The sequence below is a fragment of the Triticum aestivum genome, chromosome 7B (assembly GCF_018294505.1).
Source record: "Triticum aestivum cultivar Chinese Spring chromosome 7B, IWGSC CS RefSeq v2.1, whole genome shotgun sequence".
In the NCBI taxonomy this organism is placed as follows: domain Eukaryota; kingdom Viridiplantae; phylum Streptophyta; class Magnoliopsida; order Poales; family Poaceae; genus Triticum; species Triticum aestivum.
The window spans coordinates 608,588,688-608,660,776 of NC_057813.1; positions in this window are offsets into that span (position 1 = coordinate 608,588,688).

Here is a 72,089-nt window from a genome sequence, read left to right on the forward strand (position 1 = left end):
TCGGCCACCCCCCAAGTTGCGGCGATCGAGCCCGATGAATCTCTCTACGACCTGTTCGACTGGCTCCGCAGAGACTGCATCCGAGTGCGACAGCAGTGATCCAGCGGCGGAGATTCTGATGGTCGATGGACTGCACAGTCCTCCCGGTTTTCCCCGCATCGACGAAGGCGACGGCGGAGGCGATCCGTCGCATGCCCATGAAGAGTATCTCCCCGAGCCCCTCACTCCGCTGCAGAGGGAAGAACTTCGCCGCCAGAACATGGATGCACTGCACACTCCTATCGTTGGAGAAACCTCCGAGGCTCGTGCCTTAGAGGACGCGCGCTTGGCCAACTTGGCCGAGCGCACTCGACTGGAGAACCTCCAGCGGGCACTCGACGAGCGTGCGCGGCAACGGGTTCTAGAATCCACTCGACGTCAACTCTTTCTACCACCGACTCAGGTATATCGAACTCTGATTCAAAATTTAGCAGTTGCAGCCCGTATAGCAGAGTCGATTCGGCCTTCCCAGTCAGAGGCTGGCAGAGGCTTGTGACAGATCAAAGCATTACTCCGGGCAGAAGGAGATCAAAATTCAGTTGTATCACAGTCGCGGAATAGGATTCACAGCAGATCCATCGCTGCAAATACAGTCCAGTCGGCCCATAGGCCAAGATCGCCCCCGAGGCATGAGGGACGTGGAGACCGGCGTGATCAGTACCAAAACTGTGAGAAGTACGATCACCGACTCGATCGTGATGATCGACATCGAGTGCCCACCCCTCCCCCAAGGAGTGGATCGTACACGCCCCGAAAGCAGGATGACAGACGCCATCACGGTGTTGGGTGAAGGATTCCAGTCGACCCCAGGGAACCAGGCTTTGATGCGAGATCCATTATCGTTCAAGGTTTGGTCGACAGGAACAGAGCTCACCGAGAAGGTCATGACAGAGATGTACCCACCAGCAGCAGAGTACACGTCTCAGGACCAGAGTGTTTCAGCAGAGCCATCAGGGCCGCGGTGATTCCTCCCAACTTCAGGTTGGTGACTGGAGTCAGTAAGTTCACTGGTGAGTCTAAGCCTGATACTTGGCTTGAAGACTACCGAGTAGCTATTCAGATTGGCGGCGGCAACGATGAAGTAGCCATGAAACACCTGCCTCTTATGTTGGAGGGCTCGGCTAGAGCATGGTTGAATCAGTTAGCACCCAGTAGGATTTACACTTGGGAAGATCTGGCTCAAGTGTTTGTCAGAACATTTGAAGGAACTTGCAAGCGACCAGCAGGGTTGACAGAGCTGCAATCTTGTGTGCAGAAGTCGAATGAAACTTTGAGGGATTACATCCAGAGATGGATCACGTTGCATCACACGGTAGAGAATGTATCTGATCACCAGGCAGTCTGTGCCTTGAAGGAAGGCGTTAAATACAGAGAGCTAAATCTAAAATTCGGTCGAACCGGAGACATGTCTCTGAGTCTAATGATGGAGATTGCCACCAAGTATGCAAATGGTGAAGAAGAGGATCGGCTCCGGAGTGGCAAGCACAAGTCAGTCGCCCACGAAACCGGAGGAGGGAACTCCAGTCGGAAGCAGAAGCGGAAAGCCGAGCTAGCTGCTCCTGGAGAAGCCTTGGCCGTGACTCAAGGAAAGTTTAAAGGAAAGCCCAAAGGGTCTTGGAACCCTAAGAAGGTGAAGGACAAGGAAGGGAATGACGTGTTGGATTTGCCGTGCCACATCCACACGAAGAAAGATGAGGAGGGAAAGATGAGGAGGGTAAACTCATTTACCCAAAACATACCACTCGATAGTGTCGGCTCTTGATCCAGCAATTCCAGGGGAAACAACCTAAAGATAAAGAAAAGGAGTCGGACAAAGCTGATGACAAAGAAGATAGTGATGATGGATATCCCCAGGTCAATTCCACCCTGATGATTTTTGCTGACGTTGAAAGCAAAAGTCGATTGAAAGTTATCAACCGAGAAGTGAATATGGTTGCTCCGGCGACACCCAGTTATCTGAAATGGTCTCAGACTGCCATCACATTCGACCAGTCTGATCACCCGACACACATAGCCATCCCTGGGAGGCAAGCTCTGGTGGTCGACCCAGTCGTCGAAGGCACTCGACTGACTAAAGTTTTGATGGATGGTGGCAGCGGCCTAAATATACTATATGTAGAGACGTTGAAAGGGATGGGTATTCCGATGTCCAGACTCAGTACCAGCAACATGAGTTTCCATGGAGTCATTCCTGGAAAGAAGGCTGAGTCACTCGGCCAAATTGCTCTTGATGTTGTTTTCGGTGATTCCAAGAATTACCGCAAAGAAAAGTTGATGTTTGAAGTTGTGGATTTCCAGAGTGCTTATCACGCTATTTTGGGCAGGCCAGCTTATGCACGTTTTATGGCTCGACCATGTTATGTGTACCTCAAATTGAAGATGCCTGGTCCCAAAGGTATGATCACTATTACTGGAATTGGAAGAAGGAGGAAGAGTGCTTTCAGAAAGGCTCAAAGATCGCTGATGCTCAGATGGCAGTGTTAGAGCTGCAGGAATACCAGAAAACTGTAGACCCGAGTGATTTGTTGCGAGCCAAGAAGCCCGCTACAGAATCAGCATTTCAGTCGTCTGGTGAGACAAAACCAATTCACATTCACCCGATGTCACACCCTAGCTAGTCATGCATTAGAGTGTTGCATCATGTTTACTCTTTCATCAGAAACTTGAAATGGGGATGACAGAACCCCCAGTCCCCTCTGAAACCAACTAGGGTTTACTAAAATAATTTTCAATGAACCTGAAATGCCCTTCTAAAATGCCCATCATTTTTGCCTTGGTTCAGAACCTCTGCCAAAAGTGGTGCACATTTTCCTAGGCCATCCTAGGGTTTTGAATTAAATCATAAATATTTGAATTTGGGCATTTAAAATAATATAAAATATTTAAATGCTCAAATATCTCCAAACTAAAATGTTTCATGTTGGAAATAATTCAACTATGGACCAGGAGTAGTTTGGTGATTTTTGGAGTTGCCTAGGTATTTTATTTAATTCAACAAAGTTGCAGATATATTAAATAAAAACAGAAATAGAAAAAAAAGGGAAAACCCTACCTGGCGCCACCGCAGGCCCACTAGCCAGCCCACCTGCCGGCCCAGCCCAGCACCGCTCCAGCGAGCTGCTTGCCGGCCAGGCAGGCAGGCAGGTGCCCGACGGCGACCGCGGCGTGCGCCACGCACCTGCTCGCCGCCTCGCCGCTCCCCTCGCCAGGTGACGACGTGGATCGGCCTCTCTCTCTCCCCCGAACCCCCCAGACACCCCCTCTCCTCTCCAGCTCCTCCCCCTCGCACGCCCCAGCCATGGCCGACGCCATCGCCGCCACCCCCTCGCCGTAGCCACGCCCTCCGACCACCCCACGCCGTCTCACCGTGTCCAGGAGCTCCGCCGCTGTCCACTTCATCGAGCAGCCGAGCCCCGAGCGCTCGCAACGCCCGAGACCACCGCACCGACCTCGCCCGAGCTCACCGTCGCCGGAGATCCCCTTCAACGCCGTCGTCGCTCCGGTCCATCTCCGGCCGCACCAAGGACTCCGTCGCACTCACTGTGAGCTTAGCCATCTTCCCCTCCCTTCCGTTCTCGCTCCCGAGCCGTGTAGCAACCTCCCGGAGCTCAACCGCACCCACCGCCGTGGACCTCGTCGCCGACGTGCTCCCGGTCATCCTCCGGCCACAAGATGGTGTCCATCTTGCTCACCGCGTTCCACAGCACCTAGCTAGCCACTCCACGAGCCTCACCGAACCCTCTAGCACCAAGTCCACCTCCGACCGAACCTCGGTGGCCGCCAAAGTCGTCGCCGGCGTCGACTCCGGCCACCCCGACCCCAACGGACTCCGCCAAGAGCTGCGGGTTGTCCTCAGCTCCACTCCGGTGGCCTCCGCGGTCCATTTGGTGGCCGAAATGGCCAAAACCACTCCCGCCACCGCGTCGGGCTCGCCGGTGACTAAACGCCGGCAGCCGACACTGACTTTGACCACGGGTGGGCCCTGGTTGACTCCTCTGAGTCAATGACAGGTGGGGCCCAGCCCTGTTAATTAAACATGATTAGTTTTAATTAAGTTTTAATTAAAATAATCACCCTGACATGCGGGACCCACTGTCAGGTTTGACCTGGACCAGTTCCGTTGACCTGCTGACGTCACACTGATGTCATGCTGACGCAGTAATTGAATTTCTGGATTTAAATTAAATCAGGAAATTCCAGAATATTAATTATACTTCAAAAATTAATAACTTTTATTCTGTAACTCCAAATTGGACAAATTATATATGAAAAATGATCAGAAAAATCCAATCTATCCATCTATACTATTTTCATGCATGATCAAACAAGTTAAATTGATGTTTTAAGCAGAACAAGAAAAGGCAATTTAAAAGGCCATATTTGAATTTGAAATTTGAATCTTTGATTCAAATTTGCTCAAACCCTTCTGGTTTTAGTTGCATTAGCCCAACACACTCATATTGCCATGTTTCATGCATGCATCATATTGTTGCACATTGTTTGGTGATGCTTGTGTATCGGTGTCCTTTGCGACAGGATCTGTCCCCGAGGAGTGCCGCGATTACCCTAGCGAAGAACCGTATCCGTGCAACGAACCATCAGGCAAGCAACCAACCATTTGATCATATCGATACAATCCCATGTTCTCACTCCTGCTCTCTTTTACTCCATTAAGACAACGCGATTCAAACTGCTGTGTGCTACGGTAGTTGAACCCATTTCCTCTGCATGACCTGTCATTGCCACAGTAACTAGATGAAACCCACTAGCATGTGTAGGAATTGATTGAGCCATATGTATGTGTTGTTCCTACCTTGCTATGCCTGCTATGCTTAGAGTCGTGTCAGGTCTGGTTCATCTGGGGGATGGGCTAGAGTGAAATGTTAATGTCGGTAATGAGAGTGGTGTGGTGAACACGATTTGGTAAAGGTATCGATGAGAGGCCATGTAGGAGTACATGGTGGGTTGTTTCATTGAAGCCGACCTTAAGCACTGAGATCTGTATGTGTGATTTAAGAATCAGCTACTACCATACATTGGGCCCTGAAATATGACCCCGCTCGACTTCTTATTCACCCTAGCTCTCTGTCCAGGAGTTGCAAGTAGTTTCTGGTGTTTGTAGCCTACTGGAGGCCGTGGACAGCGCTGACCGTAGGGGTGGGCTGTGATGCGGTAGGTACGTGGCACGATGTACCGAATACCCGTTAGGTATCTCGGGAACCCTGTTCACATCGTTCGGGGCCGTATGGGAAACCTCGGCCGGACTCCCTGCGGATGGAACCTGAATAGGCGATAAACCTGGACTAGAGGCTTAAGTGTTTAGGTAGGTCGTGGTCTACACCCACGTCGGCTTTCGCTTGAAGTCTGCCGAGCACATGTCGTGTGCAGACGCTAAGTGGTGGAAACATGTATGAAGAAGTACACCCCTGCAGGGTTAACATAATCTATTCGAATAGCCGCGTCCGCGGTAAAGGACCACTTGGTTGCCTATACAGTTCATAGACAAGTAAATGGATACTATTAAAAGCCTCAAGATAAGTGTGAGTGCCGAGGATGGCTCTTCCGTAGGAAGACGGAGGTGGATCCTCGGTAGTGTATTGAAGTGGTGAATAGTGGACTCGTGTGCGCAAAACTATTTCAAGTTGGAGTATCGTAGGATAGTCTAGCCAAGAGTCAAAGCTAGCTTGCTGCAATAACTCCACCAACCCTTCTTGATACTATGCATGTATGTAGGTTCTGATGTAAGTCTTGCTGAGTACCTTTGTACTCATGTTGCTATAATCTACATTTTTACAGAAGACGCTGCAACCCCTTCTGATGGGTTCTATGTAGACGTTGACATCAACGAGTAGGCTAAGGACCCGGGTGGTGACCCTGAGCTTGTGATGGACCACGTAGTATAGTTAGGCTTCCAAGCCTCTTTTATTTTACTAGTTGTCTGTACTTAGACAAGTTGTTTCCGCTGCTGGCTTGTATGACTGTATGACTTGTATGTTGGGTCGTAAGACCCGTACCTATGTGTATGTTATGTATGGCTCTCTGAGCCTTAAATAAAGTACTTGTGTCGTAGAGTCATGTTGTGATGCTTCGTTGTATTTGCACATATCGAGCATATTGTGTGTATGATTGAAATGCTTGGTATGTGTGGGATCTGACTATCTAGTTGTTTATCTTTAGTAGCCTCTCTTACCGGGAAATGTCTCCTAGTGTTACCGCTGAGCCATGGTAGCTTGCTACTGCTCTGGAACACTTAGGCTGGCCGGCATGTGTCCTTCTTCGTTCCTGTGTCTGTCCCTTCGGGGAAATGTCACGCTTTGAGTACCGGAGTCCTGTTAGCCCGCTACAGCCCGGTTTACCGGAGTCCTGCTAGCCCAGTGCTACAGCCCGGACCCACTTGCTGATGACCGACACGTTCGAAGCTGGGTCATGGATGCCTGTCCCTGTAAGTCTGTGCCACTTTAGGTTTACGACTAGTCATGTCAGCCCGGGCTCTTTATCATATGGATGCTAGCGACACTATCATATACGTGAGCCAAAAGGCGCAAACGGTCCCGGGAAAAAGGTAAGACGACACCCGTGGGAATACCGTGCGTGAGGCCGCAAAGTGATATGAGGTGTTACCAGCTAGATCGATGTGACATCGAGTCGGGGTCCTGACACCCGACCGAGCCCAGTGCTGCTCCGACTCATATCTCTACAACACTCGACTCCAAATAGGAAGAAGCGCTCATCTAGTTTCTCTGTGAGAACTGTGACATCTTCGCATGGAAACCTTCTGACATGCCGGGTGTTTCCAGTGGGCTGGCTGAGCACCGTCTACAAGTCGACTCAAAAGTGAAACATGTCAAAGAACATCTTCGACGATCTGCCGTCCAGAAAAGAAAGGCCATTGGCGAGGAGGTGGGTCGGCTCTTAGCAGCGGAGTTTATCCGAGAGATTTATCACTCCGAGTGGCTCGCCAATGTTGTCATGGTCCCCAAGAAGGACAAGTCGCTTCACATGTGCATCGACTTCAAACATATCAATCGGGCCTACCCAAAAGATCATTTTCCTCTCCCCCACATCGACCAAATAGTCAACTCGACTGTGGGATGTGAGCACTTGTCTTTTTTAGACGCCTATTCCGGTTACCATCAGATCCATCTGTATGGACCCGATGAGATCAAAACAGCTTTCATCACTCCATTCGGGTGCTTCTTTTATGTCACCATGCCATTCAGCCTCAAGAATGCCCGAGCCACGTTCATGAGGATGATTCAGAAGTGTTTGCTCACTCAAATCAGTCAGAATGTGGAAGCATACATGGATGATATTATGGTCAAGTCACAGAAAGGTTCCGACCTGCTGACCGACCTTGCAGAGACATTTGCCAACCTCAGGAGGTATGATATCAAGCTTAGCCCATCAAAGTGCACATTCAGAGTTCCTGGCGGAAAGTTACTCGGTTTTCTCGTTTCCGAACGAGGAATCAACGCCAATCTAGAAAAAGTTGGTACTATACTCCGAATGAAACGTCCTGTGCGTGTGCACGATGTCCAGAAGCTTACTGGTTGCTTGGCCACTTTAAGTCGATTCATCTCTCGTCTCGGTGAAAAGGCATTGCCTCTTTACCGACTGATGAAGAAATCAGACAAGTACGAGTGGACTCCTGAAGCTGATGCAGCGTTTGCAGAGCTAAAATCCCTGCTCTCCACCCAGCCGGTGCTTGCTGCCCCGATCAGCAAAGAGCCTTTGCTGCTTTACATTGCAGCCACAGAACAAGTCGTCAGTATAGTACTTACGGTCGAGCGGGAAGAAGAAGGAAAAGTCTTTAAAGTTCAGTGCCCAGTATATTATATTTCTGAAGTTTTGACCCCATCAAAGCAAAGATACCCTCATTATCAGAAGCTTGTATATGGGATTTATATGACAACGAAGAAGGTTGCTCATTACTTCTCTGACCATTCCATTACAGTCGTCAGTGACGCTCCATTGTTAGAGATTCTGCACAATAGAGATGCAACTGGTCAAGTGGCAAAATGGGCGTTTGAACTCCTTCCCCTAGATATCAAGTTTGAGGCAAAGAAAAGCCATCAAGTCCCAAGCAATAGCAGATTTCATCGCCGAGTGGATGGAACAACAACTGCCGACTCTAGTTCACTCGGAGCACTGGACCATGTTCTTTGATGGATCTAAGATGCTGAATGGTTCCGGTGCTGGGGTAGTGTTGGTGTCCCCCCGAGGAGATAAGCTCAAATATGTGCTCTAGATTCACTTTGATTCCTCCAATAACGAAGTAGAATACGAAGCACTTTTGTATGGGTTGCGTATGGCCATTTCACTCGGCGTCCGTCGCCTCATGGTCTATGGCGACTCAGATTTGGTGGTGAACCAAGTGATGAAGGAGTGGGACGTCAGAAGTCCGGCCATGACTGGTTACTGCAATGTAGTGAGAAAGCTAGAGAAGAAATTCGAGGGGTTAGAGCTTCATCATATACCCCGATTGAAAAATCAAGCGGATGATGATTTGGCAAAATAGGTTCTAAGAGAGAAGCCATTCCCAGTAAATCGTTTTTGGAACACATCCACACACCATCAGTTCAAGAGGATCCTTTGACCGAAGAAGCCCCACAGCCAAAAAGTGCCACGGATCCGACTGAAGTTGAGGTCCCAGCTATGGTCGACCTGATCATGGAGGTTTTAGTCATCACTCCCGACTGGATAGTGTCGTACATCGCGTATATCCTAAGGAAAGAGCTCCCAGAGAATGAAGAAGAGGCTCGACAGATCGTCCGTCGATCCAAGGCCTTTACTGTGATAAGGGGACAGTTGTACAGGGAAAGCGCGGCTGGAGCCAGTCAGAAATGTATAACACCATAAGAAGGTCAGATAATTCTTGACAATATCCACTCGGGGACCTGTGGCCATCATGCGTCCTTTCGAACCATTGTGGCTAAAGCATACGGAGCGGGGTTTTACTGGCCAAGAGCAAATGAAATGGTGAAGGAGATATTTGACAAGTGTGAAGGTTGTCAGTTCTATTCCAATATGTCACACAAACCCGCCTCAGCCTTAAAGACCATTCCACTCATCTGGCCCTTCGCTGTTTGGGGATTAGATATGGTTGGACCACTGAGAACTGGCAGGAGCGGCTTCACCCATGTACTGGTGGCAGTCGACAAGTTCACTAAGTGGATTGAAGCCAAGCCTATTAAGAATCTTGATGCTGGCACTGCTATCAGCTTCATCAGAGAGTTGATATTCAGATATGGAGTTCCGCATAGCATCATCACTGATAATGGGTCAAACTTCGATTCCGACCAATTCAGAGTCTTTTGCACTTCTCAAGGCACAAGAGTCGACTACGCTTCCGTCGCTCACCCCCAGTCGAATGGACAAGCAGAAAGAGCAAACAGCCTAATTCTCAAAGGACTGAAACCCCGTTTGATGCTTGATCTCAAACACGCAGCAGGCGCGTGGGTCGACGAACTTCCATCAGTTCTTTGGGGAATGAGGACTCCTCCTAATCGGTCGACTGGGCGAACTCCATTCTTTCTGGTCTATGGAGCTAAAGCAGTTCTACCGAGTGACCTGCTTCACAATGCACCTCGAGTCGAGCTCTACTCTGAAGATGAAGCAGAACAAGCCCGGCAGGACGCAGTCGACCATCTAGAAGAAGAAAGATAGATGGCCATGATCATATCGACTATCTATCTGCAGGACTTGCGCCGATTCCATGCCAGAAACGTGAAGAGTCGAGCCTTCCAAGAAGGAGATTTGGTCCTCCGAGTGGATCAACAGAAGTCACACAAACTCGCCCCTACTTGGGAAGGCCCCTTCATCGTCACCAAAGTTCTCCACAATAGAGCGTACCATCTTTATAATGTCGATCGCTAGATTGATGAGCCACGAGCTTGGAATGCGGAGCTGCTCTGCCCCTTTTATACTTAAGTACTCACTCGGATGAGATGTAATAATAAGTACCTCTGTAGTTTGTTTATCAAAGACAAGAGTGTTATAATTTTCCCATTGATTGTTGTTGCTTTTGTTTACGTGAGAAATCCCCCAGTGGGTGGCTTAGCTGCGAATCCGTTTCGCCTAAGTTTGTAAAAAGATTTCCTACCGAGTGACGAGCAAGCCTCTCACTCGGGGGCTTAGCTGCGAATCCGTTTCGCCTAAGTACTTGAAAATCCTACCGAGTGGAGAGCAACCCTCCCACTCGGGGGATTAGCTGCAGTCCAGTACTCGCCTAAGTATTTGAAAATCCTACCGAGTGGAGAGCAACCCTCCCACTCGGTGGCTTAGCTGCAGTCCAGTACTCGCCTAAGTATTTGAAAATCCTACCGAGTGGAGACCAACCCTCCCACTCAGGGGCTTAGCTGTAGTCTAGTACTTGCCTAAGTATTTGAAAATCCTACCGAGTGGAGAGCAACCCTCCCACTCGGGGGCTTAGCTACAGTCCAGTACTCGCCTAAGTATTTGAAAATCCTACCGAGTGGAGAGCAAACCTCCCACTCGGAGGCTTAGCTGCAGTCTAGTACTCGCCTAAGTATTTGAAAATCCTATCGAGCGGAGAGCAACCCTCCCACTCGGGGACTTAGCTGCAGTCCAGTACTCGCCTAAGTATTTGAAAACCCTACCGAGTGGAGAGCAACCCTCCCACTCGGGGGCTTAGCTGCAGTCCAGTACTCGCCTAAGTATTTGAAAATCCTACCGAGTGGAGAGCAACCCTCCCACTCGGGGGCTTAGCTGCAGTCCAGTACTCGCCTAAGTATTTGAAAATCCTACCGAGTGGAGAGCAACCCTCCCACTCGGTGTCTTAGCTGCAGTCCTGTAGTCACCTAAGTATTTGAAAATCCTACCGAGTGGATAGCAACCCTCACACTCAGGGGCTTAGCTGCAGTCCAGTACTCGCCTAAGTATTTAAAAATCCTACCGAGTGGAGAGCAACCCTCCCACTCGGGGGCTTAGCTGCAGTCCAGTACTCGCCTAAGTATTTGAAAATCCTACCGAGTGGATAGAAACCCTCACACTCGGGGGCTCAGCTGCAGTCCAGTACTCGTCTAAGTATTTAAAAATCCTACCGAGTGGAGAGCAACCCTCCCACTCGGGGCTTAGCTGTAGTCCAGTACTCGCCTAAGCATTTGAAATTCCTACCGAGTGGAGAGCAAACCTCCCACTCGGAGGCTTAGCTGCAGTCCAGTACTCGCCTAAGTATTTGAAAATCTTACCGACTGGAGAGCAAACCTCCCACTCGGAGGCTTAGCTGCAGTCCAAGTGCTCGTCTAAGTATGAAATCCATTCCGATCCGCAAGGACGAGGTGCAGGTCGACTACTACCTTCTCCTTCGGAGCTGCGCCACAAATATAACATGCACACTGCAAGGACGACGAGGTGCAGGTCGACTGCTACCTTCTCCTTCGGAGCTACGCCACAAATATAACATGTGCTCTACAAGGACGACGAGGTGCAGGTCGACTGCTACCTTCTCCTTCGGAGCTGCGCCACAAATACAACGTTCGCTCTGCAAGGACGACGAGGTGCAGGTCGACCGCTGCCTTCTCCTTAAGAGCTACACCACAAATACAACATGCGCTCCATCCCGATCCGCAAGGACACAGGTCGACTGCAATCTGTGCTCCATCCCTACCTGCAAGAGCGATGAAGTGCAGGTCGACTGGATTCTCCACCTCAGGGCTACGTCTCAAGCACTAAAGTATATTCCGAGTGAAGAACAAAGTTCGCTCGAAGGCAAATGCAAGCATATTCAATGATAAGCCAAGTTCAGATAACGTCCTACGGATTCAGAAGTGCTGAGGCGTCAAGCCTATAAAAGTTTATCGGTTGCAAAACCACTCGGCATTCCGAGGCAAATTTAAAGCGAAGCATAGAAGTTTTTCTTACTCCTCAGGTGGAGGACTGGAGGGCGCGACAAACTGGTCCAAGTCAATTCCGTTAGCAATCCGAGTGGCAGCAGCAATGAAGGTCTCCATGAAAGATTGGAAGTCGTGCTTCTTGGTATTGGCAACTTTGATGGATGCCAGCTTGTCCTCTCGTGCATCCTTGTAGTGAACGCGGACCAGGGACAGGGCAACGTCAGCGCCGCACCTCGCAGAAGACTTCTTCCATTCTTGCACTCGACCTGGAACTTCATTCAGTCGGGTCATTAGAGACTCGAGGTCATTTTGAAGCGTCGCTCCTAGCCAGAGTGTCGTGTCGATTCGCGACGCCGCAACCTTCAGTCGAGCAAGGTAGTCAACCACACCAGCAACACGAGACTCCAGTCGGAGCACGTTCATAGCAGTTCCATCCTTCACATGAGAGTTAATGGGATCCAAGCCTGTCTCCACTCGACTGGTCTCCTCCTCGAAGTTTTGGCAGAATTCTGTAAACACAATTCAAAGATAAACCAGCAGTTCTGCGATGAGTCAATGATAACAAGTCAGTTGGGTAGGAGAGATTACCCTCAAGTATGATGGATAACTTCGTGGCGAGCCCCCCCCCCCCAGATAGGCCTCCAGATCGTTCCTCTTCCCCACCAGTTCACTAGCCTTGTCGCTCAGAGCTATCTTATCATTCTTCAGACGACTGGCCTCCTTGTTGGCCACGTCGAGAGCAGCTTTCAGATTGGCGTTCTCCTCTTCAAGTTTACCGACTAAAGCCAGTTTTTCTTCCGCAAGTTTCGTTTTGTCCAAAGCCGCCTTCTGCGCCTCGGCAAGGTCATGGTCCTTCTTCTTCAGAGCCTCCTTCATTTTATCTGCAAAATGATAATGAGATCAGAATCAGGAATGGGCAGAAAGATAAAGATAGCCGTCAAGTTCTCACCAGTCGTACCTTTTGCTTCGTCTTTCGCCTTATGAAAGTTCTCCTGAACAAGCTTCAAGTCAATGTCGAGCTGGATCTGTTTCTTTTCCAATTCAGCACAGCGAGCCACATGCTCGCAAGATTTCTGCGAAGGGTCAGTCGACAGACGTCAAAGATAGGTCGCTTCCGAGTGACTAAGAGAAAAATCATAACATTTGTAAGACTATAGCCGAATCAAAATATTCGACAGTAGTCTCGGGGACTACACCTAGTGGATGCACTCAGCGTTACCCCACTGGTTCTACCGACTTGATCCGATCAATCGAACGAAAGAGACAAAGAGGTTATGATCCTAAAACCATAGCTAACTGCCAGCAGTCAGCCACGGTCTCATCATGATCGTCAAAAAAAAAACACAGGTTCTTCAGACCTTAGTCGACTGCCAGCAGTTGACCATGGTCTCGGGGACCACACCCAGTAGGTGCACTCAGCGTGCCCCTACTGGTTCCAAGATCCAATCGACATGGTCCGACCAGACCGAGTGAGGAAGTTAGAGTGAAGAAATTCAAAATACAAAGATTACAGTCGACTGCCAGCAGTCCACCATAGTCTCGGGGACTACACCCAGTGGGTGCACTCAGCGTGCTCCCACCGATCAGAAAATTCAGTTGACACATCCAGTGGGTGTACAGATACAAAGATCTTCGGAAAGAAAGTCTTCAGATAGCATATCCTAACAGAACAAGCGGTGACCAACTAACCCGGACGTTGCTCTGAAGGGCTGAGCTAGCATCATAGGCCGCTTGGCTGGCTTCCCGGATCACCTTCACCTACTCCATCATGATCCCCGCCTGGCATATAGCCTCCTTAGCAGCACCCACTTGGTCCTCTGGTACGTGGTGTGTGGCGAATAGGGAGGGCAGGTCAGCAGTCGACGACGAAGGCCGGACACTCGTCAGCGGCACAGCGAAGGACACGGAATGCCGAGTGACATCACCACCCTATTGAACCGATGTCTCAGGCACTGATGCAATCTGAGTGGTCTTGCCAGCCGACGCCTTTTTATTCCTCCTCGCCCTCAGTGGCACCTCATCGTCATCATTAGGGAGATCAATGACATGAGGAGGAGCTACAGGAAAAATCCAAAGTTAAAAATGAAAATCCAATCGACCAAAAGTGAAACTACAGAAATCGTACCAAGGTTGGAAGTGACAGCGTCTTCCATTTCCTGGTCTTCATTCCTGGTGGAGGTCTCAGAGATAGCAGCACTGCAGATTTCAGAAACCAGTCGGTTATTCAATGAGTCGACCAAGAGGTTGTCCATGCTAAACGAGAAAACACAAGTTCTGCTATTACCCGGAAATGGTAGGAATGGTCATTCTCATCTTGGGCAAGGCCTTCTGCGGCTTTGATGACGCCGCCCGCGGATGCTTCGGCGCTTTTTCGGTCGGGCGGCGAAGCCGTCCGAGGATGCTTTGACGATTGCCCAACAGGCGCGGCCGCCTTGCCACGCTCGCTCGTGGGGTCGTGGGTAAGCTTGGATCACCTTTCCGTGCGAGGAGGATCAACTTCCTCCTCCTCTTCTTCACTGGAGCCGTCGTCATCCTCTTCCCCCTCACCATCAGATTGCCACTCCTCCCCACTCTCACCTCCGCTTGCCTCCTCCTCCTCGGTCTGTTCTTGCGCCCCGTTGGGCATCGAGTACATGTCAGTAATGGTCTAGAAGACAACAAACAAGACAAAAGTCAGTCGATTGAGTTTAAGCAAACAGAATGAAGAAAGCAAGACCACAAACAGAGATGCAGAATTGGACCTGATCTACTTCATATGATTGGTCGAGTGGAGGAATCCTCCTGGCTCCTCGGGGGCTGTCTTTGTTCCCTGTGATACTCGACAACCACCCCTCCAACGTAGCCTCGTCGACCTCCTCCGGGTGAATCCGAGTGGTGTCATCGAGACCCAAATACAACCACATCGGATGGTCACGAGCTTGGACCGGTTGGATACGTCTCCGGAGGAAGACCTCTAGCAAATCCATACCAGTCACCCCATCGCGGACAAGCTGAACCACTCGACTAACCAACACTTTGACTTGTGACTTCTCTTCCGGCGTCACTTTCAGAGAGGATGGTTTTTCTGCTCGGTTCAGGGAGAAAGGGGGAAGACCCGTCGCCTGTCCTGGGGTCGGCTGGTCTCTGCAGTAGAACCAGGTCGACTGCCACCTGCGGACCGAGTCAGGAAGATTCATAGTTGGAAAAGAACTTTTGCTTCTCATCTGGATCCCAAGACCCCCGCACATCTGAATTACTTGCGTCTTATCGTCACTCGACTTGGCTTTCTTAACCGACTAAGAACGACAAGTGAAGATGTGCTTGAAGAGGCCCCAATGAGGACGGCAACCCAAGAAATTCTCGCACAAAGACATGAAGGCAGCAAGGTACACGATGGAATTTGGAGTAAAGTGATGGAGTTGCGCTCCGAAAAAGTTCAAGAAATTCCGGAAAAAAGGATGAGGGGGCAGGGAGAATCCGCGGTCTACGTGAGAGGCGATAAGGACACACTCACCCTCGAGAGGCTGCGGCTCGATCTCGTTCCCCGAGAGGCGCGCAGATCCGTGGGGAATGAGTCCCCCCTCGACCAGGTCGTCAATTTCTTCCTGACGAATCGTCGAGGGCATCCAGTTGCCCTGGATCCATCCATGCGGCAAGGAAGACCTCGAGGAAGAACCGCCCGGGCCGGACTTCTTCGCCTTCGCCTGCGCCGTCGCCTTCTTCGCGCGCTCCAGGGCCGCCGTCTTCTCCTTCACCATCGCCGCCGACGAAGCTCGAACGGACCGACGACACTGAGACGAGAGCAGAGGTGGCGGAGGAATTCGAGAAGAAAGGGGAAAAATGAAGGCGCACTGTTCAAAAGCCCTGGGCCAGAGGCTTATATGGAGTTGCTTCCGAGTGACTGACCTGTAGGCCCTGACGATCCTATCAAATCCCGCAACAGTCGCGCGCGCGATACGTGGCGAAAAAGGTGGCACGGAGATCGAGGCGTCTCCGCCCTATCCTGTCCGATTACTGCGGCCTCCTCCGCCCCGCGCGCTTCCCAAAATTTGAATCCCGCAAAATCCTCAAGCAGCAGAACAACTTGTCAGACGGAAGATCTCCTCCACACTGCCACTCGGAACTTTTCAAGTGAAGAAATTCACTCGACTGAAACCAAGAATGGATCAAGGCGACCGAAAAAGAAGTTGGTGTCGTTGCTTAAGTTCATGGATCCAGAACAAGATTCGCTCATAGCACGAAAAATGGGTCGGAAGAATTCTCAACTCTTTCCCCACTCAAACCTCGATCCATTCGGGGGCTAATGATGAAGCTATGTACCTAGGGTAGGGTCATGGACCTGTCCACACTACCCTCTCCAAGGACATCTCTAGAAGAAACCACCTTTCAATCGACTCAGAAGTGTTCCATTCGACGGACTCGAAGACACTCGACCATGAAGCCAACCACTCGACTGCCAGGAGATCTAAAGTCGCTCTACACACAGTCTGTCGGTTATTAAGTAGCCTTTATGGTCATCATAGCACTTATTTGTGGCGTTACCAGTAATGCCCGATCTTAATGTACCTTAAACCCTACATAACTGAGGGCCGGAGGGGTCTGGCAAACTCTATATAAGCCACCCCCCCTCTCAGTGTAAGGGGTTCGCACCCCTGTAACTCATACACGCATAATCCAGTCGACCGCCTCTGGGCTCCGAGACGTAGGGCTGTTACTTCTTCTGAGAAGGGTCTGAACTCGTAAATCTCTTCCGTATACAACAACTCCATAGCTAGGATCTTGCCTCTCCATTCCTACCCCCTACACTACTGTCAGACTTAGAACCACGACAATGGTCGCCGGTGATCGCCCGAACCGAAGCTCTGTATACCACTTGTTGGGACAAACCCCGGACTACCTCGCTCTCAAACTCGCACAGACGTAGGTGGAAGAATGGGTAGACAAATATTTCCGGCGCACGAACGCCCCGCCGCACGAATGGCGCCTCGGCCGCACGGAGGACCTTACTATACTCAACCTGGGCACATACCCACCGGCTCGGCAACACGCCGGCGCTTTTTTTCTCTTCTGCTCACCCCGATCCAAAGCAAAACAGAATGACAACTTAAGTAGCTTGTTGGAATTAACCAGAGTCCAGTCCGGCTCGGGCATGGAACAAATCCCGTGTAGGTATAGGATTAGTAGTAGCCAGGTTAGCTGCTATATATACTTACATATACCATGTAATCTCTGTACCGAACCCAGATCAAAGTAATACCATTCCCAGGAGCGACACGCTCCTGTTGCGACCAACTCGTGTGTCCGTGTATTGTCTTCTCGACGAAACTAGCTAGTGCAAGCTAGCTAGCCACCGTTGCTATAATCGATCTAGCTGTATGCGTGGTTGCTTAGGATCGTACGTGCAACTAGCCTGTATGTGTTGTGCGCGTGTCTTTCTCCAGAGGAAACCAATCGGCCGCGCTAGCTACTGCTGCATACGTACATGCACCGATGGAAAGTACTCGTCCGGAGCGACGCCCGGCGCGGGCCTATGGCCAACAATTGGTATTCAGAGCTTGGTTTATCGGTCGTGATCTTCAGAAAGCATTCGAAGGATCATGTCGAACACAGGTAAGGAGATCGTGACGGCTGGAGCGGGAGCACCGATGCCGATGGTGAGCGTGTCGCAATTCCCCTTCTGGATCGAGAGGGCTACACACTATGGGCGATGAACATGGAGGTCACGATGGAGGGAGCTGAGTACTGGGAAGCCGTCGACCCCGGCGGCGCCGAGTACGTGAAGGGCGCGGTGAAGTACCGGAAGGATCGTCAGGCGTTAACGGTGATCTACTCCGCCATGCCGAAGGATGTGCACTACTAGAAAAAGGGCTATAGATGGGATTGACACTAATGGTGCACCAAACAAGCAGTGCGCCATTAGTATATACTAATGGCGCACCACCTTCTGATACGCCATTAGAGCTGAAACTACTAATGGCGCACCTGGCCCAGGGTGCGCCGTTAGTATCAATTTTTTTTGAACTAGTGCGTCTGTCCAAACATACTAATGGCGCATCCAGACACAGTGCGCCATTACTAGTTGTAACTAGTAACCTGTCGGAAAGTGCGCCACTAATGTTGTTTTTTTAATTATATTTTTTATTCCTTTTTTTTGCAAAACTACTAATGGCGCACTGTTCGACCGTGCGCCATTACTAGTTTAAACTAGTAATGGCGCACTGTGGAACAGTGCGCCATTAGTATGTTTTTTTTGCAAAACTACTAATGGCGCACCACCAGAAGATGCGCCATTAGTAACCTGGATTACTAATGGCGCATTTAGAGTTGATGCGCCATTAGTAAGTGGGCAACAACAAGATATTTTGGACATCCATCCATCCATCCGACCCAACGCACCAACACACACACACACACACACTCTCTCTCTCTCGCTCGAACCCACCCAAACCCTCGTCGCCTCCTCTCTTCCCCCCGAACCCCTCTCTCCCTCGCCGCCGTCGCCACCCACGCCGCCCGGTTCCGGCGAGCTCCGGCCGCGCGCAGCACGCCGGCGAGATCCCCTTGGTCCGCATCTGGCTTACCTCCATGCAGATCCGCGGCTCCCCCACTGGCTAGGGTTTTGCATCCCCTTTTGTTCGCCGGGATCCGCCATGGCAGGCCACGGCGAGGCCATAGGTGACCGGATCCAGCACTGGTAAGCCCCTCCCCCTCCTTCTTCGCCCACCATCTCCTCCTCACCTCACCTCATCTTCTCTTCCTTCTCTGCAGGTCGCCATGGGCGTGCCGATGACGACGGCAGGAGGGGCGCACCTCCGTGGGGCGGGACGCCGCCATGGAGATGGATTCCCTTGTCCGCCACCACGCAGCGGCACCATGGAGCCTCCCAGCGCCCCAAACCCTAGCGGAGAGAGAGGAGCTGCTCCTAGTACAGCACGCCATGGAAGGGATTTTTTTGGTATTTTTGTTGTTGTTTCTCTTCCCGATCTAATCATGTGGAAGGCCCTTTTCCTCACCATGATTTATTCATCTCCCCTTCCTCTGTTTTGTGCAGGTTGCTCTAATGGCAAAGCTTCTTCTGCAGGACACCCTCCACCCCTCCCCTGCATCCACCTCCTACGCCCATACATGGTGAGCTACAACCTCTCTTTCTAGCCCTTGCAAATCTGATCTGGAGTGGACATGAATTGCAATTGTCATGGACACTACATAACAGCAAGTATTGGTTCAGTTTTTGTGTGAAATTCGATTGTCATTGTGCTTTTTGATGCTTGCTTCAGAAAAATAAAATCATGGATAGATAGAAGATGGAAACAGTGAGCTTCCTTTCAAGTTAGTAATACTAAAAATCATTTGGCTCATCAATTTTTCATGTCTTGTGTTAAATCCACTCCATTGCAATCTGGCTATGTATGGATGGTTTGGTACAATTTGCCATGGATGAGTATAGTAGTTACGTACACATTTGCTCTGTAGTTTTAGTCCTTGTGTTGCTGCACTTAGTCTAGAGATACAACAACATTAGTTAGGTCATGGATGGATGGGTCAATACATTAGTTAGGGGATGGATGGATGGATCATTCCTATTTATTTGTGCTCTGTTTTCTTTATTATCATATGTTTCTTTGCATTAGCTATTTCATATGTTTCAGATAATTTAGATGCATGCTTATACTCCTATCTATACCAGGTGCATGTGTTGTGCTTGTGTACCTATATACAGAATAGTACCCATGTGTAAGTGGGTGTATGTGTTCTGCTTATAGCAGATGTTTAGTAAATGTGCTATCAATGGCCTATTTCTTCTTGCAGGTTATGGACTATATCTTTCCTTGCCAATTCCCTCTCTCTTAAATCTGATTTGAACAGATGCTGCACTGGTCTCTTCACTTTCTTTCTTTCTCCCTACTCTCACTGATAAGAACAGGTGCTCCTTAATCTTGCCATGCCAATGATGGTGTCCTGAGGCTCTCATCGTTACTTAAAGATGTTGCACTACTTGATCCAATGATGCAATAGTCCTAGCACTACTAGGCTGCCTGAGGACAATCCCTACTTCAAACCCTACCTCTGGGCTAGTTGATTAGTAGTGGGTTTGTTGGATTTCATCTGAAAACTAACCCAAGCTTAATTGAGGGATCCCCTAATCATGGAGTTAGTTCTAGTTTGAGTTGATCTTTGGGTTTGGCTTTGATCTATACTTTGCTGGCTCTACTTCTGTCTTTTGGGTTATTGGCTCCATTTATGCAGTGTTGGCTCTCTTCTATTGTTTCTTTGATCAACTTAATGTTTCCATACTCGTAAGTGCTAGCTCCTACAGCAAAGGCATTTTGCTAAGGGGAATGCTACATTTAAACCTTGATCAAGTTTTTCATGTTTGTTCTTTCTTGTTTTGTAGGTTGATGAACTGGAAGAAAGAAGCAGAAGATGAAGAACTAGATAGTTTAGTATAGGTTTAGTTTAGGACTTTTTCTAGATACGCCCGCTAATATCATGAATTGTATTCGGAGACTAATATGATGAATTATATCCAGAGACTAATCTTATATTGTATTCGATGAATCTGTTGTTGATGTGTGCTGTCTATATTTTGTCCAATTATACATTTTGTAACCTGTGCAAAAAACAGAAAATAAAAAAATAAAAAAAAACTAATATTCATACTAATGGCGCATCACATCACAGTGCGCCATTAGTATGCCAAAGGATACTAATGGCGCATCATTAAACAGTGCGCCATTAGTATGCCAAAGTTACTAACAGCGCATCTTGTTATTGTGCGCCATTAATATGCCAAAGCACCTGGGTATACATGGCCCCCTGGGAGGCATACTAATGGCGCACTGTTGTATATACTAATGGCGCATCTGAGGTGCGCCATTAGTATACCAGATACTAATGGCGCACCTGTGGTGCGCCATTAGTAAAATAGTAATGGCGTGGCACTAATGGCGCACCACTAATGCGCCATTAATGGCCAAATTAGGTGCGCCATTAGTAGGCCTTTTCCTAGTAGTGGTGCTACAACACCTTGTCGGAAAGAACTCGACGAAGGAGGCATGGGAGACCATCAAGATCCTGCACCAGGGTCATGACCGTGTCAAGGAAGCACGCCTTCAGTCTCTGATGAGAAGCTACGAATGCGTGAAGATGGATGAAAGTGAGACGGTTGATCAGTTTGCCGCCCGTCTTAAGACCCTCGTCAACGGCATACGCAGTTATGGTTCAACCTAGAAGAAGTTGCAATCGTCCGACGATTTTCATGCGTCGCGCCGGCACGCTACATCTAGATCGTCATGTCGATCGAGCAATGTCTCGACCTGAAATTTCTCACGGTTGAGGATCTCGTCGGAAGGTTCAAGGCCCACGACGAGAGAATTCGTCTCAGTTTCGGCGACGCGGAGGCGAGTGAGCACCTGATGCTGACAAAGGCGCAATGGATTTCCCTGTCAAAAGAAAAGCAGGGCAGATCTACGAGCAGCGCCAAGAATAAGGGGAAAGGGAAGCAGCGCTCGGCGAGAAAGAACTTCGCTGACTCGGACGGCGAGGATGCGCCTGCACCATCGAGGAGGAAGTTTGACATCAGAAAAGTGAGGTGTCATAAGTGTGGCCTCCTCGGTCACTTCAAGGCTAACTGCGAGGAAGCATCGAAGCAGCGGACGCTCATTGCCGAGGAAGGAGACGATGGGGATATGATGTTGATGTGCGAGCTAGCAGACGAAGAGGATCTAGATGATCTTGGTCAGCTGGAGACAAGTCCGGTGAGTGCATCCGTGTTGGTAGAACTAGGCGAAGTTGTGGCGCCAGACGACCATGACCCAAGGCGTGACAGTGTGGTTACGTCAGTAAACCCGGGCAAAGTCGTGGCGCCAGAAGACCATGACGGAAGAAGTGACAGTGTGATCACGTTAGAAGTAGGCGAAGAAGTGGCGCCAGAAGTCCACGACACTCTGCGTGATGGTGTGGTCGCGCTAGAAGATGGCGAAGACATGTCACCGGAAGAACACAACGCGAGGCGTGGTGAAGTGGTCACCACAAAGAACGCAACATGCAGCAAGCTGCACTCGAACTAGATGAATGTGGTGCATACGTGATATTGGACAGTGCAACCGTGAGTTATGCGGACGTCCCTAGTTGCGGGGGATCCGACGCCGCAAGGCCTGAGGTCGGCGGTGTTGCATGCATCTCAACCAGCAACATGCGCACCAGATCATGCAAGCATGCGGTCAGCGCAATGCTAGGCACGTACGCAGCAGGGTCTGCAGGCAGCAGTAGCAACAGTTCCCTCGGTAGCGGTCAACCTACTGGGTGTACGAGCTGGCCAATGAGCCGGATGCTAGTGGCCAGTACGAGCTGCATGCAGATGCTCCACCATGGTTCTTATCAACCCGTGAACTTGTGGATGGTTCGGAAGGTGAACAACGTCCAGAAAGAGAAGATAGCAGCCCAGCTAGAAGAAACAGTACTGGAGCTAGAGTACCTCGGGCTGCAGATTCTCCACGGAGCATTCTACGCGGGTGCAACTGTTGGGTAACGTAGTAATTTTAAAAAAATTCCTACGCACACACAAAATCATGGTGATGCATAGAAACGAGAGGGGAGAGTGTGGCCACGTACCCTCGTAGACCGAAAGCGGAAGCGTTAGCACAACGCGGTTGATGTAGTCGTACGTCTTCACGATCTGACCGATCCAAGTACCAAACTTACGGCACCTCCGAGTTCAGCACACGTTCAACTCGATGACGTCCCTCAAACTCTGATCCAGCCAAGCTTTGATGGAGAGTTTCATCAGCATGACGGCGTGGTGACGGTGATGATGTTGCTCCCGACGCAGGGCTTCGCCTAAACACCGCTATGATATGATCGAGGTGGAATATGGTGGAGGGGGCCACCGCACACGGCTAAGAGATCAAGAGATCAATTGGTGTGTCTCCAAGGGGTTCCCCTCTCCCCGTATATAAAGGAACAGAGGGGGGGTTGGGCCAGCAATCTCTATGGCGCGCCTTAGGGGAGTCCTACTCTCATCGGGAGTAGGATTCCCCTTTTCCTAGTAGAACTAGGAGCCCTTCCAAGTAGTGGGAGTAGGAGAGAAGGAAAGGGAAAAGAGAAGAGAAGGAAGGAGGGGGGCGCCGCCCCTCCCCCTAGTCCAATTCGGACTAAGCTTTCGGGGGGCGCGCAGCCTCCCCTCTCTCTTTCCCCTAAAGCCTAATAAGGGCCATATACTCTCCGGCGAATTCCCGTAACTCTGTGGTACTCCGAAAAATACCCGAATCACTCGGAACCTTTCCAAAGTCCGAATATAGTCGTCCAATATATCGATCTTTGCGTCTCGACCATTTTGAGACTCCTCGTCATGTCCCCGATCTCATCCGGGACTCCGAACTACCTTCGGTACATCAAAACACATAAACTCATAATATAAATCATCACCGAACTTTTCGAGAACTATGTAGACATGACTGAGACACGTCTCCGGTCAATAACCAATAGCGGAACCTGGATGCTCATATTGGCTCCCACATATTCTACGAAGATCTTTATCGGTCAAACCGCATAACAGCATACGTTGTTCCCTTTGTCATCGGTATGTTACTTGCCCGAGATTCGATCGCCGGTATCTCAATACCTAGTTCAATCTCATTACCGGCAAGTCTCTTTACTCGTTACGTAATGCATCATCCCTCAACTAACTCATTAGCTACATTGCTTGCAAGGCTTATAGTGATGTGCATTACCGAGAGGGCCCAAAGATACCTCTCCGACAATCGGAGTGACAAATCCTAATCTTCAAATACACCAACTCAACTTGTACCTTCAGAGACACCTGTAGAGCTCCTTTATAATCATCCAGTTACGTTGTGATGTTTGGTAGCACATAAAGTGTTCCTCCGGTAAACGAGAGTTGCATAATCTAATAGTCATAGGAATATGTATAAGTCATGAAGAAAGCAATAGCAACATACTAAACAATCAAGTGCTAAGCTAACGGAATGGGTCAAGTCAATCACATCATTATCCTAATGATGTGATCTCGTTAATTAAATGACAACTCATGTCTATGGCTAGGAAACTTAGCCATCTTTGATTCAACGAGCTAGTCAAGTAGAGGCATACTAGTGACACTCTGTTTGTCTATGTATTCACACATGTACTAAGTTTCCGGTTAATACAATTCTAGCATGAATAATAAACATTTATCATGAAGTAAGGAAATAAATAATAACTTTATTATTTCCTCTAGGGCATATTTCCTTCAGTCTCCCACTTGCACTAGAGTCAATAATCTAGTTCACATCACCATGTGATTTAACACAAATATTCACATCTGTATGTAATTAACACCCATAGCTCACATCGTCATGTGACCAACGCCCAAATGGTTTACTAGAGTCAATAATCTAGTTCACATCGCTATGTGATTAACACCCAAAGAGTACTAAGGTGTGATCATGTTTTGCTCGTGAGAGAAGTTTAGTCAACGGGTCTATCAAATTCAGAGCCGCATATATTTTGCAAATATTCTATGTCTACAATGCTCATCATGGAGCTACTCTAGCTAATTGCTCCCACTTTCAATATGTATCCAGATTGAGAGTGAGAGTCATCTAGATTGGTGTAAAAGCTTGCATCGATGTAACTTTTACGACGAGCTCTTTTATCACCTCCATAATTGAGAAACTATTTCCTTATTAGTCCTCACTAAGGATATTCTTGACCGTTGTCCAGTGATCTACTCCTAGATCAAAATTGTACTCCCTTGCCCAACTCAGAGCAAGGTATACAATAGGTCTGGTACACAGCATATCATACTTTATAGAACCTATGACTGAGGCATAGGGAATGACTTTTCATTCTCTTTTTATATTCTGCCATGGTCGGGTTTTGAGTCTTACTCAACTTCACACCTTGCAACACAGCCAAGAATTCCTTCTTTGACTGTTCTATTTTGAACTACCTCAAAATCTTATCAAGGTATGTACTCATTGAAAAATCTTATCAAGCGTCTTGATCTATCTCTATAGATCTTGATGCTCAATGTGTAAGCAGCTTCACCGAGGTTTTTCTTTGAAAAACTTTTATTCAAGTATCCTTTTATGCTATCGAGAATTTCTATATCATTTCCAATCAACAGTATGTCATCTACATATAGTATTAGAAATGCTACAGAGCTCCCACTCACTTTCTTGGAAATACTGGCCTTTCCAAAAGTCTGTATAAAACCATATGCTTTGATCAATTCATCAAAGCGTATATTCCAACTCCGAGATGCTTGCACCAGTCCATTGATGGATCGCTGGAGCTTGCACATTTGGTTAGCACCTTTTGGATCAACAAAACCTTCTGGTTGCATCATATACAACTCTTCTTCTAGAAATCCATTCAGGAATGCAGTTTTGACATCCATTTGCCATATTTGATAATCATAAAATGCGGCAATTGCTAACATGATTCGGACAGACTTAAGCATCGATATGAGTGAGAAAATCTCATTGTATTCAACACCTTGAACTCGTCGAAAAACTTTTTGCGACAAGTCGAGCTTTGTAGATAGTAACACTACTATCATCGTCTGTCTTCCTCTTGAAGATCCATTTATTTTCTATGGCTTGCCGATCATCGGGCAAGTCCACAAAAGTCCACACTTTGTTCTCATATATGGATCCCATCCCAGATTTCGTGGCCTTCAAGCCATTTCGCGGAATCTAGGCTCATCATCGCTTCCTCATAGTTCATAGGTTCATCATGATCTAGTAACATGACTTCAGAATATGATTACCATACCACTCTGGTGCAAATCGTACTCTAGAATACCCACGAGGTTCTGTAGTAACTTGATTTGAAGTTTCATGATCATCATCATTAGCTTCCTCACTAATTGGTGTAGGAATCACTGGAACTGATTTATGTGATGAACTACTTTCCAATAAGGGAGAAGGTACAATTATCTCATCAAGTTCTACTTTCCTCCCACTCACTTCTTTCAAGAGAAACTCCTTCTCTAGAAAGGATCTATCTTAGCAACGAATATCTTGCCTTCAGATCTGTGATAGAAGGTGTACCCAACAGTTTCCTTTGGGTATTCTATGAAGACACACTTCTCCGATTTGGGTTCGAGCTTATTAGGTTGAAGTTTTTTTCACATAAGCATCGCAGCCCCAAACTTTAAGAAACGACAACATTGGTTTCTTGCCAAACCATAGTTCATAAGGCGTCATCTCAACGGATTTTGATGGTGCCCTGTTTAAAGTGAATGCAACTGTCTCTAATGCATAACCCCATAGCGATAGTGGTAAATCGATAAGAGACATCATAGATCGCACCGTATCCAATAAAGTGCGGTCACGACATTCGGACACACCATAACGCTGTGGTGTTCCAGGTGGCGAAAGCTGTGAAACTATTCCACATTGTTTTATATGAAGGCCAAACTCGTAACACAAATATTCTTCTCCACCATAAAATCGTAGATACTTTATTTTCTTGTTTACGATGATTCTTCACTTCACTCTGAATTTCTTTGAACTTTTCAACTGTTTCAGACTTGTGTTTCATTAAGTAGATATACCCATATCTGCTCAAATCATCTGTGAAGGTCAGAAAATAACGATACCCGCCACGAGAATGAACACTTATTGGACCCCATACGTCGGTATGTATTATTTCCACTAAGTCACTAGCTCATTCCATTGTTCCAGAGAACGGAGTTTTAGTCATCTTGCCTATAAGGCACGGTTCACAAGCATCAAATGATTCATAATCAAGTGATTCCAAAAGTCCATCTTTATGGAGTTTCCTCATGCGCTTTACACCGATATGACCCAAACGGTAGTACCACAAATATGTTGCACTATCATTATCAACTTTGCATCTTTTGGCATCAATATAATGAATATGTGTATTACCACGATCGAGATCCAACAAACTATTTTCATTGGGTGTATTACCATCGAAGGTTTTATCCGTATAAACAGAACAGCAATTATTCTCTGACTTTAAATGAATAACTGTTTTGCAATAAACATGATCAAATCATATTCATGCTCAATGTAAACGCTAAATAACATTTATTTAGGTTCAACACTAATCCCAAAAGTATAGGGAGTGTGCGATGATGATCATATCAATCTTGGAACCACTTCCAACACACATCATCACTTCACCCTCAACTAGTCTCTGTTTATTCTGTAACTCCTGTTTTGAGTTACTAATCTTAGCAACCGAACAAGTATCAAATACTCAGGGGCTACTATAAACACTAGTAAGGTACACATCAATAACATGTATATCAAATATACCCTTGTTCACTTTGACATTCTTCTTATCCACCAAATTTTCACGGCATTTCCGCTTCCAGTGACCATTTCCTTTGCAGTACAAGCACTCAGTTTCAGGCTTTGGTCCAGCTTTGGGTTCCTTCACGGGAGTGACAACTTGCTTGCCATTCTGCTTGAAGTTCTCTATCTTTTCCTTTGCCCTTTTCTTGAAACTAGTGCTCTTGTCAATCATCAACACTTGATGCTCTTTTCTTGATTTCTACCTTTGTCGATTTCATCATCACGAAGAGCTCGGGAATCGTTTTCGTCATCCCTTGCATACTATAGTTCATCACGAAGTTTTAGTAACTTGATGATGGTGACTAGAGAACTCTGCCAATCACTATCTTATCTGGAAGATTAACTCCCACTTGATTCAAGCGATTGTAGTACTCAGACATTCTGAGCATATGCTCACTAGTTGAGCAATTCTCCTCCATCTTTTAGCTATAGAACTTGTTGGAGACTTCATATCTCTCAACTTGGGCATTTGCTTGAAATATTAACTTCAACTCCTGGAACATCTCATATGGTCCATGACGTTCAAAATGTCTTTGAAGTCCCGATTCTAAGTCGTTAAGCATGGTGCACTAAACTATCAAGTAGTCATCATATTGAGCTAGCCAAACGTTCATAATGTCTGCATCTGCTCGTGCAATAGGTCTGTCACCTAGCGGTGCATCAAGGACATAATTCTTCTGTGCAGCAATGAGGATAAACCTCAGATCACGGACCAAGTCCGCATCATTGCTACTATCATCTTTCAACTTAGTTTTCTCTAGGAACATATAAAAACATAGGGAAGCAACAACGCAAGCTATTGATCTACAACATAATTTGCAAAATACAATCAGGACTAAGTTCATGATAAATTAAAGTTCAATTAATCATATTACTTAAGCACTCCCACTTAGATAGACATCCCTCTAATCATCTAAGTGATCACGAGATCCAAATCAATTAAACCATGTCCGATCATCACGTGAGATGGAGTAGTTTTCAATGGTGAACATCACTATGTTGATCATATCTACTATATGATTCACGCTCGACCTTTCGGTCTCAGTGTTCCGAGGCCATATCTGTATATGCTAGAATCGTCAAGTTTAACCTGAGTATTCCATGTGTGCAACTGTTTTGCACCCGTTGTATTTGAACGTAGAGCCTATCACACCCGATCATCACATGGTTTCTCAGCACGAAGAACTTTCGTAATGGTGCATACTCAGGGAGAACACTTTTACCTTGAAATTTAGTGAGAGATCATCTTATAATGCTACCGCCAAACTAAGCAAAATAAGATGTATAAAAGATAAACATCACATGCAATTAAAATATGTGACATGATATGGCCATCATCACCTTGTGCCTTTGATCTCCATCTGCAAAGTACCGTTATGATTTCTATTGTCACCGGCATGAACCATGATCTCCATCATCTTGATATTTATCAATGTGTCGTCACATGGTCGTCTCACCAACTATTGCTTTTGCAACTATTGTTGTCGCATAGCAATAAAGTAAAGCAATAATATGGCGCTTGCATCTTATGCAATAAAGAGACAACCATAAGGCTCCTGCCAGCTGCCGATAACTTGAACAAAACATGATCATCTCATACAACAATTTATATCTCATCACGTCTTGACCATATCACAGCACAACATGCCCTGCAGAAACAAATTAGACGTCCTCTACATTGTTGTTGCAAGTTTTACGTGGCTGCTACGGGCTGAGCAAGAACCGTTCTTACCTACGCATCAAAAGCACAACGATAGTTCGTCAAGTTAGTGTTGTTTTAACCTTCTCAAGGACCGGGTGTAGCCACACTTGGTTCAACTAAAGTTGGAGAAACTGACACCCGCCAGCCACCTATGTGCAAAGCACGTCGATAGAACCAGTCTCGCATAAGCGTACGCGTAATGTCGGTCCGGGCCGCTTCATCCAACAATACCACCGAACCAAAGTATGACATGCTGGTAAGCAGTATGACTTATATCGCCCACAACTCACTTGTGTTCTACTCGTGCATATTACATCTACGCATAAAACCAGGCTCGGATATTACACACACGAAAGATCATGGTGATGCATAGCAATGAGAGGGGAGAGTGTGTCGATGTACCCTCGTAGACCGAAAGCGGAAGCATTAGCACAACACGGTTGATGTAGTTGTATGTCTTCACGATCCGACCGATCCAAGTACCGAACGTACAACACCTCCGAGTTCAGCACACGTTCAGCTCGATGACGTCCCTCGAACTCCGATCCAGCCGAGCTTTGAGGGAGAGTTTCATCAGCATGACTGTGTGGTGACGGTGATGATATTGCTACCGATGCAGGGCTTCGCCTAAGCACCGCTACGATATGACCAAGGTGGAATATGGTGGAGGGGGGCACCACACACGGCTAAGATATCAAGAGATCAATTGTTGTGTCTCCATGGGGTGCCCTGTCATGGTTCTAAGGCTGACAGTAGAAAGGGGGGTAGGTATGGAGAGGCAATATCTCAGCTATGGTGAAGGTGTACACACGAGGTTTACGAGTTCAGGCCCTTCTCGGAGGAAGTAATAGCCCTATGTCTCGGTGCCCGGAGGCGGTCGATTGGATTATATGTGTGTGATATTACAGGGGGTGCCAACCCTTGCCATAGAGGAGGGGGTGGCTTATATAGAGTGCGCCAGGACCCCGGCCATCCTCCGTTACAAGGGACTTAATGTACATAGAGCAGGGGCGTTACTGCTAAAGCCAACCTTAAGTGCTAATAATGACCTTAAAGACTATGGAGTGAATGCCTGACCGTTGCAATGCTGAGTGACTCCTGATCTTCGGTAGGTCGAGTGACTCCTTGTATGGTCGAGTGACAACAAGTAGGAGGGATATCCGAGTGATATGATTAGTCGAGTGGATTGCACTCGACACCTTCGACTGGGGGTTCTTCATTGTCTCTTGGGCTTCTCATCTTCTAGGGTAGTGACCTTGGGTAGGACGTATAGGTCAGGCCTATGACCCTATCCCAGGTGTGTATCCTCATCAGTAGCCCCTAAATGGATTAAGGTTCAAGTGGAAAGTAGGTTGAAGTTGAACCTGTTCTGAACTTTGCACCTCGCGAGTGGTTTTCGCAGGATGGACGATTCGCGTTGGTACTTCAGCGTTGATTCAGTCGCCTTGATCCATTCAGAAAGTTGTCGACTGAACTTGTGGCATCATCTGCCGAGTGCTGTCTTGGGGTGTAGAATCTTTGGCGCGATTGACCGGACTGTATCTCGGATTTCACGGGATACGACACTACTAGGAAAAGGGCTATAGATGATATGGCCACTAATGACGCACCAGACATGTGGTGCACCATTACTATATACTAATGGCGCACCATGTTCTGGTGCGCCATTAGTAATATATTACTAATGGCGCACCTGGTGCCTGATGCGCCATTAGTAGTTTTGAAAAAAAAATTGTTACTGATGGCGCACCGTTGTACAGTGCGCCATTACTAGTTGACATAGTAATGGCGTACCAAACACACCGTGCGCCATTAGTAGTTTTGAAAAAAAATGTTAGTAATGCCGAGCCCCACCTCCCCTCGCCCCGTCGCCCCCTCCCCTCGTCGCCCCCTTGCCCCACCTCCCCTCGCCCCGTCGCCCCACCTCCCCTCGCCTCGTCGCCCCACTCCCCTCGCCGCCCCCTTGCCCCACCACTCGCCGCCGCCACACCGCCCCCTGGCCCCACCGCCCCTCTTCCCGTCGCCCCCACCACCCACCACCTCCCCCTTGCTCCGCCCCCTCCGTCCGCCGCGCCTGCACGCCGTCGGTGCCGCCGCCGCCACTGTGGTCTTGCGCTGCTCCGACGCCGCCGCCCCGACCCCCGCGGGACTCCACCGGCCCCTGTAGCAGCCGGCGAGCGCGGCCCCGACGCGCCCACCCCGCCTGCCCCTGCCGTCCACCGTCGCCGACGACCCACCGCACCCTCCCCCACTCCACCGGTCGCCGCCGCCGACCCCCGGCCCGCACCCTTCCCCACTCCATCGTCGGCGACGACCCACCGCACCCTCCCCCGCTCCACCGGCCGCCGCCGCCGACCCCTGGCCCGCACCCTCCCACACTCCACCGTCGCCGACGACCCACCGCACCCTCCCCCGCTCCACCCACCGCCGCCGCTGACCCCCGGCCCGCACCCTCCCCCACTCCACCGCCGCCGCCGACCCCCCGCACCCTCCCCCCATATGAATATTTTTTCATATTCATAAATATTTTCAAATAACAAATTTGATAATATTTTTTAAAAAAATATTACTGTTTTTATAAAAAAATATTACTGTTATGATTTAAACAAGTTTGAACATATTTAAACACAAATAAATATCAAACAGCATTTAAAATGCATAAAAACAAAAATTGGGGAGCCTGGGAATCAAACCCAGGACCTCCTAGTGTGTGTGTTGCGTGCTGACCAGTCGGGCTAGTGGGCGGGTTCTAATTTAGATAGGGTTAGGTGGTACTTATGGCGCACTAGTTGGAGGTGCGCCATTAGAACCCTTCCCCCATTCCACCTGTTGCCCTCGCGCACTGTGGCCTCCCTCCCTCCCTGCCAGATTCCCCAACCGTACATCGCCGCCCCCTCCGTCCGCCGTAGCCGCCCACGCGCCCCCGCCGCCTCCTTCTCCCCTTCCTCCCCCTAGAGCGCCGCCGCCCCCTCCATCCGCCGCAGCCGCCCACGCGCCCGTGCGCGCACCACCCGCTCCTCTCCTCTCCTCCTCCCTACGACGAGCAAGGGCCTCCTCCGGCCCCTGCAGCAGCCGGCGAGCGCGGCCCCGACGCGCCCACCCCGCCTGCTCCTGCCGTCCTCCGCCACCGGCCCCTGCTCTCCTTTGACCGCGGCGAGCGAGGACCCGACCCGGATGAGCTCGGACCCCGACCCCGACCCCTTCGCCGACCCCGACCCCTCCGGCGACCAGGTACCTCTCCTCCTTCCTCCTTCCTCCCTCTCTCCACCCTTCCCCATTCCTTCCAACCGATGCTCCAAAAGGAATTTCAAGACAGAAATCACATGCTCCAAAAGTTAGGGTTCATCTGTTGCCTGCTAGTGTAGATATTTAGGTTGTTCATCTGCTCCCTACTGATCTTCTTCGATGAGAATGTACCCTGGTCTTGAATGTGTTATGCACAATGTGCAGATGTTAGTGTAGATACTATTTTATTGCATGAAAATATTTAGAATTTTACTGCAGAAGAGTAAAAGTAGTTCATTTAGGATTTGGTAGTTGTCTGAAGCTGTTGTAGTCTTATACTACAGAAGAGTAAAAGTAGTTGGATGAAAATAGTAGGTGCCATGTCACTGAAACTGTAGTGTTTGCTAAAACTGAGATGTAAACTAAAGGAGTTTGTGATTTGCAGAAGCTGTAGCATACTCCAACAAGTGATAAATGCACTCAAAAGTTCACTAAGAAAATGGAGATGCTTCTCACTTGTTACTGAAAGTTTTCTGGAGTGATAAATACATGCAAAAGAAGTTCAATTAACTATTACTGTTGCTGTATGAATTCCAACCAGGTCAATTTGCTATCAATTGCTCTGTAATACTCAACCAGGTTTATGCAAAATGAAGATCAACCATGTTTATGTAATAGATCAAATTGCAATAGATTATCTACAGTAGATCAAACTGCAGTAGATTACTCAATATTCTTGCCATTTGTTGATAGGTTATCAATATTGACCATACATAGGAATGAATATTGACCATTTGTTGCTGCTAGCACATGTTGAAGTGTACCTGATGATGCTTCTGTAGAAAATTAAATCTTCCTCCTCAGGCATGTGTTGTGTGACCTGACAAAATATAAATGTGTTGTGTGCCATGTGTTGGTAATTCAGTAAAGTCAAACAAGCACTGGATTTAGGCATGTTGCTTGCTGAAATTGTAGCAACAACAACAACAACTATGTGCTGGTAATTCAGTTTGTCTTATGGGTCATCTAAAAAAATGTTTTATTGGATCATTCTTGCTGACAACACCTTGTGGTCAAACTCCTTGCTGACAACTGATGTACTTTTGAGATTCTTGTCCTTGAATCAAATGTGCTATTGGTTTAGAATGGCACTATGATTGTGATGTCATCGGTTGCAATGTTGTTTGCATACTTTTTCTGAACCAAAGGTTTATATGGTAGATGTATTAACATGCCTATCAGTCATGTTGGTGAATTGAGAGATGAACTGAGACCATACATACCTTGTTTAACCAAAGGTTTGTCTGTGGACATTCCTCTTTGTGGTTATCATGATGGGGCTGCAGATGAGCTTACTCTGTTACTCTGCAGATGAGCTTACTTATTTGTTGTGTTTGTTGTCCAGCTTACTCTCCGTTACTTTGCCCACTGCTTTCACAATGAGAGATTTTGCTTGGATAAACTTGATATAGAGTGATTATTTTCATGCATGTTTTATGATCTGTTGTAAGGGTACTAATTGGTCTCTTCTGCTGCTTATCAGAGATGGGGGGAAGCAGCCACCGCCGCTCTGCCACACCGCAGTACGAGTTGGATGCTTCCGAGTTCTTCAGTATCATACTTGGGACTTCAGTATCATCCATGACGCAGGTATATAAAACGAGAGATCTCCCCTTCACCCATCTCATTATGATATCTGTTGTTTGCTACATCACTCATTGTCCCAAACTGCAGAGGCTGCCAGACAGTTTTATGAACATGCTGGGTGAAGATCCGCCAAATAATGTGAAGCTACGACAGGCTGGCAGCGGGTTTCGCAGGCTGTGGGATGTGGAGTTGGTTATCAAGGAGGGCCACATGTACTTGTATCGTGGGTGGGAGAAGTTCTACCATGCCTACGACCTGCGGCTGGGGTACTTCCTTCTCTTCAGGTATGACGACGACGCCACCATGCTCACCGTGAAGGTGTTCAACGCGACTATGTGTCGCATGCGCTACGCTGATGATGATGATGCGAGTACGTTCTGCCTCTTCTTATTCCTCTACATTTGGCTTGGTCTCACATCGATTGTTAACGGTCATTGTTGCATTTGGACAGGCAATGGGAGCAGCAGCAGCGACACTGGCTATAGCCAAAGCAGCAGCAATTATGGCTGTAGCAAAAGCAACATCAATTCTGGCTTTAGCGAAAGTAGCAGCGATTCTGGCAGCAGTGATTCTGACAACAAGACGGATGCCCCGGACTGGAGTGGGGGAGAAGAGGAGCAGAGTGGGGATGAGGAGCTGCAGGATGACAATGGGTATCAGGTTGAGGATGACCTAGCACTGGTGGTGGCTGACCAAGGGCAAGAGATGGTGGTGGCTGACCATGGGCAAGAGATGGTGGTGGTTGACCATGGGCAAGAGATGGTGGTGGATGAGGATGACATAGCGATGGTCGTGCCCATCCTTCCTGAAGGTGGCCTCGCGATGGTGGTGGTGCTTGAAAATGACCACGCACCGGTGGTGGCGCCGGTGATCCCACAACTGGGCAACATGAGCACGCCAATTGTGGTAGAAGACTACATCCCGCTGCCTCCACCGCCTCACCACTCTTGGCGCATCAGGCTGAGGAAGGAGAAGGATAAGAACAATGAGAACTGAACTATGTTAGGTATGTCAGATCTCCAAAATGATATTTGTATACTTAGTTACCTATGTTATCTCTAATATGCTTAGTTTCCTATAGGTTAGCTTCATTTTACCTATGTTGGCTCTAATATGCTAACTTAGAGCTTATATGCTTAGTTTCCTATAGGTTAGCTCGAAAATAACTTATGTTAGGACAAAATGATCAAGTTTACATAATAAGCTTATAGTCTTCTTCTTATTCTTCTTCTTTTTCAAAATGACATAGGTTAGCTTCATTTTACCTAAGCAGGCTCTAGTATGCTAACTTAGAGATCCTATATGCTTAGTTTCCTATAGGTTAGCTCCAAAATAACTTATGTTAGCACAAAATGATCAATTTTACGTAATAAGCTTATAGTCTTCTTCTTATTCTTCTTCTTTTCCAAAATGACATAGGTTAGCTTCATTTTACCTAAGTTGGCTCTAATATGCTAACTTAGAGAGCTTATATGCTTAGTTTCCTATAGGTTAGCTCCAAAATAACTTATGTTAGCACAAAATGATCAAGTTTACATAATAAGCTTATAGTCTTCTTCTTATTCTTCTTCTTATTCTTCTTCTAGTATTCTTCTAGTCTTCTTCTTCTTCTTCTTCTTCTCTTCTTCTTCTTCTTCTAACTTCTTGTTTATCATTTTGCAGATTTGATTTAATTCACGAAAGCTTGCATGGATGGAGTGCTTCTTTTCCATTTGTGTTTTTATTTTGTATCAATGTGAAACTTTTGTGAATTGATGGATAACGGTGTTAGATGAATAATGTGAAACTTTTGTAATATGTAACGATGGAACTATGTGTTGGCTATGTATGTATATATGATGAAACTTGTGTGTTGGATATGATTGTTATATGGATGCTTGTTGTATATATATGTGTTGGATATCTCATATGTGAAATAGTGACCTGAGATTAAGAAAAAAATTTGTTACTAATGGCGCACTACCATGTGGTGCGCCATTAGTATAGTAGATACTAGTGGCGCACTGTGGGCAATACTAATGGCGCACTACGTGGTGCGCCATTAGAACACCAGATACTAATGGCGCACCAGTGGTGCGCCATTAGAATTTAATTCTAATAGCGTGATGCTAGTGGCACACCAGTAGTGCGCCATTAGAAGGCAAAATGGGTGCGCCACTAGCATGCCTTTTCCTAGTAGTGCGAGGTTTTGGGGAAGCACGTGGGACGGGGCACGCCGAAGTAAGCGGGGCGGATAAACACTAAAACCTCGATTTCCATGCCACCTTTTTTGCCACGTACGTTGCGCGCGACTGTTGCCGGATTTGACAGGATTTCCTGGTCCCACGCGTCAGCCACTCGGAAGCAACCCTTTATAAGGTGACGGGGCCGAGCCGTCTGCACTGTGCATGCCCACTTCTCTTTCTTCTTCCTCTACTTCTCCACCGCATCCAATTCGTCTGCTCTCGACGCTGCGGCTCCGCCGCCATGGTGAAGGACAAGACGGCGGCACTGGAGCGCGTGAAGAAGGCGACGGGGGCGGCGAAAGGCAAGAAGCAGAACCGCGGGTCGTCATCGCCTGCGGGGCTACCGCCAGGCTAGATCCAGGGCGATTGGATCCGGTCTTCGATCCGGCAAGAAGATCTGGACGAACTGGCGGAGTCGGGGCTGATCGCCAAGGGGGCAGCAAGGCTGCCCGAGGGGGAAACGGAGCCGCAGCCTCGACCGCATGAGTGTGTACTGCTCGCCACCCACGTCGACCGGCGTTTCTCGCTCCCTCCGCACCCCTTCTTTCGGGGCTTCATGAACTTCTTGGTGCCCAACTCCATCATTTTTCTCCCAATACCATCACGTACCTTGCCGCGTTCGTGTCGATGTGTGAAAACTTTTTGGGGTGTCGACCGCACTGGGGCCTTTTCAAACATATCACCATTCGTTCCCAGTCGGTGAAGAAAGCGAAAGCGAGTGACTCGAAGACCCATGTCATCCAGATGTGTGGGGGTTTGGGTATCCAAAAGAGGCATAGAAATTCTTTCCCTCCTATGACTCTCCCTGAATCGGTTAGGGCTTGGCAGCCGACCTGGTTCTACTGCCAGGATATTCCAACTCCAGGTCAGTCGACTGGCCTTCCCCACTTCACTTTTGACCGTTTCCGGACCCCTTCACCATTGAAGGTGACTGCTGCCGAGAACATGGAGACAAAGATGTTGGTTGAGAAGGTGGTCCAACTGATTAACGAGGGTGTCACTGGCCTGGACCTACTGGAAGTATTCCTCAGTCGACGCATCCAGCCTCTTCAGGCCCGTGACCATCCCATGTGGCTGTACTCCGGGTCCGAGGACACCACTTGGGTTCATCCAGAGGAAGTGCCACCTGAGACTGTGGCCGCGTGGTTGAAGGGCATCACGGTCAACCACGACAACCCCAGAGGAGCTAAGCGAGTCATCCCCTTCAGTGACGACAATCAGCTCGACAAGGCATGCTCTTTATTCCGACTATCTTTGCATACATATTCCGACTGTGCTTGATCTCGACTGACTTTCACTCGACTTTTTGTCTTGTAGGTTTTCACTGACATGTATTCGATGCCCAACGGTGAACAAACTCTGGAGCAGAACCAGGAAGGAGAGGCCAGCGCGGAGGAGAGTGGTGAATGGGAATCTTCGGATGAAGACGAGGAGGAGGAGAGCGAGGAGTCAGATGCCGAGGAAGAAGTCGACTCGTCGCCATGCTCTAAACGCCAATCTAAGCAACACCATGACCCGGTGGGCGGGCATGGGAAGAACGTGGCTCCAAGTACCCACCTGCAGAAGCGCACTCGGACGTCATCTCCGGAGCCAACAGAGAAGGTCTCCAAGCATCCCAAGGTTGCTCCTCAAAAGACTCGGAAGACTTTGCCGCGGATCAAGATGGACGTCCCTGTTGCTTCGGGGTGAGTATCTTGCTTGCATTTATCTAGGCGACTAAAGTTTTTGTTCTGACCAACTGAATGATGTATCTTTCTAGCCCCACCTCTGCTGCCACTGACATGGACATCTACAAGGCCCCAGGAGATGAGGAGACCGATGATGCGGCCACTTCCCGAGGTGGTAAGTCCGTTTGACCAGAGCTCATTTAGTCGATTGGATTGTCAGTCTACTGAATTTCCAATGTTTCTCTCTCTCTGCAGTTCCGCGACAGGTCATCGTGCTTCCTGATGATGAAGAAGAGGAAGTTCCTCTACAGGGGAGGAGGAGGAGAGGTGGAGGCTCGAGCAGGAGAAAACTTGAAGTTGAAGTCCCTCAGTCGACGCCGGCGCTTGAGGCGGTGGTCGAGCGTTCCAGAGATCCGGTTCGGACCAACGTCACATTTGCTAGCCCGCTGACGACTGATCGTCCATCAGGGTCGACTGCTCCGGTTACTGCCACTCTAGTGCAACTCCACTCGTCTGACCCAGTAGCTGCTTCGGCTCCCTTGGAGCCATCACTCTTTGCTGCATATCAGACCCCAGACGATTCGCCAAGTGCTGCCAGGGAGGCTCTTCGCCAGGTGAACCTTTGTCATGGAGCAGGTGAAGGTGATGCACGAGGCCAGTCAGGTGGCTTATAATGCCAGCACCGCCCTGCAGACCAATGTAAAGGTCAGCGAACTCCGAATGAACTTTTTGAATGTTGTTTTATATCCAATCACCCCCTGGGGTGTGCCTATGTTTAGGGCTTAGGAAATTCTCCACTTCACTCGACTCGTGCTGAGTCTTAGTAATCTGTCCGGACCAGTGGGGGCACGCTCGCAGCATCTGCTGCCGCCGCCTCTTCCAGCCTAGTGGCGATGCGCTGCATCTCCGCATCGGTGGTGTCGCGGGTGAGGCTCTGCTGTTCATCGGAGCGGACCGCCACTTCTACCAAGCCGTCAAAGAACTCCTGCACGACGTCGTCTGGAGGCTCTTACCAAGTTGGAACCATTCCATGCGAATCGCACAGCGGCATCATCGCACGGATGCGGTCGAGCGAGGAGTTGTTGCACAGCGGAACGACACCCCTCGGCAAGATGAACGCTTCGGGATGTTGAGGATCGCACTTGAACAGTTCCAGGATCATCGCTTCCAGTTCCAAGACAGTGAAGTTGAAGTTGAGGCCTGGGCGCAGCCTCATGATATCCGCTACATTCTGGAACTCCCAGGCGGGTCTCCTCCTCTCCTGCAGGGGGGCGATGCGGCGACGAAGAAAATCTGCGCCAACGGCACCTACGGTGAGCCCGGCAAGCCTAAGGCGTAGGATCCGGGTGATGGCAATCTTCAGCCTATCATCTTCCGGGGCCACGTTGCTCCAATCGTTGCCGCGCGCTATTGGGGCTTGGCGCTGGGTGGTGAATGGCTGTGGGTTCTCCTCGACAATCCAGCACCAGTCTGCTCTCCATTCCTCCCACTTCCTGCGGAGCTCTCCCTCCAGATAAGCTTCCTTCTTGCCAACTCTCGAGATCCAGGCGATTCCGCCGGATAAAGGCTCCCCTCTCTCAACTCGGGGCATAAAGAAGTGGCAGAAAAGGGCTACATTTGGATAGACTCCGACAAAGTTTTCGCAAAGATGTGCGAAAACTGCCAAGGTCAGAATAGCATTGGGGGTGAAGTCTAGGAGGCGGAACCCGTAGGTGTTCATGATATCGCAGAAAAATTCAGAGAAAGGCGGGCAGAGCCCGCAGTAGAAGAACAGCACGAAGAAAGGGTATCCATTCGGAGCCAGTTCTGAAGCGGCAGCTGGGAGTACCTTCGTACGCGGATGCGCTCGCGTCTCCGTCGACCAGAAGAGGTAGTAGTACTCCCTCAGCTCCTTCGCGGCGAGCTGGGGGGAAGATTGCCCGCTCCTTTCGCAGCACCGCGAGCCGCTGCGCCTCGGCCGACTTCACGACTTTCCCCTTGTCGGCTTTCGGAGCCATGGCGGAGGTGGTGGGGGACATCGACGGCGTTGGTGATGCTGGTGGCGATGGGGGGCGGAGCGCTGCTCTCTTTCAGCTTTGGGAAGAAGGGGGGAGCGGCGGAGATTTCTGAGATTGGAGTAGCAACCGGCGAGATGGGCGAACTGCCCCTGTTTTCCCTGCTTATAAAGAGGGAGGGGGCGGGCGTTCCGTCTCTCCAAATAAAGAAACCACCCACGACCTCTCCCACGACGCCGCATTTGACGCGTGCCGTTCGGGGAGGGCGCGGTGGATACAGAGTGAAATACGGCGTAACCCAGGCCGCGCGTGCCCGTGCCCTGTTTTGGGCCTGGCCCAACAGCGCTCGGCACCGTGTGTGGCCCAGGCCCGGGGGCTCCTGTCGGTGTACTAGAGTAGGGGTACCCTAGTATCCTGAACTTGTGCACGGGCAGTTGCAGCACCCCACGGCAAGGCTTGCCGGGTGACCGCCAAGGTCCTCCATGGTTCCTTTGAAGCCATTCAAGAACAAAGTATTCAAGCCAAGGAGACAAGGCCCCGACAGGAGGAGCTTGCCGGGAAGGCCAACCAAGGCATCTCAAGGAACTTGCCGCGACGCGCCACGCGTCCCGGCAAGGCCCGATGAGCGACAAGCTTCCGGACGCGACAAGACAACGACCGCGGCAAGGCGCTTGCCGCGGCAAGCTACCACTTTGTACCTGCGCTCCAGCACATCCAGCAACGTGTCGCCCTGGGGCCTTTCCAGGCGCGCGTGGCAAGAGGCTGTGCAGCCAGCGGTGCGCGGTGGCGAGAGACGCTGACAAGATTGCCATCGTGGCGAGCGGTGCCGTCCCTGACGGTCCCTTTTTGCACTATTTGGGCGACGTAGACGGGCATTTAATGCCTTTGTCCCCTGCCGTCAGGGTTAGGTATGATACACAGTACAGCTAGTTGTACCAACCGTAATTCCTTTTCCATTTTTACCCTTGTCTATGTTGCCACCTGTCGGAGACCCCTTTAGCATATAAAAGGAGGCCCATGCGCAACGTAGGGGGGGGGGGTTCGGAGGGCAGAAAAACACTCACGCTCGGTCTCATTAGCAGCTAGTGTGTACTGTAGCACTCAGCGCTCCCGAGCAAGAACTCAATACACTCAGACATGCAGCAGTAGGAGTATTATCTCTCCGGAGAGCTCCGAAGCTGGGTAAACCGCTCGTGTGCTTCGCCTCGATCCGCTCTTCGTGCGATCTCCGCCCCCCGCCGAACCGAAAGGGGCCCGGTCCGCCGGTCCCATAGGTGTTCGTGGATCAGCCTCCCCGACATCTTTGGCACGCCAGGTAGGGGGTGTTGAGGTTGTGTGAACCTGATCCGGCGTTCACACGAGCTAGATCTTCATCTTCTTCATCGACATGCCACCGAAGAAGAAGGCTTCGGCGGCAGCTGCTCCATCCACGTCGATCCCACCACCACCGGAGCAAACGGGTGGTGGGGTAGATGCCGGCGGAAGAACGGGCATTGACGAGGGAGCTCACGGTGCTGCCAGGTACAAGGACAAGGCTGCGCAGACCTCGGCGTCCGTACATGCACCGCGCCCATCTCAGGAGGCGCAGGACCGACAGCGTCATGGTATTCGCAGGGCCATACGTTCGTTGGACCAAGATCGAGCTGGTGGATCTCGGGGTGCTCAAGACCAGCATGCACGCCAACATGCTGGCACGAGCGAGACACGGTCGCCTGGACGGGATACTGCTCCTTCTAACATAGTTAGAAGTCCGAGCATATCCCGCTCCTCGCACCGTTCGCCACTGCCTCCCACCACTCCAACAGAAGCTTTGGCGCGAGCTCAACTGCTCCTGGATTACCCTCCAATGGAAGACAAGATCGATGAATGGAGGGCCACCATTCAGAGTCTCATCGGCTTCGCCAACGGCGACACTCCGCGGCAGGACTGCCAGGCACGAGCCGATGGCGACGAAACCGGTAGGGGTGCAACCACCATGCACTCTCCACCCCGAAGGCCAAGATCGCCGACTCGCCGGATCCACCTCGACAGTGACTCCACCGCATCATCAGATCCACGAGCTCGTCGCGATCAGCGCCAAGTTCTTCACAAACGACAGCAAGAAGACACTCGAACTCGCATCGAGCGCCGAAGAGAAGCGCGGCGTCAATCGGACCAGCGCGTTGGGCCCTCTATCGACATGCATGCACCAGGGGAACCAGGCCACTTGCCGTGTGCGGTAGGTTGCCCTGCGTTCACTCGTGAGCTGCGGCAAGTCCAGTGGCCTAGCATGAAGAATTTCAAGCCAAATGTACCAGAGAAGTACGACGGCAAGTCGCATCCGTCGGAGTTCCTCAGCATCTACACCATCGCGGTGCAAGCTGCCGGGGGGCGGGACGACAAGATCCTTGCCAACTACTTCCCGCTGGTGCTCAAGCCCAATGTCAGATCCTGGCTCATGCACTTGCCAAACAACTCCATATCCTCCTGTGCAGACCTATGCCATCAGTTTGTCGGCGCCTTTACAGGCGGCCACAAGCCTCCTGGCTAAGAGAGCGACCTTCATCTACTCGCCCAGAAGGAAGGAGAGCCCCTGCACAAGTACATTCAGAGATTCAGCCGCGTACAGCACAACATCCCAGATGTCCACCCTGGCGCGGTAATTAGCGCGTTCCATCAGAACGTGCGAAACCGCAGGATGCGGGAGGAGATGGCGATGTGCAAGATCAGAGACATCAGTGAGCTATATGCCCTGGCCGACAAGTGTGCACGTGATGAGGAAGGGAGGAAACTCCCCGGAGAGAATACAGAAGCAGGAGGATCTGATAGTGAGGAGGCTGCCCCGACAAAGAAAAACCGGCGGAGGAACAACAGGAAGAAGAAAGGAAAAGATGTGCTAGTTGTTGAGCAGTCCGGCAACGGAGGTGGCGCCAAGAAAGCCAAAGCTGGTAGCTCCGGCAAGGAGATTGCCGCAGGCACCAATTACCAGGTTGTGGTGGTCGCCGACAAGCAGGACGACACCAACAAGCAGTACTGCAAGATCCACCGCACCAAGGGCCATGACCTCCAGAGCTGCAAGAAGGTCGAGCAGCTTGTCGAGCAGCAAAAGGCTGAATACGAGCGACGCGACAAGGAGAAGGCCCAGGAAGGTGCTGGAGGAGCCGGCAAGAAACGCCTCGGTCGAGGAGGACGCCGCGGCAAGGCCAAGCAGCGGCAAGGAGATAGACCTCCCCGCGGCCGCGACAAGGATGAAGATGACGACGACGATGAAGATATGGATGATGACGAGACCGATGAGCAGGAGTTCCAGAAAGCCACAGAGGTCCTTTGCGTTGACGGCGGTGCTTCTCTGCATACTTCACACCACCAGCTCAAGCAGTGGGTGCGGGAAGTCAATGCGGCAGAACCACCCGTCGAGTCACGCAAGCCTCTGAAATGGTCCAGCATGCCTATCATCTTTGATATTGAGGACCACCCTGATCGCATAACTACGGCCGGGTGCTTGCCGATGTTGGTTTCACCAACTATCCGCAACCTCAAGGTCACTAAGATGCTAGTTGACGGCGGGGCCGGCTTGAACCTGATCTCCTCCGCGGTACTCCAGAAACTCCAGATCCCTGATGGCGAGCTCGAAGAGACCGACACATTCCAAGGAATCAATCCGGGAAGGAGCAAGCCGAAGGGAAAGATCACGTTGCTGGTGACATTTGGCAGCGAGTTGAACTTCAGGACTGAGAGGGTCACTTTTGACGTTGCTGACTTTCCATTGCCTTACAATGGGATACTCGGCCGTCCAGCACTCGCCAAATTCATGGCAGCCTCTCACTATGCATACAACTTGCTGAAGATGCCAGGCCCGATAAGTGTCATCTCTGTCCCTGGCGACAAGAAGGATGCTCTTATCTGCGCCGACAAGATCTACCAGGAAGCAGCAGCCGCAAAAGATCGCAAGTCACTTGCCGTTGAAGCTCCCGGGGCGAAGAAGAAGACCAAGTCCGGCAAGAGTTCTAATGCCCACTCCGGCAAGCGCACCTCTTCGGAGTGCTGCGCTACCGTCGAGGACGCACCATCGAGCTCCACCGGCAAGTGTAAGAAGACAATGGCAGCTCCACCAGAGACCAAGAAGGTGTCCGCCAAGGAGGATGGCACTGGTGGTACCTTCACCATCAGTGCCACTCTCGACCCTAAATAGGAAAGCGCGCTCGTTGCTTTCCTGCGGGCGAACGTCGACGTATTTGCGTGGCAACCGTCTGACATCCCCGGTGTTCCCAGGAAAGTAATCGAGCACCATCTTGCCGTCTGTCCTCATGCACGGCCCGTCAAGCAGAAAGTTAGGAAGCAGGCAGTGGAGCGCCAAGAATTCATCGCAGAAGAAATCAAGAAATTGGAAGCAGCAGGCCTTGTCAGAGGAGTTCTCCATCCTACGTGGTTGGCCAACCCTGTATTCATGCACAAGGCAAACAGGAAATGGAGGCTTTGTATCGACTTTACCGACGTCAATAAAGCTTGTCCCAAAGACCCATTTCCCTTGCTGCGCATCGACCAGATTGTTGACTCCACGGCCGGATGTGACTTGCTTTCATTTCTTGATGCATACTCAGGATACCATCAGATCTTCATGGCAGAAGAGGATGAGGAGAAGACCGCATTCATCACCCCATGTGGCACATACTGTTTCATACGGATGCCTTTCGGTTTAAAGAATGCTGGTTCAACATTTTCAAGGGTAGTCTATGACGCTTTTGAGCCGCAAATGCACAGAAATGTGGAAGCCTACATGGATGACATAGTGGTCAAGAGCAAGGACAAGGCGACTCTGGTTCAAGATTTAGACGAAACCTTTGCAAATCTGCGCAAGATCAACCTCAAGCTTAACCTCGAGAAGTGTGTGTTTGGAGTCCCCTCCGGCAAGCTTCTCGGTTCTTCGTGTCTCAGCGGGGGATTGAGGCCAATCCCGACAAGATCAAGGCCATTGAGCAGATTGAAGCACCAAAGCGCGTCAAGGATGTATGGAGACTTGCCGGTTGCGTAGCTGCTCTCAGCAGGTTTATCTCTAGGTCTGCTGAGCGCGCCCTGCCATTTTTTAAAATATTTAAAAAGGCAGGTCCAATGAAATGGACTCCGGAAGCGGAGGCTGCACTGCAGGACTTAAAGAGATACCTGTCCTCCACTCCAACACTTGTCGCACCTAAGCCACAAGAGAAGTTGCTGCTATATATAGCGGCAACCAATCAAGTGGTTAGTGCTGCGTTTGTAGCGGAGAGGGAGGCGGACGATGAGCCAGCAACCACGGCAGATGCATCCAGCGACAAGCAGGGGACTTCATCGGCAAGCTCTGGTCCCGACAAAGATGGATCTGCGCAGGCGCGTGAGAAGATGCAGAAAAGAATGGTGCAGCGCCCAGTTTACTTTGTCAGTTCCCTTCTGCAGGGGGCTAGGTCAAGGTACTCTGGTGTGCAGAAATTGCTTTTCGGCCTTCTCATGGCCTCGAGAAAGCTGCGCCATTACTTCCAAGCACATGAGATCACAGTCGTCACTCGTTTTCCGCTGAAGAGGATACTGCAAAATCCAGAAGCAACAGGCAGGATTGTCGAGTGGGCACTGGAACTGTCAAGCTTTGGCCTCAAGTTTGAGAGCACTTCAACTATCCAAAGCAGAGCATTGGCGGAGTTCATAGCAGAATGGACGCCAACACAAGATGAAGAAATTCCAGAAACGAGCATCCCCGTCAAGGAAGCAAGCAAAGAGTGGCTGATGTACTTTGATGGTGCCTTCTCGCTGCAAGGCGCCGGTGCGGGCGTGCTACTTGTTGCACCCACCGGAGAGCACCTCAAGTACGTAGTCCAGATGCACTTTCCCAAGGAGCAAGCAACGAACAATACCGCAGAGTATGAAGGTTTGCTTGCCGGTCTCAGGATCGCAGCAGACCTTGGGATCAAGAAGCTCATTGTCAGGGGTGACTCACAGCTTGTCGTCCGCCAAGTGAACAAGAATTATCAGAGTCCGTTGATGGAAGCTTACGTTGATGAAGTGAGAAAGCTAGAAGAGCACTTTGACGGCCTACAGATGGAACATGTTCCAAGAGCTCAGAACGACATTGCCGATGGCCTGTCGAAGTGCGCCGCACTTAAGTTACCTGTGGAACCAGGGATCTTTGTGCTCAAACTGACTCAACCATCTGTAACGCCATCAACTGGACAGAGCAAGAAGAGGAAGTTGATTTCTGGTGACTATTTTCCGGCAGAGCTCCCCGAAGCCGCCGCCAAGAAGGTCCTCAAGATCAACACCAAGGGTGCTGAGGAGCAGTCTGCTCCGGCAAGCCCTAGGGTTTGTTCCGTTGAAGCAGACGCTCCCGACAAGTTTTGCTCCGGCAAGCTTGCCGGGGAACGTCAAGCTCCGGCTGAGCCGCAGGTTCTCGCCGTAGAAGCGGATGTTCCCGCAGCAGCAGATGTGCCTTTAGTCCTTGTTGTCGAGCCGCAAGCTCCAGCATGGGCACAGCAGATTGTCCGTTTCCTTCAGACAGGAGAACTTCCCGAAGAGCAAGAAGAAGCGGAAAGAGTAGCCCGGCAGTCAAGTATGTACCAGTTTGTCGACAACACACTGTACAGAAGAAGACTCAACGGCGTGAAATTGAAGTGTATTCACCGGGAAGACGGACAAAAGCTGTTGGCAGAGATACATGGAGGCATATGTGGTCACCACATTGGCGCAAGAGCACTTGCCGGCAAAGCGTTCCGGCAAGGTTTCTTTTGGCCGACAGCCCTCCAGGATGCAACTGCACAAGTAACCAAGTGTGAAGCGTGCCAGTTCCATTCCAAGCAGATACACCAGCCAGCTCAAGCTCTCCAGACGATCCCTTTATCCTGGCCATTTTCGGTCTGGGGGCTCGACATCCTCGGCCCCTTTCCCCGAGCTGTCGGGGGCTTTGAGTACTTGTACGTTGCAATCGACAAGTTCACAAAGTGGCCAGAAGTGGAAGCAGTGAGGAAGGTGACAGCACAGTCAGCAGTCAAGTTCTTCAGGTCGATTGTTTGCCGCTTCGGGATCCCTAACAGGATCATCACCGACAACGGCACGCAATTCACGAGCCGCACCTTCATGCAGTACGTCCAAGATCTTGGCGCCAAGGTCTGCTTCGCTTCTGTTGCTCATCCGAGAAGTAACGGTCAAGCGGAGAGGGCGAATGCTGAAGTGCTGCGCGGGCTCAAGACCAGGACTTTCGACAGGCTGCGCAAGTGCGGAAAGAACTGGATTGAGGAGCTGCCGGTGGTTCTTTGGTCGGTCAGGACGACGCCAAATCGAGCCACTGGCCAGACACCTTTCGCTCTAGTCTATGGAGCAGAGGCAGTTCTCCCCACGGAACTCGTATACGGGTCACCTCGAGTGCTCGCTTATGATGAGCTTGAGCAAGAGCAGTTGCGACAAGATGACGCGCTGCTCCTTGAGGAGGACCGTCTTCAGGCTGCTGTACGAGCTGCTCGATACCAGCAAGCTTTGCGCCGCTACCATAGCCGCAAAGTTAATGCCAGAAGTCTCGAGGAAGGCGACCTTGTTCTTCGGCGCGTTCAGTCCGCCAAGAATTCCAACAAGTTGACGCCGAAGTGGGAAGGCCCTTACCGGGTGAAACGAGTCACTAGGCCTGGCGCTGTCCGCCTTGAGACCGAAGATGGCATTCCGGTGAGCAACTCCTGGAACATTGAGCATCTTCGTAAGTTTTACCCGTAAGGCGCGGTTGCCGGAACCTGTTCCGGCAACCACCTTTTGTACAAGTCTTGCCGATGTTGCATGTAATCCTTTGTACAAAGCCGGGCGCAGACCCCGTGCATAAGTAAAGCTCATGTGCTCCGCACATCTTGTCAATTTCATGCTTTCTACTTTTCTTTGCATGCATTATCTGACACTTTGTGCAGCACCTACCCCCGGTAAGCAATAACGAGCCGTAAGGCTCCATATCTTTATTTTCTCTTCTTTCTCTTTCTCAAAGGAAGGAAGGTTCCCTCGCCCACAAGTTTGCCGGGGGGAAAGGAGAAGATAATGGTGTGGACCAGGCGTCGTTCAAGGAAGTTTCGCCTTACCGGAAAGCAAACGACAGAAAAGCTAAGTTGCCAAAGTTTGAGCAATCAGTTTTAAAATTTTTAAGTTATCTTCCTCGAACGACCGTGCTTTGTATGGAAAACCTGTGCGCGGACGAACCAACTTGTAGCTAGTTGCGCCCTTACTTTGTTTCGAGTCCGCTCAACAACTTAAGTGAGCTGCGACTAGTTGCGACAAGGTTTCTTGTCGGTAGCGGCACCGCCAGCAGGCTGCTGACGTCCCGCACTCAGCGCTCGCGGCTAAGGTGCCTGCGCCGACAAGTTCCCTAAAAGCGTAGGGCAAAAACATACAAAGGAAGGAATCAAGTAAAGGAAATAACATAGCAATCGCTACCCAAAATAGAGTCATATTACAAGATAGCTTGTCGCAGCTCTAACAGATTGTTCTCATAACATGACCAGCAGCGACAAGAAAAAGAGAAAATAGGCGGCCTAATCTACGCGATCGCCCTCAACCCTCTTGATCCCGCTCACCTTGTCCACAATGGGTGCGACAAGGGTCTTGAGCGCTTCCAGATCAGCATCCGGCGGCAAGGTCCTGAGGACGTTGGTGAGGTTGAGGCCTGGGTTGCGGAAGGCCACCTTCACCAGCACCTTTTGAAGAGCTCCCGCGCAGATCTTGCGCGACTCGTCGGCCAGCTGCTTTGGGATCTTCTCCCGGAGTCGCTGGAGGGCCGTCGCCACGCCTTTGAAGAACAGGCTGAGCTTGGCGCTAGGTTGGAGGTGCTCATCGGAGGAGTACCCGAGATCCTCCATCCCCAGCTGCGCCAGCTCCCCGTCGATCGCTGCGGCAACATCCACGAGACCCTCGGTCCAGTGCTCCACGTTCTCCCTGAAGGTGTTCTGGGCGGCGGCAGCACTCGCCAGCAGCGCCTCGTCGGCCTTGATCTTCTCCGACAGGGCCACCTCCCGCTCCCTGGCGCCGTCCAGCGTCTGAGTCAAAGTAGCCAGCTTCAACTCAAGATCCGCGTTGGAGTCCTTGGCGGCGCTAAGCTCTTTGCTCCTCTCAGCGAGACAACCTTGCAGCTCGCCATGAGCGGCGGCGTCCTTCTCGCGCTCACGCCTGAGCGCAGCAAGCTCCTCGCCGCTCGCCTTGAGATCGGCCTCCAGCTGCGCCACCTTCGTCTCCAGCTCCTTCTTGGCGGCGTCGGCAGCTGCGACAGCATCCTCTGCTTCCTTGAGAGCCCCCCAAATGTTTGCTCGCACGCGGCAAGCTCCTCCTCGTGGCTGTTAAGGTTGACCTTGCGCTGCACCAACTCGCCTTCCTGTGCAGATAGCTTCTCGGCAACAAGCCGCTGTTTCTCTTCAACTTCAGCCTTCTCAAGGAGGAAGGCTTTCCGCTCCTCGGCGACTTGCTCCCGCTCCTCTGCCAGGGACCGGAGAGTTTCCTGCCTGAAACCCCGGAGCTCCTCTGCGCGCTTCTCGATGTCCACTCCCGCCTTCGCGACAAGCGCTTCTCGGGATACCAGCTTGGCCAGTCGGGCGCGGTAGAGCGACGACAGCTTCCGCAGCAGCTGCTCCTCCTCGGGCTCGTCGCTGCTGTTGCTTGGCGCGTCAACCAGCGTTAGCCCAGCGGAGGCGAGGGCCTCTCCATCCAAGATCTCTCCTTCAACCGGCGCCCTGGAGCTTGACGCCCAGGGGAGCTTGATGAAGATGACGTCGCCGGCCTTGAAATAGGCGCCGGGCTGGGGCTCTTCGGAGCCTGGCGCTGCAGCAGCGATGGAGGGATCGGCGGTCAGTGTAGCGCCTGACACTCCTGCGGCCTTGGGGCCGTCAGTGCGATCGCCGGATCCCTCGCCGGCTTTTGCGGCGGCAGCTTTGGCGGCCTCTTCGCCGGCGGGATCATCAGCGCCGGCTTCTCCTTCGGTGGCAACGGTGGCGTCGGTATTGCTGCGTGCATTCTCCTCGTCGGCGACCTCGGTTTCCATCGGCTCCATGGCAGATGGATCTGTCGAACGGAAAAAAGGAGAAAAATCAAGCAAATATCCAAAAAGAAAATCAGAAGAAGAAGAACCCAAGGGAAGTTTTTAAGCAAGAGGATTACCTGTACTAGGACCTGCAGTCGTGGTCTCAACCACCGGAGGGTCGCTGGTGCTGTCCCTTGCCGGAGAACTATCCCTTGCCAGAGAATTCTCCCTTGCCGGAGAACGCTCCCTTGCCGGGGAATCCTCCCTTGGCGGTGTAGTTGAAGCAGATGGCATTTCAGGAGCGGCTTTCGGGCACTCCTGGTGAAGCTGCTCTGCTCCTACACAAACCAACAGTCAGATATCAGCAAAGAAAGAGCACCCATGCGCGCCTAACAGCAGGAAGTAAACCATATACTTACGCTGGGGGCTGCGCTGGGGGCTGCTTTGGGGAATAGTTGCCGGGTCCGGCAAGGTGGTCTCGGACACACCCCCTGCCGTCGCGGTGGGTTCGTCCTCGATGACAATCACCGGGACCTTGGCTCTCTTCGCCGCTCTCTGGGCCAGCGTCCTGAAAAGGAATGGGTTCAGAGTGAAGCAAATCAGATACAAGACAAAGCAACAAAATTGAAGAACTACAAGTACAGCAAAGAATCTTACTCTTCTTCTTCCTCGTCGGAGCTGAGCGCGGAGAGATCGAAGTCCGGCTCGCCTCCGGTGCGACGAGGCGGAGGAGTAGGTTCCCTTGTCCGCTTGGCAGGAGCAGTAGCGGTGGACCGGGAAGACCCCGCTCCAGTTGCCGCAGCGGCGTGAGGCGCTCCCGCGGCAACAGTGCTTGCCGCGGTAGAGCGTGTCGCACGGCACGGCGGCTGTTGACTCGTCTGCCGCCCCGCTACGTCCCCGGCCTTGCGGAGACGCCTTCTTGGTGGAGCTAGGGGCTCCGCTTGCGGCGAGCTAGCTGAAGGTGGGGAGGAGGAGGAGCCGATCTTCAACGAGTCGCTCGCGCCCTCGGCGGGCTCGCTCGACTCAGCTTCAGGCCCGACAAGCTCTTCCTCGCCGGCAAGCTCCTCTCGCTCGACAAGGCTTGCCGCCTCTGCTGCCTCTGCCTCCTCCACGGTGAATCCAAACTCGCCCGCGGCAGCTGCTGCCGCCGCCTCTTCCAGCCTAGTGGCGATGCGCTGCATCTCCGCATCGGTGGTGTCACGGGTGAGGCTCTTCTGTTCATCGGAGCGGACCGCCACTTCTACCAAGCCGTCAAAGAACTCCTGCACGACGTCGTCTGCAGGCTCTTGCCAAGTTGGGACAATTCCATGCGAATCGCACAGCGGCATCATTGCACGGATGCGGTCGAGCGAGGAGTTGTTGCACAGCGGAACGACACCCCTCGGCAACATGAACGCTTCGGGATGTTGAGGATCGCGCTTGAACAGTTCCAGGATCATCGCGTCCAGTTCCAAGACAGTGAAGTTGAAGTTGAGGCCCGGGCGCAGCCTCATGATATCCGCCGCATTCTGGAACTCCCAGGCGGGTCTCCTCCTCTCCTGCAGGGGGGCGATGCGGCGGCGAAGAAAATCTGCGCCAACGGCGCCTACGGTGAGCCCGGCAAGCCTGAGGCGTAGGATCCGGGTGACGGCAATCTTCAGCCTATCGTCTTCCGGGGCCACGTTGCTCCAATCGTTGCCGCGCGCTATTGGGGCTTGGCGCTGGGCGGTAAATGGCTGCGGGTTCTCCTCGACAATCCAGCACCAGTCTGCTCTCCATTCCTCCCACTTGCTGCGGAGCTCTCCCTCCAGATATGCTTCCTTCTTGCCAGCTCTCGAGATCCAGGCGATTCCGCCGGATAAAGGCTCCCCTCTCTCAACTCGGGGCATAAAGAAGTGGCGGAAAAGAGCTACATTTGGATAGACTCCGACAAAGTTTTCGCAGAGATGTGCGAAAACTGCCATGGTCAGAACAGCATTGGGGGTGAAGTCAAGGAGGCGGAACCCGTAGGTGTTCATGATATCGCAGAAAAATTCAGAGAAAGGCGGGCAGAGCCCGCAGTAGAAGAACAGCGCGAAGAAAGGGTATCCATTCGGAGCCAGTTCCGAAGCGGCAGCTGGGAGTACCTTCGTACGCGGATGCGCTCGCGTCTCCGTCGACCAGAAGAGGTAGTAGTACTCCCTCAGCTCCTTCGCGGCGAGCTGGGGGGGGGAAGATTGCCCGCTCCTTTCGCAGCGCCGCGAGCCGCTGCGCCTCGGCCGACTTCACGACCTTCCCCTTGTCGGCTTTCGGAGCCATGGCGGAGGTGGTGGGGGAGATCGACGGCGTTGGTGATGCTGGTGGCGATGGGGGGCGGAGCGCTGCTCTCTTTCAGCTTTGGGAAGAAGGGGGGAGCGGCGGAGATTTCTGAGATTGGAGTAGCAACCGGCGAGATGGGCGAACTGCCCCTGTTTCCCCTGCTTATAAAGAGGGAGGGGGCGGGCGTTCCGTCTTTCCGAATAAAGAAACCACCCACGATCTCTCCCACGACGCCGCATTCGACGCGTGCCGTTCGGGGAGGGCGCGGTGGATACGGAGTGAGATACGGCGTAACCCAGGCCGCGCGTGCCCGTGCCCTGTTTTGGGCCTGGCCCAACAGCGCTCGGCACCGTGTGTGGCCCAGGCCCGGGGGCTCCTGTCGGTGTACTAGAGTAGGGGTACCCTAGTATCCCGAACTTGTGCACGGGCAGTTGCAGCACCCCGCGGCAAGGCTTGCCGGGTGACCGCCAAGGTCCTCCGTGGTTCCTTTGGAGCCATTCAAGAACAAAGTATTCAAGCCAAGGAGACAAGGCCCCGGCAAGAGGAGCTTGCCGGGAAGGCCAACCAAGGCATCTCAAGGAACTTGCCGCGACGCGCCACGCGTCCCGGCGAGGCCCGGTGAGCGACAAGCTTCCGGACGCGACAAGACAACGACCGCGGCAAGGCGCTTGCCGCGGCAAGCTACCACTCTGTACCTGCGCTCCAGCACATCCACCAACGTGTCGCCCTGGGGCCTTTCCAGGCGCGCGTGGCAAGAGGCTGTGCAGCCAGCGGTGCGCGGTGGCAAGCGACGCTGACAAGATTGCCATCGTGGCGAGCGGTGGCGTCCCTGACGGTCCCTTTTTGCACTATTTGGGCGACGTAGACGGGCATTTAATGCCTTTGTCCCCTGCCGTCAGGGTTAGGTATGATACACTGTACAGGTAGTTGTACCAACCGCAATTCCTTTTCCATTTTTACCCTTGTCTACGTTGCCACCTGTCGGAGACCCCTTTAACATATAAAAGGAGGCCCATGCGGAACGTAGGGGGGGTTCGAAGGGCAGAAAAACACTCACGCTCGGTCTCGTTAGCAGCTAGTGTGTACTGTAGGACTCAGCGCTCCCGAGCAAGAACTCAATACACTCAGACATGCAGCAGTAGGAGTATTATCTCTTCGGAGAGCTCCGAAGCTGGGTAAACCGCTCGTGTGCTTTGCCTCGATCCGCTCTTCGTGCGATCTCCGCCCCCCGCCGAACCGAAAGGGGCCCGGTCCGCCGGTCCCATAGGTGTTCGTGGATCAGCTTCCCTGACAGACCCCCGTGGGAAACCTCTGTGGGTCACACACAGTACGCATGTGCTTCCACATGGTAGGGCAGCATGACCCCTCTCTAGGCCATGTGGGAAGTGGCATGGATCTGCCCTGTGTCGTTTAGTCTTTCGAGAAGTTTGATCTTCATTTCTTTAAATGTAATTTCTGAGTTTTGGAAGTTTCTAGAAACCACAACACTACAAAAGGGAAACCTTCCTTGCATTTAATTAGTGGCGGTGTAATTTTCGGCAGTAATAATCATGGGGTGGCATACACATAGATAATTCAGAGGGATGCACACAAGACAAGGATTTACCCAGATTCAGATCCTTCAGATGCCCTACAATTCTGCCTTTGTGCAATGTACTGATGGTTTCCTTCTATGAGGGTAGGGTTTGTGCGATAGCACATAAGTTATGTCACGTGTTGAGAGATGCAGTGAGGAGATGTGTTAAAAGGCTATGAGGTGTATTGAACATACTGATCAGAAAGGCTCTACCTCCTCTTATATAGATAAACAGGGGAAAATATTACGTGGGCACGAGTCGGTTTATATGGATCTACTAAATATACATTTCTTGTACTGAAATCACAAGTTAGAGCATCTCTAAAAGGCCTGCTATCTTAGCCACGCGCTCGAAAAAACCGCTTTTTTGCGCGCACGGAGCCTGATACATCTCCATCGTATCTATAATTTTTTATTGTTCAATGCCAATATTATACAACTTTTATATAGTTTTGGCCATATTTTATACTATTTTTGGGACTAACATATTTATCAAGTGCCTAGTGCCAGTTCCTGTTTGTTGCATGTTTTTTGATTCACGGAATATCCATATCAAATGAAGTCCAAACGCGATAAAAATTTATGGAGAATTATATTGGAATATATGTGACTTTTGGGAGGTGGAATCAACGCAAACGGAGGCCCACAGACTCCACTACCGACCAGGGTGCGCCTGCCCCCCCCCCCCTGGCGCGCGGTGGTACCTTGTGGGCACCCTGTAAGTCGGTTGGGGCTCTACTTCGTGGCAAGGAAGCTTATATCCGGAAAAAATCATGTAAAAGTTTCAGCCTGATCGGAGTTATGGATCTCTTCAAATTTCAAAAATGTTGAAGGGCCAGAAAATAGGAACGCGAAACAAAAGAGAATAGGGATATAGATCCAATCCCGAAGGGGCTCCTGCCCCTCCGCTGCCATAGACACCGTGGACCAGAGGGGGAACTCTCCTCCCATCTAGGGGGAGGCCAAGGAAGAAGAAGAAGAAGAGGAGGGGGGCTTGATGTATACTACACAACTTGTTCTTGTAGACTCATGTCGGGCTTCCAAGCGCAAAGGTTTGTAGGACAGTCGCAAATTTCCCTCAAGTAGATGACCTAAGGTTTATCAATCCATGGGAGGTGTTGGATGAAGATGGTCTCTCTCTCTCAAGCAACCGTGCAACCAAATAACAAAGAGTCTCTTGTGTCCTCAACACACCAAATACAATAGTAAATTATATAGGTGCACTAGTTCGGTGAAGAGATGGTGATACAGGTGTAGTAGTGATAGTAGATATTGATTTTCATAAGAGGAAGAATAAAAAACAGCAAGGTTGCAAGTAACAAAAGTGAGCAAAAACGGTATTGCAATGCTTGAAAATGAGGCCTAGGGCCCGTACTTTCGCTAGTGCAATCTTTCAACAATGCTAATATAACTGGATCATATAACCATCCCTCAACATGCGAGGAAGAATCACTCCAAAGTTCTTATCTAGCGAAGAACATAAGATGAAATTGTCTGTAGGGTACGAAACCACCTCAAAATTATCCTTTCTGATCGATCTGTCAAGAGTTCGTAATAAAATAACACCAAGTTATCCTTTCCGATCGATCTATCTAAAAGTTCGTACTAAAATAATACCATATGATACACATCAACAAACTCTAATGTCACCTAGATACTCCAATGTCACCACCAGTATCCGTGAGTTGATTATACGATAGGCATCAAACAATTTCAGATTCATAATACTCAACCCAACACAAAGAACCTCAAAGAGTGCCCCATGATTTCTACCAGAGAAACAAAGACGAGAATGTGCATCAACCCCTATGCATAGATTACCCCAATGTCACCTCAAGAATCCGCGAGTTGAGTGCCAAAACTCACATCAAGTGAATCAACATGATACCCCATTGTCACCACAGGTATTTATAGCAAGACATACATCAAGTGTTCTCGAATCCATAAAAGTATTCTATCCAACAATAACGAAGTCTCAAAGGGAAAACTAAATTCATCGCAACAAGACAGAGAGGAATAAACACCATATGATCCAACTATATTAACAAAGCTCGCGATACATCAAGACCGTGCCAAATCAAGAACACGAGAGAGAGAGAGAGAGAGAGATTAAACACATAGCTACTAGTACGAATCCTCAGCCCCGAGGGTGTACTACTCCCTCCTCATCATGTTGGGCGTCGGGGCCAACGGTGATGATTTTCCCCTCCGGGAGAGTGCCGGAACAGGGTCCAGATTGGTTTTACGTGGCTATAGAGGCTTGCGGTGGCGGAACTTCTGATATAGGGTTATTTCTAGGGGTTTCTATATTTATAGTATTTTTTGGTGTTGGAATCCGGCGAAGAGGGGCCTCAGGGGGCCCACCACCCACCAGGGCACGCCAGGGGGGCTGGCGCGCCCTGGTTTCTTGTGGGCAGCAGGGGGGCCCTCTGGTGGTTCTTTGCTCCATTATTTCTCTTTTCTTCCAAAAAAATTTGTCAAAAAGTTTCGTCCAGTTCCGAGAATTTTTATTTCTGCACAAAAACAACATCACAGTACTTCTATTGAAAACAGTGTCAGTCCGGGTTAGTTACACTCAAATCATACAAAAACCATATAAAAATGTTGTAAAAATGGCATGAATACTTCATAAATTATAGATGTGTTGGAGATGTATCAGCATCCCCAAGCTTAATTCCTACTCATCATCGAGTAGGTGAATGATAAAAGAAATAATTTATGAAGTGTGAATGCTAGCATAGTGCAAAAGTTTGATAAATGATAATTTCAATTACTTTTCCTAGCATCATAACATCAACTCTTTCTCATAAAAATCATCATGATAAAGTAGCAATCAATTCACATATTATGGTTCAAACAATGCCTTCTCTTCAGACTTAACAACATATGCTCTTGGTCACCAAACAATTGCAATTCAACTTATTCTCAACAAAGTCTAAGTAAGAGTTCCACATACTCAATCATCATATAGTCTTCTATGATTGCTAGTACTCAAAGCATATTTTTAGAACAAACGACATCCATCGAACACAAAGAAAGATAGGGGCTTAGAGTTTCGCCTCCCAACTCATTTATCATAGAGATAATTGTCAACAATAATAAATCATGATCAAATATATTTGACAGGCCATATGTGTCCAGAACTTTCCCCACAACATGATGCTTGCCAACTAGAGAATAATTGAGGTTGAAGTGAGAATGCATACTATTGACTCTTGCACAAAAGTAAATACTGAAAAAGTAAAAGATAGGCCCTTCGTAGTGGGAAGCGGAGATTGTCATGTGCTTTTTATTTTTGGATGCCCAAGCTCTTAATGCAAAGTAACGTCACGTTATATTACCCCTTATGATAGCAACCTTTATTATGCAGTCTGTCACTTTTATTACTTTGCCATCACAAGGTTGTACAACGCTTATTTTGCCTTACAATAAGTGATCAAACATATTTAGGAGCAATTTGTATTCCTTTATGCACCGATGACAACTTACTTGAAGGATCTTATTCAATCCATAGGTATGTATAATGGACACTCATGGCAAGAAACTGGGTTTAAGAGTTTTTTGACACGCAAGTAGTATCTCTACTTAGTACGAATTTTTGGCTAGCAAAAGATCCTAAGCAAGCACCACATGTTGGAGGATTCATAACAATATAACTTCTATGCAAATATACACAATCATAATTCATTACGTTGTCTTCCTTGTCCAACTTTAACTAATTTGCTCAAGTTTGAAAATAATTAATGGGTATTCACAATCATAGAAGATGTCCAAGAGAATATATTTGTATGTGAAAGTTCTCTTCCTTATACTAATCATTCACGAATTGCTTGTATGACCAATATTGTGATTGTCAAGCTTCAAAAGATGTCACTTTCTAAACCCAATGTGAAGCCACTACTAGGCATGATATGAACATATAATTTCAACTTCATGATATTTAATTCATTCAATAGTTTACTGATAGGATATAAGTGAAGAACGAGAGTAAATGAAAAACCACTCCAAAAATATATAAGTGAAGATCAAGCGAGTAGTTAAGTAAATGGGTAGCCATTTGAGGATTCTCTCTTATTTAAAAACTTTCAGATCTAAGTATTTTATTAAAACAACAAGCAAAACAAAATAAAATGGTATTCCAAGAATAGCACAACTCATGTGAAGAAGTAAAAATTTAGGTTCAACTCAGACTAACTGTTGGGGATATAATTATTAGGTATGACCCGCCCAGGAGGGGCCGGGTTATACCTATGTCGGTTAATCAATATGAAGCCCGCGAGGATATTGAAGATGGCGGTTCATGGGGCGAAGGCCCAAGAGCGACTTAAGGCCCATAGGGTAAACCGCCATATGCGTATGACTTGTATTGTAAGGCAAGGATAGTTAGTCACCAAGTCGGACACGTTGTCTATGAGACGACCGGGACTCCGCGAGCCGCTGGGCGTCAACCTGTGTATATAAAGGGACAACCTGCTGGCAGTTCAGGGCAACAAACATGAGTTCGAAAGCTAGGTCAAGCGTATTCACTCCCTGGTAATCGAGACATAAGCAATACCACCTCAAACTAGACTAGGCCTTTACCCTCACCGCAAGGGGCCGAACCAGTATAAACTCATCTGTCCTTTGTCCCATTTAACCCCTTTAAGATAATCTTGTTGCGATGGCTCCACGACTAAGTCCTCACACTAGGACATCTGCCGTGATTATTCCACGACAGATGGTGCCCACCGTGGGGCTAGCGCACAGTGGTTTCGAGTTCTTAAAGGGCGGCTTCGAAGGGATCAAGGGATATGTTGTGGGCCGGATGACCAAGAGTCGTCGTGGCAAGCTCTACATCGATGATGCAGGCTGGGGCCCTTAGGCCGGCTCAATTGAGTACGGGTACCGGTCCCCTTTAGCGAAATTCACGTCTTTATCGGCAAGATCGGTGAGCCGGTCCCTGAGCCGGACATCTGCACCGACATCATCGAGACGACTCAGCATGCAAGACCCGCCCGAGCTCAGCCTACCATGAAACATGCCTTCGTGGGATTCATCCACGGGGCAGAATTTGATGAAGGGTCTATATCTGGCGGTGAGACGGCCATCTACTCGGACGGTGAGTCGCCCACACGCGAGACTACTACGTTGCATCAACTGCAAGACGGCAGGCTTGGGGGATGTTCCAATGGCAATAGTATTCCGGGACCCTATGAGCTGCCAAACAGGGTTGCAATTGTTGGGGAACGTAGTAATTTCAAAAAAATTCCTACGCACACGCAAGATCATGGTGATGATATAGCAACGAGAGGGGAGAGTGTCCGTCCACGTACCCTCGTAGACCATAAGCGGAAGCGTTAGCACAACGCGGTTAATGTAGTCATACGTCTTCACGATCCGACCGATCCAAGCACCGAACGTACGGCACCTCCGAGTTCAGCACACGTTCAGCTCTATGACGATCCCCGGGCTCCGATCCAGCAAAGCTTCGGGGATGAGTTCCGTCAGCACAACGGCATGGTGACGATGATGATGTTCTACCGGCGCAGGGCTTCGCCTAAGCTTCGCGACGATATGACCGAGGTGGAATATGGTGGAGGGGGGCACTGCACACGGCTAAGGAACGATCCGTAGATCAACTTGTGTGTCTAGGGTGCCCCCCCGCCCCCGTATATAAAGGATCCAGGGGGGAGGAGGCGGCCAGCCAAGGAGGGTGCGCCAAGGGGGGAGTCCTACTCCCACCGGGAGTAGGACTCCCTTCTTTCCTAGTTGGAATAGGAGAAGGGGGGAAGAGGAGGAAGAGGGGAAGGAAAGGGGGGGCGCCGCCCCCCTTCCCTTGTCCTATTCGGACTAGGAGGGGGAGGGGCGCGCGGCCCCCTCCTGGCTCCTTCTCTCTTCTCCCTCGTGGCCCATGTAGGCCCATTAACCCCCCGGGGGGGTTCCGGTAACCTCCCGGTACTCCGGTAAAATGCCGATTTCACCCGGAACCATTCCGATGTCCAAACATAGGGCTTCCAATATATCAATCTTTATGTCTCGACCATTCCAAGACTCCTCGTCATGTCCGTGATCACATCCGGGACTCCGAACAAACTTCGGTACATCAAAACTTGTAAACTCATAATAAAACTGTCATCGAAACGTTAAGCGTGCGGACCCTACGGGTTCGAGAACTATGTAGACATGACCTAAAACCATTCTCGGTTAATAACCAATAGCGGGACCTGGATGCCCATATTGGTTCCTACATATTCTACGAAGATCTTTATCGGTCAAACCGCATAACAACATACGTTGTTCCCTTTGTCATCGGTATGTTACTTGCCCGAGATTTGATCGTCGGTATCCAATAACTAGTTCAATCTCGTTACCGGCAAGTCTCTTTACTCGTTCTATAATACTTCATCTCATAACTAACTTATTAGTTATGATGCTTGCAAGGCTTAAGTGATGAGTATTACCGAGAGGGCCCAGAGATACCTCTCCGACAATCGGAGTGACAAAACCTAATCTCGAAATACGCCAACTCAACATGTACCTTTGGAGACACCTTGAGTACTCCTTTATAATCACCCAGTTACGTTGTGACGTTTGGTAGTACCCAAAGTGTTCTTCCGGTAAACGGGAGTTGCATATTTCTCATAGTTCTAGGAACATGTATAAGTCATGAAGAAAGCAATAGCAGAATACTAAACGATCAAGTGCTAAGCTAACGGGATGGGTCATGTCAATCACATCATTCTTCTAATGATGTGATCCCATTAATCAAATGACAACACATGTCTATGGTTAGGAAACATAACCATCTTTGATTAATGAGCTAGTCAAGTAGAGGCATACTAGTGACTATATGTTTGTCTATGTATTCACACATGTATCATGTTTCCGGTTAATACAATTCTAGCATGAATAATAAACATTTATCATGATATGAGGAAATAAATAATAACTTTATTATTGCCTCTAGGGCATATTTCCTTCAGTCTCCCACTTGCACTAGAGTCAATAATCTAGATTACATAGTAATGATTCTAACACCCATGGAGTCTTGGTGTTGATCATGTTTTGCTCGTGAGAGAGGCTTAGTCAACGGGTCTGCAACATTCAGATCCGTATGTATTTTGCAAATCTCTATGTCTCCCACTTGGACTTGGTCCCGAATGGAATTGAAGCGTCTCTTGATGTGCTTGGTCCTCTTGTGAAATCTGGATTCCTTTGCCAAAGCAATTGCACCAGTATTGTCACAGAAGATCTTCATTGGTCCCGATGCACTAGGTATGACACCTAGATCGGTAATGAACTCCTTTCATCCAGACTCCTTCATTTGCTGCTTCAGAAGCAGCTATGTACTCCGCTTCACATGTAGATCCAGCCACGACGCTTTGTTTAGAACTGCACCAACTTACAGCTCCACCGTTTAATATAAACATGTATCCGGTTTGCGATTTAGAATCGTCCGGAATCAGTGTCAAAGCTTGCATCGACGTAACCTTTTACGACTAGCTCTTTGTCACCTCCATATACGAGAAACATATCCTTAGTCCTTTTCAGGTATTTCAGGATGTTCTTGACCGCTGTCCAGTGATCCACTCCTGGATTACTTTGGTACCTTCCTGCCAAGCTTATTGCTAAGCATATGTCAGGTCTGGTACACAGCATTGCATACATGATAGAGCCTATGGCTGAAGCATAGGGAACATCTTTCATTTTCTCTCTATCTTCTGCTGTGGTCGGGCATTGAGTTTGACTCAACTTCACACCTTGTAGCACAGGCAAGAAACCTTTCTTTGCCTGATCCATTTTGAACTTTTTCAAAATTTTGTCAAGGTATGTGCTTTGTGAAAGTCCTATTAAGCGTCTTGATCTATCTCTATAGATCTTGATGCCCAATATGTAAGCAGCTTCACCGAGGTCTTTCATTGAAAAACTTTTATTCAAGTATCCCTTTATGCTATCCAGAAATTCTATATCATTTCCAATTAATAATATGTCATCTACATATAAAATCAGAAATGCTACAGAGCTCCCACTCACTTTCTTGTAAATACAGGCTTCTCCAAAAGTCTGTATAAAACCATATGCTTTGATCACACTATCAAAACATTTATTCCAACTCCGAGATGCTTGCACCAGCCCATAAATAGATCGCTGGAGTTTGCACACTTTGTTAGCACCTTTTGGATCAACAAAACCTTCTGGTTGCATCATATACAACTCTTCTTCCAGAAATCCATTCAAGAATGCAGTTTTGACATCCATTTGCCAAATTTCATAATCGTGAAATGCAGCAATAGCTAACATGATTCGGACAGACTTAAGCATCACTACGGGTGAGAAAGTCTCATCGTAGTCAACCCCTTGAACTTGTCGAAAACCTTTTGCAACAAGTCGAGCTTTATAGACAGTTATATTACCATCAGCGTCAGTCTTCTTCTTAAAAATCCATTTATTCTCAATGGCTTGCCGATCATCGGGCAAGTCAACCAAAGTCCATACTTTGTTTTCGTACATGGATCCCATCTCAGATTCCATGGCCTCTAGCCATTTTGCGGAATCTGGGCTCATCATCGCTTCCTCATAGTTCGTAGGTTCATCATGGTCAAGTAACATGATTTCCAGAATAGGATTACCGTACCACTCTGGTGCGGATCTTATTCTGGTAGACCTGCGAGGTTCAGTAGAAACTTGATCTGAAGTTTCATGATCAATATCATTAGCTTCCTCACTAGTTGGTGTAGTTGTCACAGGAACTGGTTCTTGTGACGAACTACTTTCCAACAAGGGAGTAGATATAGTTATCTCATCAAGTTCTACTTTCCTCCCACTCACTTCTTTCGAGAGAAACTCCTTCTCTAGAAAGGATCCGAATTTAGCAACGAAAATCTTGCCCTCAGATCTGTGATAGAAGGTGCACCCAATAGTCTCCTTTGGGTATCCTATGAAGACACATTTCTCCGATTTGGGTTCGAGCTTATCTGGTTGAAGTTTCTTTACATAAGCATCGCAGCCCCAAACTTTAAGAAACGACAACTTTGGTTTCTTGCCGAACCACAGTTCATAAGGTGTCGTCTCAACGGATTTTGATGGTGCCCTATTTAACGTGAATGCGGCCGTCTCTAAAGCATAACCCCAAAACGATAGTGGTAAATCTGTAAGAGACATCATAGATCGCACCATATCTAGTAAAGTACGATTACGACGTTCGGACACACCATTTCGTTGTGGTGTTCCGGGTGGCGTGAGTTGTGAAACTATTCCGTATTGTTTCAAGTGTAGACCAAACTCGTAACTCAAATATTCTCCTCCACGATCAGATCGTAGAAACTTTATTTTCTTGTTACAATGATTTTCCACTTCACTCTGAAATTCTTTGAACTTTTCAAATGTTTCAGACTTGTGTTTCATTAAGTAGATATACCCATATCTGCTCAAATCATCTGTGAAGGTGAGAAAATAACGATACCCGCCGCGAGCCTCAACATTCATTGGACCACAAACATCAGTATGTATGATCTCCAACAAATCAGTTGCTCGCTCCATAGTTCCGGAGAACGGCGTTTTAGTCATCTTGCCCATGAGGCATGGTTCGCAAGTATCAAGTGATTCATAATCAAGTGATTACAAAAGCCCATCAGTACGGAGTTTCTTCATGCGCTTTACACCGATATGACCTAAACGGCAGTGCCACAAATAAGTTGCACTATCGTTATCAACTCTGCATCTTTTGGTTTCAACACTATGAATATGTGTATCACTACTATCGAGATTTAATAAAAATAGACCACTCTTCAAGGGTGCATGACCATAAAAGATATTACTCATATAAATAGAACAACCATTATTCTCTGACTTAAATGAATAACCGTCTCGCATCAAACAAGATCCAGATATAATGTTCATGCTCAACGCTGGCACCAAATAACAATTATTTAGGTCTAAAACTAATCCCGATGGTAGATGTAGAGGTAGCGTGCCGACCGCGATCACATCGACTTTGGAACCATTTCCCACGCGCATCGTCACCTCGTCCTTAGCTAATCTTCGCTTAATTCGTAGTCCCTGTTTCGAGTTGCAAATATTAGCAACAGAACCAGTATCAAATACCCAGGTGCTACTGCGAACATTAGTAAGGTACACATCAATAACATGTATATCACATATACCTTTGTTCACTTTGCCATCCTTCGTATCCGCCAAATACTTGGGGCAATTCCGCTTCTAGTGTCCAGTCTGCTTGCAGTAGAAGCACTCAGTTTCAGGCTTAGGTCCAGACTTGGGTTTCTTCTCTTGAGCAGCAACTTGCTTGCCGTTCTTTTTGAAGTTCCCCTTCTTCTTCCCTTTGCCCTTTTTCTTGAAACCCGTGGTCTTGTTAACCATCAACACTTGATGCTCCTTTTGATTTCTACCTCCGCAGCTTTTAGCATTGCGAAGAGCTCGGGAATAGTTTTGTTCATCCCTTGCATATTATAGTTCATCACGAAGCTCTTGTAGCTTGGTGGTAGTGATTGGAGAATTCTGTCAATTACACTATCATCAGGAAGATTAACTCCCAGTTGAATCAAGTGATTATTATACCCAGACATTTTGAGTATGTGTTCACTGACAGAACTATTCTCCTCTATCTTGCAGCTGTAGAACTTATTGGAGATTCATATCTCTCAATCCGGGCATTTGCTTGAAATATTAACTTCAACTCCTGGAACATCTCATATGCTCCATGACGTTCAAAACGTCGTTGAAGACCCGGTTCTAAGCCGTAAAGCATGGCACACTGAACTATAGAGTAGTCATCAGCTTTGCTCTGCCAAACGTTCTTAACGTCGTAAGTTGCATCAGCAGCAGGCCTGGCACCCAGCGGTGCTTCCAGGACGTAACTTTTCTGTGCAGCAATGAGGATAATCCTTAGGTTACGGACCCAGTCCGTGTAATTGCTACCATCATCTTTCAACTTTGCTTTCTCAAGGGACGCATTAAAATTTAACGGAACAACAGCACGAGCCATCTATCTACAAACAAACATAGACAAGCAAAATACTATCAGGTACTAAGTTCATGATAAATTTAAGTTCAATTAATCATATTACTTAAGAACTCCCACTTAGACAGAAATCTCTCTAGTCATCTAAGTGATCACGTGATCCAAATCAACTAAACCATGTCCGATCATCACGTGAGATGGAGTAGTTTCAATGGTGAACATCACTATGTTGATCATATCTACTATATGATTCACGTTCGACCTTTCGGTCTCCGTGTTCCGAGGCCATATCTGTATATGCTAGGCTCGTCAATTATGACCTGAGTATTCCGCGTGTGCAACTGTTTTGCACCCGTTGTATTTGAACGTAGAGCCTATCACACCCGATCATCACGTGGTGTCTCAGCACGAAGAACTTTCGCAACGGTGCATACTCAGGGAGAACACTTCTTGATTATTAAGTGAGAGATCATCTTAAAATGCTACCATCAATCAAAGCAAGATAAGATGCATAAAGGATAAACATCACATGCAATCAATATAAGTGATATGATATGGCCATCATCATCTTGTGCTTGTGATCTCCATCTTCGAAGCACCGTCATGATCACCATCGTCACCGGCGCGACACCTTGATCTCCATCGTAGCATCGTTGTCGTTACACCATCTATTGCTTCTATGACTATTGCTACCGCTTAGTGATAAAGTAAAGCAATTACAGGGCGTTTGCATTTCATACAATAAAGCGACAACCATATGGCTCCTGCCAGTTGCCGATAACTTCGGTTACAAAACATGATCATCTCATACAATAAAATATAGCATCACGTCTTGACCATATCACATCACAACATGCCCTGCAAAAACAAGTTAGACGTCCTCTACTTTGTTGTTGCAAATTTTACGTGGCTGCTACGGGCTTAGCAAGAACCGTTCTTACCTACGCATAAAAACCACAACGATAGTTCGTCAAGTTGGTGCTGTTTTAACCTTCGCAAGGACCGGGCGTAGCCACACTCGATTCAGCTAAAGTGAGAGAGACAGACACCCGCCGGTCACCTTTAAGCAACGAGTGCTCGTAGCGGTGAAACCAGTCTCGCGTAAGCGTACGCGTAATGTCGGTCCGGGCCGCTTCATCTCACAATACCGCTGAACCAAAGTATGACATGCTGGTAAGCAGTATGACTTGTATCGCCCACAACTCACTTGTGTTCTACTCGTGCATATAACATCAACGCATAAAACCTGGCTCTGATACCACTATTGGGGAACGTAGTAATTTCAAAAAAATTCCTACGCACACGCAAGATCATGGTGATGATATAGCAACGAGAGGGGAGAGTGTCCGTCCACGTACCCTCGTAGACCGTAAGCAAAAGCGTTAGCACAACGCGGTTGATGTAGTCGTACGTCTTCATGATCCGACCGATCCAAGCACCGAACGTATGGCACCTCCGAGTTCAGCACACGTTCAGCTCGATGACGATCCCCGGGCTCCGATCCAGCAAAGCTTCGGGGATGAGTTCCGTCAGCACGATGGCGTGGTGACGATGATGATGTTCTACCGGCGCAGGGCTTCGCCTAAGCTTCGCGACGATATGACCGAGGTGGAATATGGTGGAGGGGGGCACCGCACACGGCTAAGGAACGATCCATAGATCAACTTGTGTGTCTAGGGTGCCCCCCCGCCCCCGTATATAAAGGATCCAGGGGGAGGAGGCGGCCGGCCAAGGAGGGCGCGCCAAGGGGGGAGTCCTACTCCCACCGGGAGTAGGACTCCCTTCTTTCCTAGTTGGAATAGGAGAAGGGGGGAAGAGGAGGAAGAGGGGAAGGAAAGGGGGGGCGCCGCCCCCCTTCCCTTGTCCTATTCGGACTAGGAGGGGGAGGGGTGCGCGGCCCCCTCCTGGCTCCTTCTCTCTTCTCCCTCGTGGCCCATGTAGGCCCATTAACCCCCCGAGGGGGTTCCGGTAACCTCCCGGTACTCCGGTAAAATGCCGATTTCACCCGGAACCATTCCGATGTCCAAACATAGGCTTCCAATATATCAATCTTTATGTCTCGACCATTCTGAGACTCCTCATCATGTCCGTGATCACATCCGGGACTCCGAACAAACTTCGGTACATCAAAACTTGTAAACTCATAATAAAACTGTCATCGAAACGTTAAGTGTGCGGACCCTACGGGTTCGAGAACTATGTAGACATGACCTAAAACCATTCTCGATCAATAACCAATAGCGGGACCTGGATGCCCATATTGGTTCCTACATATTCTATGAAGATCTTTATCGGTCAAACCGCATAACAACATACGTTGTTCCCTTTGTCATCGGTATGTTACTTGCCCGAGATTTGATCGTCGGTATCCAATACCTAGTTCAATCTCGTTACCGGCAAGTCTCTTTACTCGTTCTGTAATACGTCATCTCATAACTAATTTATTAGTTATAATGCTTGCAAGGCTTAAGTGATGAGTATTACCGAGAGGGCCCAGAGATACCTCTCCGATAATCGGAGTGACAAAACCTAATCTCGAAATACGCCAACTCAACATGTACCTTCGGATACACCTGTAGTACTCCTTTATAATCACCCAGTTACGTTGTGACGTTTGGTAGTACCCAAAGTGTTCTTCCGGTAAACGGGAGTTGCATATTTCTCATAGTTGTAGGAACATGTATAAGTCATGAAGAAAGCAATAGCAGAATACTAAACGATCAAGTGCTAAGCTAACGGGATGGGTCATGTCAATCACATCATTCTTCTAATGATGTGATCCCATTAATCAAATGACAACACATGTCTATGGTTAGGAAACATAACCATCTTTGATTAATGAGCTAGTCAAGTAGAGGCATACTAGTGACTATATGTTTGTCTATGTATTCACACATGTATCATGTTTCCGGTTAATACAATTCTAGCATGAATAATAAACATTTATCATGATATGAGGAAATAAATAATAACTTTATTATTGCCTCTAGGCTATATTTCCTTCAGCAATCTTCATGGTGGGTACATTGCCTGGGCAGAATTCTTCGACTGCAGCAGCAATGATGTCCGGGCTAACCGCGGCGACGGCAGCCAGGGCAGGAGGCCCTGTGCGCCTGCCGGCTCAGGTTTTGACGGATTTGATGGATAAACTGACAGATTTGTTGACAACAGAGGTTAACCCGGCGAATCAAGCTCAGCATAATGCGGAGATTGCAAAACTGCGTGATGAGGTAGCACTAGCCAAGGAAGACCTGGCGGCAGAGGACGTCAGGATGGTCGCAGAGCAAGCTTCCCTAGATGCTCAGGCACAGCGGATTCAGTCAGAGGCTTTTCGGCTTACGGTGGATCAAAACACCTCAAATGAAATCATGAGGAGGAGGCACAAGTCTCGTCTACCTCCGGTTTATGAGGCGAGAAAACTCTTTTGCACGCATAGAGCGGGGACAAGTAACCCGCCAGAGATAAACCGGGTTGCAGTCCCTGGGGCTGGAGCGCCGGCTCAACCGCGCGCGGTAGAGCCACCTCGTCCGAATAATATTCTTCCTCAGCACGTGCCAACACCATCGGGTCATTATTCCAACCCTTTGGATAACATGATCGCTGTGGCGACACGATTGGCGGCTCTCCTAGTGGAAGGCGATTCTCCAGCGGCGGTTGATACATCTCCAACGTATCTACTTTTCCAAACACTTTTGCCCTTGTTTTGGACTCTAACTTGCATGATTTGAAACAAACTAACCCGGACTGACGCTGTTTTCAGCAGAACTACCACTTGTTTTATGTGTAGAAAAGAAAAGTTCTCAGAATGACCTGCAAATCCACGGAGGCACTTTTCAGATTTAATAAGAATTTTTGGCGAAAGAATCAAGGCCAGGGGGCCCACGGGCTGTTCACGAGACAGGGGGGCGCCCCCCCTAGGGCGCACCCCCTATCTCGTGGGCCCCCTGGACCTCCTCCGACCTCAACTCCAACTCCATATATACCGTCTCGGGGAGAAAAAAATCAGAGAGAAAGTTTCATCGCGTTTTACGATACGGAGCCGCCACCAAGCCCTAATCTCTCTCGGGAGGGCTGGTCTGGAGTCCGTTCGGGGCTCCGGAGAGGGGGATTCGTCGCCGTCGTCATCATCAACCATCCTCCATCACCAATTTCATGATGCTCACCGCTGTGCGTGAGTAATTCCATCGTAGGCTTGCTGGACGGTGATGGGTTGGATGAGATTTACCATGTAATAAAGTTAGTTTTGTTAGGGTTTGATCCCTAGTATCCACTATGTTCTGAGATTGATGTTGCTATGACTTTGCTATGCTTAATGCTTGTAACTAGGGCCCGAGTGCCATGATTTCAGATCTGAACCTATTATGTTTTCATCAATATATGTGTGTTCTTGATCCTATTGTGCAAGTCTATATTCACCTATTATGTGTTATGATCCGACAACCCCGAAGTGACAATAATCGGGACACTTCTCTGTGATCATCGTAGTTTGAGGAGTTCATGTATTCACTATGTGTAAATTCTTTGGTCCGGTTCTCTATTAAAAGGAGGCCTTAATATCCCTTAGTTTCCACTAGGACCCCGCTGCCACGGGTGGGTAGGACAAAAGATGTCATGCAAGTTCTTTTCCATAAGCACGTATGACTATTTACTGAATACATGCCTACATTACATTGATGAACTGGAGCTAGTTCTATATCACCCTATGTTATAACTAATGCATGAGGAATCGCATCCGGCATAATTATCCATCACTGATCCATTGCCTACGAGCTTTTCATATATTGTTCTTCGCTTATTTACTTTTCTGTTGCTACTGTTACAACTACTACAAAAACCCAAAAACATTTACCATTACTGTTGCTACTGTTACCATTATTATCATACCACTTTTGCTACTAAATACTCTGTTGCAGATACCAAGTTATCCAGGTGTGGTTGAATTGACAACTCAACTTCTAATACTCAAGAATATTCTTTGGCTCCCCTTTTGTTGAATCAATAAATTTGGGTTGAATACTCTACCCTCAAAAGCTGTTGCGATCCCCTATACTTGTGGGTCATCAAGACTAATTTATGGCGCCGTTGCCGGGGAGCATAGATCTATTCTCTGAGTCACTTGGGATTTATATCTGTTGATCACTATGAAGAACTTGAAAGATGCTAAGACCAAGATTTTGCCCTCAACTACGAGGGGAGGTAAGGAACTGCCATCTAGCTCTACACTAGATTCTCCTTCCGTTATTAGTAGGCTTGCGACACCTAAACCTGCAACTGCTATGAATTCTGATATGTCGCATGTTATTGATGATGCCACTTCTGCTTTGCATGATACTTATGATGAAACTACTTCTGTGCGTGATACTACTTTGCCATTAGGTGAATTTCTTGATGAACAACTTGCTAGAGTTAGGGGGAACGAAAATATTGAAGAACCTATTATTGATGATAGTGATGATGAACGATCCCCCAATGATTATGTATTACCTATTGTTCCTAAGGGTTATGTTATGAACAAAGAAGCTGCTGAAGCTATTCTTGCTTGCAATGATAGAAATGATCTTAAGAAATTATTAGCTAAATGGAAGCAGCAGTCTCTTAATGCTAGAATGAAACCCGATCCTACTTTTGCTACTTCACCTATCTGTGTTACTAATAAGGATTATGAATTCTCTGTTGATCCTGATATTATTACTTTAGTTTAATCCGATCCTTTTTATGGCCTTGAATCTGAAACTGTTGTGGCACATCTTACCAAGTTGAATGATATAGCCACCCTATTTACTCATGATGAGAAGTCTTGCTATTTATATATCCTTAAGATATTTCCGTTCTCATTAAAGGGTGATGCTAAGACTTGGTATAATTCTCTTGCTCCTGGTTGTGTGCGTAGTCCCCAGGATATGATTTATTACTTCTCTGCTAAATATTTCCCTGCTCATAAGAAACAAGCTGCCTTGCGGGAAATATATAATTTTGTGCAAATCAAAGAAGAGAGTCTCCCACAAGCTTGGGGGAGGCTTCTCCGGTTGCTTTATGCTTTGCCTGATCATCATCTTAAGAAAAATGAAATACTTGATATCTTTTATAATGGACTAACCGATGCTTCCAAGGACCACTTGGATAGTTGTGCTGGTTGTGTTTTCAGGGAAAGAACAGTCGACGAAGCTGAAATATTATTGAATAATATGTTGACTAATGAAAATAATTGGACTCTTCCTGAGCCAGTTCCTGAAGTAATTCCTGAACCAATTGAGCCAACTCCTGAGCCTATTCCTAAACCCACTCCGAAGAAGAGAGGTGTTTTATTTCTCAGTCCTGAAGATATGCAAGAGGCAAAGAAATCAATGAAAGAAAAAGGTATTAAAGCTGAAGATGTTAAGAATTTACCACCTATTGAAGAAATACATGGTCTTAATTTACCGCCTGAAGAACCACATTGTCTTGATAACCCGACACAGGTAGTAAAGGTAAATTCTCTCTATAGATATGATAAAGTTGAAATACCCTCTACTAAATTTCATAGCCCATGCTTAGATGAATTTGATGACTTTATGGCTAGACAAGAAAGTTTTAATGCTTATGTTGGTAGAGAGTTAAAGAATAATGCTTTCGAGATAGGACGCGTAGGTGATAATCTGGCTAGAGTTAAAGATGAACTTCACCGCGTTAGCAAATATGCTTCTATGGTTGCTACTCAAGCTGAGCAAGTACTCAAAGCTCAAAATGATTTGCTTGATGAATTGAATAATAAAAATGACTTTGCCGTTAGAGTGGCTACTAGAACTGGTAGAATGACTCAGGAACCTTTGTATCCTGAAGGCCACCCTAAAAGAATTGAACAAGATTCTCAGAATAATAATCTAGATGTTCCTAGTTCTTCTAAGAAGAAGAAAAAGAAGAATGATAGGACTTTGCAAACTTCTAGTGAACCTAATGTAGAAACACTTGAGAATCCCAATGATACTTCTATCTCTGATGCTGAAACACAATCCGGAGATGAACATGAACCTGATGATAATGCTAATAATGATGTTCATGTAGATGCTCAACCTAGTAATAACAATGATGTAGAGATTGAACCTGCTGTTGATCTTGATAACCCACAATCAAGAATCAACGTTATGATAAGAGAGATTTTGTTGCTAGGAAGCACGGTAAAGAAAGAGAACCATGGGTTCAGAAACCCATGCCCTTTCCTCCTAAACCATCCAAGTCAAAGGATGATGAGGATTTTGAGCGCTTTGCTGAAATGATTAGACCTATTTTCTTACGTATGCGCTTAACTGATATGCTTAAAGTAAATCCTTATGCTAAGTATATGAAGGATATCATCACAAATAAAAGAAAGATACCGGAAGCTGAAATTTCCACCATGCTTGCTAATTACACTTTTAAGGGTGGAATACCAAAGAAACTTGGAGATCCGGGTGTTCCAACTATACCATGCTCCATTAAAAGAAATTATGTTAGAACTGCTTTATGTGATCTTGGAGCCGGTGTTAGTGTTATGCCTCTCTCTTTATATCGTAGACTTGAATTGAATAAGTTGACACCTACTGAAATATCTTTGCAAATGGCTGATAAATCAACTGCTATACCTGTCGGTATTTGTGAGGATGTGCCTGTTGTGGTTGC